The sequence below is a fragment of the Hippocampus bargibanti genome, linkage group LG01 (genome assembly GCF_051943395.1).
Source record: "Hippocampus bargibanti isolate YZ-2025 linkage group LG01, ASM5194339v1, whole genome shotgun sequence".
Classification (NCBI taxonomy): Eukaryota; Metazoa; Chordata; class Actinopteri; order Syngnathiformes; family Syngnathidae; genus Hippocampus; species Hippocampus bargibanti.
In genome coordinates this window covers 19999655-20069906 of record NC_142734.1, presented here as the reverse complement: position 1 = coordinate 20069906, position 70252 = coordinate 19999655, and the positions used below count along the sequence as shown (strand labels likewise).

Genomic DNA, 70252 nt, shown 5'->3' with positions numbered 1-70252 from the left:
CGTCACCGGCATATGGCAGATGAAGCACCTCAAAAGCTTCTTCGAAGCTAAGAAACTGGTTTAACCGCAAGTGTGAAGAAGAGCAGTGATAGGGAGAAACAAAGACAGCTTTGGAGACAGACTTGAATGACTGGAATGAAGACTTGCTGCGCAAGAATTCAGGCGGTGACTTTTTTTTGGGTAGCGTAGGGGCCATAAATGGTGAAGGAATGTGCAAATTCTAAAAGGCAGTACTCACATTTTATAACATCACAACAGCTGAGTTGCCTTTCTTCGTTTCTCAATTATTATTTTTTAATTTACTAGAAATCACCGGGTATCTTTTGGTTCTGCAAAAAAAGCCGTTTTTACTCTTTTTTTGTGTTATGTTTTCTTTGGGGTTTTGTAATCAGTATTCCAATTTCCCAGTATGTCATTTCCATTTAGATTTGTGCATCCACACTAAACAAGTAAATGGCAACTAGCTGTAATGCAAGGAGGCATTGCAAGGTTGTGTACAGTACAAGAATACATAATTGAAAGACAAATAAGACACACCCACATTCTTGAACAACTACTGGTACATTTTTACTAGTAGTAATGTGCATATGCTCAACAATTTGTCTGACACCACTATTACATTTTTTTCAAATGATAAATGTCACAAAGAGGGTTTCAGATATTAGATTTCTCCTTTCTAATGGTTTATAATACTGTGCTGGAAGTCATTTATGTGATGTTTATGCAACGTTTGTATGAACTCGTTTATATGTTCTTAGCACATTTTAGCTTGTTGATTTCTAGATTTTGGTGAATGGGTACATTTTCGTCCATCTTATTTATTACTCTCTGGCAATACCACAAAATGTAAGATTCAATTGATTTGCTAGGCATTTGTTTGTTGGGGAAGACTTGATTAAATCAATGGATGGACTCTCCCATTTGAGGTTTTCATTTTGAGTTACTGTTTAGAAATAAGTTTCGTTTAAAATGTCAATTTCTTGAGATGCACTCTAGTCAACCATACATTGTTCCAGCATTGAAGTCATGTGGATGTAATCTCCCAAAGCCTAATAAAAACATTTGGTCAAGAAAAAAAAAAAAGAATCTTAATGTTTTTCAACACTACTTCAAAAACATTGGTGGTAATAATAATAATAATAATACGTCTGTGTAAGCTCTCAGTCGTACAGGAGTGGTCCATCGATGAGGTTTCTTCAGCCGTCATCTGTACTTTTTTGAAGGTGTCGGACGTTTCGCCTCCTATCCAAGGCTTCGTCAACGAACTGAAGTCTTACTGGTCGTATCGGCCCTATCGGCGCCGGACCCAGCTATGATAGGTCCCTACTCTCAGGTTGGGGGAGCAGAGGACCACTCCTTGCGGCCCCACTGAAAAGCTAGCAACCACTCATTTGACGACAATGAGGTTAAAATCTTAGCGAAAGAACATAGATGGTTTGAAAGGGGAGTAAAAGAAGCGATTCTCATAAAACAACAAAATCCTTCATTAAACCGGTCTGGTGGGGTGAGGTTCAATTTGGATCGTTTATACAATAGCCTGCTTAGGCAAAACAGGTTAGACAACATTCATAATGCTGATGAGGTGATACCGGAGGGAGGGGGACAAACAGCCAGTCATTAGTCAGGAATGTAGGAACAATCAGTGGGGCCACAGTGAGTGGTCCTCTGCTCCCCCCAACCTGAGAGTAGGGACCTATCATAGCTGGGTCCGGTGCCGCCATGTCTGGACATTAGGGATATATATAGAGCCGATACGACCAGTCAGACTTTAGTTCGCTGACGAAGCCTCTTGGATCAGAGGCGAAACGTCCGAAACCTTCAAATTTGTACAGATGAAGAAACCTTCTCATCAATAATAATAACAATAATTTCAAATGTCCATTTCTTGAGATGCACTCCAGGCAGCCATACAATGTTCCAGCATTGAAGTCATGTGGATGTCATCTCCCAAATGCTAATAAAAACATTTGGTCAAGAAAAAAAAATCTTAATGTTTTTCAACACTACTTCAAAAACATTGGTAATAATAATAACAACAACAATAATAATAATAATAAAATTTCATTTATAAGCGCCTTTCAAAACTCTCGAGGACACTTTACAGTCACAGGATACAAAAAAAACATTAGCATTAAAGATATTTCTAAAAGTGAAGTTTATTGCTCCGGTTGTGTTTCCCTCAGAACACGTTTCTCAATGTTCTATACTGGCCCACTTGTCTGACACGGTATCCTGACAAAAACAAAAATCTTTTGACTTCTATCGCCGTCAATATTAATCGGAATGTCATGCATAGACGAGTGGGCGTGCATAGATCATACAAAGACATTTTTTGACTTGACTTCTCAACATCAACATTAAATACACAAAAGTCACAAGGAACAAGATTTATTAAAATAAGTACCGGCATAACAGAAAGATCATTGATGTGAGAACATTTTTTAAAATATGCAATCATTTGGCAATCCTAACGAAACGTGTGCGTAAATTGGGAAGGGGCGGGGGGTATCACGCTCTTCTTATGAATACCTTTTACAATTGTGTTATTTTATTTTTTTTTACAAATGAAATTGACAACTCATTAGTGTTCAGATTCAGACTGTCAGGTGCTGCATTTTCTTGGCGGCCTCTTCTGAAACTTGCTTGGATGTTTTTTCCGGGCTAGGTGCTGGACTGGGTGCAGGACTTGGAATCGGAGTGTTGGCTGCGCTGTTGGGATATTCCCTGTTGCCGAAGATGATGCTTCCCACCCTTACGTTCGTAGAGCCAACCTCGATCTGGAACACGACACCACCAAAGGTGTAAAGATCCAACAAATGTAAAGGATTTTTTAAAATAGTTTATAGTTTTTAAAAATAAAAACGTGATATTTAGTATAAGAGCATCAGTGTGCATAATGGATCCTTTTGATCCACAGGTTCAGAGTTCAAATCTCCCCCATGTATAGGGGTTTGCATTTTATTTCTGTGCTGAATTATTCTTTTCTTGCTAGACCCACATTCCAAAAGCCACAATTAAGTCAGCCACTGCCATTCCTAAAACTCAATATTCTGTGGGTCCTGGTATTCGAGTGACAATGACAAAAAAACCCTGGCACTGGAGTGGACACATTTTTGCTCGTCTGGCAGAAATTGCGGTAATTTTATGTATTGATTAGGTCTTTTTTTAAATGTAATGTTCGCAATCAATGTAATTTAGCCAAATACTATTTAGCAGAGAAGAGATTTCAAGCCACAGTCGATATGAAAAGTCTACACATCCTTGTACCTCCAGAAAATTCACTTCATAGGAGAACCTAAAGATGACATGTTTATACATTAGGCCTCTTGTGCTTGGAAATCGTCCAACTATTAGTACAGATTGATATATAAATTGATTGAAAAAAAAAAAAAGTATTTGGAATGGTTGGTACTCACCGCATGTTCAAAATCCGTGGACATACCCATGCTGAGCTCCACCTCATCTAGAGGAATTTTCAGACTCTCACAAACCTCCTGCCGCTGACTCAGAAGCATCTTTGAGCAAGCAAACACATTTTAAGGAGCAACAAAGGGGAGCACGAGAGAAAAACGCACACAGAAGAATATATTCATAACTATGTACTGTATATCATCAACATTTTAAGTCGTGATGGACAAAAGAAGCTTCATAAAGCAGTTGTAAAATGTGGGACTCTTTGGATTGAAAGTATGCAAGTGTTCTGTGGTTAGCTGTCGAATAATATAAAACACTCCTCAAAGTCAGTTGGAATAGGCCAAAACGTACCCTTAGCCCGAACAAGAGTGATAGACTATGCATGGATGAACAAATGCTCTCAAGTGTGAGGATTTAAAAAACTCTCAATAGCATTTTGTACACAGCTGGTGTTTGTACCTGGAAGTCCGGATTTGGGCCAAGGGTGAGGTTGTAGCCATAGCGCCCGATGGTCATGAGTCCGGCAAACTGCAGGGCGGAGCACTCCGATATAATGTGCTTTGCAGTAATGACAGTTTCCTCTGGTGGGAGGCCATATTTACCTACAGGTGCACATGGATTAACACATACTTGTTTTGATGATTTTTCTATCCATGAAGATGCCAAACCTCGATTTTAGCCATTAATACCAGCATATTGTGAGCTATCACCCAAAGCGGTTTTTAAGTGCATGAACATTTCAACAGTTTATGATACACTCTCTACAGTGGAAGTAATTCATTTTTCTTGAATTTTGTAGCCACAAAGGGACATAAGTCTTCTTGTGCAGGTCCCAAGCCCGGATAAATAGAGGGTTGTGTCAGGAAGGGCATCCGACGTAATAGCTTGGCCAAAACAAACATGCGGATCAAACCTCTAAAGATGGAGGACACTGATTTGCTGTGGCGACCCCTCGAAGGGAAGAGCCGAAAGGAAAAGAAGAATAAATACCGTAGCAGTAATGATCATTATGACTGATGATGTAATTTAATATTCTCCATCTTTCTTGTGTCACTCCTGTTCACGCAAGGCAAAATTACTGATCGAACGATTTTTAGATGCAATTACCTCTTCTTCTTATAATACTCATTTATTTGGATTTTACTCATCCTTTCATTGATAATAATACATTATCATCAGTGTTTGAAATAACGTCTGCCCGGGGCGTACAGCTTTTACATCGGGCGTACAACTTTCAAAAGTTGTCGGCCCAGGTGGCCGACAACTTCTTCAAGAAAAAAAAAATATATATATTTTTTTTCAAATAAAACGTTTCCTTTATTCAATAAAGCAAAAGCTACAAGCAAACCGCTACAAGCCACATGGACTCCTCTTTCTAAGCGCCTTTCAAAACTCTCAAGTACACTTTACAGTCACGGTATAATGGCACAAAACAGGCTTCTGATTGGTTGCCGTGCCGAGTATGCAAATGCCAATTGCAAATTTGCAAACGAACAGTCGTTTGGCAATTTGTATACTTGGCACGGCAGCCAATCAGAAGCCTGTTTTGTGCCATTGTACCGTGATTGTAAAGTGTACTTGAGACTGTTGAAAGACCTTAGAAAGAGGAGTCCGCGTGGCTTTTAGCAGACAACGCAACGCAAATATTGCATTATGCACCATGACGACAAATGACAACTGGAGCAAAATCTTCAGCAAGGGATATTTACCATAATTTAAGCAAGGGAGCATTTGTGGTAGGTATTTCCTTAATTTAAAAAAATCCTTTATACTTCGCAACAATGGGTTTTGTTTTTTTTGCGATTAGTCGTCTTATTGTGTTTAAAGTTGTGAAAAATGGGGCAGGCAACTTTCCAGAGTTGTCTGCCCTGCTGTCCGCTAACTTTTTGTCATGAGTTTAAGACACTGTTATAATACATACAATAATAATAATAATACATTCAATAATAATACATTTTATTCCTAAGCGCCTTTCAAAACTGTCAAGGACACTTTACAGTCACGGGACAAGAACATTTCCACAACCTTTGTTCTTAGTTAAGTGTCCTTAGGAGTTTTGAAAGGCGCTTATAAATGAAATGTATTGTTATTATTAGTTATAATAAAAAAAAACATTCATACAGCGTGTTTTTCTTTTCATGTGCATTTTAAATTGAGCCAAGGAATAAACACTCACTCTGTTCGCCACTTGTGTTGATCTGCACCATGACCTTTAACCTCTGCGTGCTCGCTCCTCTGATACGCAACCATGAGCTGTTAACCTTGTCAGCGAGTTTTGCCGAGTCGACTGTCTCTACCAAGAACAAATTTGGCACACCTAGGGAGAGGAAGGTGAACCCTTACACATGTTTTTCAAGACGTATCTGCAAATAGGATAGTGAGCTTTCATTCACCCAGGAGTTTGTTGACATTATTCTTCTGTAGATGACCGATGAAATGCCACTTGATCTCAGGGCATAATTCTAAAATCTGAAATATAAAATTGTTATTTGTAAAATATAAGATAATATTGAAAATAATTTACCTTATAAAAACATGTCAACTCACCACAGGATCGGAAGCTTTGTCCACAAGTTCATTGACCTGTTGTTGAGATACAAGCGTGCAGTTTATTGGCATTGGTTATGGCAGGCATTGAACAACTGCATACTCACATAATTTTCTCCAAAGTTACGTTGACCTTGGTTGTAGGCCTCCACCACCATCTCGGGAGGTTTGGTTTTGCTGACAGCGACAAGTCGAGGTGGCACAGTTGGTAGCGTCTGAGGAAAAGTTGTTCTCTAATTTAGCATAGTACAGTAGATCTAAGCGTCAATGTCCGGACTGATGAAGTGTCAAAGTGAAAATCTGTATTCCAAATGTGCCCCACCACATTATTGTATTTTAAGTAGCTTGTGAAAGCACATCGAGCATGTCAACCACAATGCCCGCTAAAGTCTGAACCCAAACCTTAAATTCATAATAAGGTTTTCTCATTAACAAACCCCCTTTTACATGAACTGAAACAATGTTTGAACAAGCTATTATTCCTGACATCTGATTTCAACATGAGTTATCAATCTATTTGTTGTGTACTGTCTATGTAATTTGTGGAGGTGATTCAACATTCGCTGTGGCGACCCCTTGAAGGGAAAAGCTGAAAGGAAAAGAAGAAGAAAGTAAAGGAAGTAAAAACTGCTATTAATAATAATACATTTAATTTACAAGCGCCTTTCAAAACTCTCAAGGACACTTTACATTGTGGGTCTGAATATTATTCTCTTTCAGTGTGTTGGTTTTGCTATTTCAATGTTAAATATTTATTTAATGGGGGCTCATTCAAAAAAAAGGTCCAGTTTTTGTGGTAGATGTTGTAAGGTCGATAGATAAAAAGAAGGGTTGATTTTTTTTTATATTGATTCATATATATTATATGTATATTATTTCTTATGTAGGTAGCATATTTATTTTGACATTTGATTTGCACCAAGTTATGTGTCAAATTAAATAATGACACAAATTGCTCTTTCATTTAATAGTCAGGCAACATCTTATTTTTGGAGAATCATCAGCATGTATGAGTCATGGATACTGAGGGTGTGACCAAAAGGTTTATGAGTACACAAGCCCAAAAAACGTGGTGAATTGCTGTTGTATGCAATTGACACCTGCAGCCAATGCATAGTATGAGTATCTTTGTTGTCTTTGCCATCATCTTATTGGGTATTGATTTGTATTGAGATCAACACTGGTGGCTTCTACTATCTTAAAACAAACAATTGCTCAAGAAGCTTGTGGCTTAGATAATATAATATTTATTTATGTACTGTATACATTTTCCGATCCGCTTAATCCACATAATGGTCGCAGGGGTGGGGAGCTGGAGCCTATCCCAGCTGTCATCGGGCAGTAGTCGAGGGGACATCCTGAACTGGTTGCACGCCAATTGCAGGGCACACAGAAACGAACAACCACCCGTGCTCACACTCACACCTCAATTTTGGAACATGAGAGGGAGCCAGAGTACCTGAAGAAGACCCACGCAGGGCCTGGGAAAAAATGCCTGCTCTAGTCTCCACATTAACCTAGTGTTTAGATTGAACACCCGACCTATGCACTGTGGGGTCGACGCGCTAACCACTGGACCACCTAGAACAGGGGTCGTCAAACTTTTTCCTGTGAGGGCCACATAACTTTTCCGGTGTCAGTTTGTAACAGAAAAAGTGTGACGATCGTAGGGGAGCTAAAAAAAATGTTTTCCAGAAAGCCACACATAACCAAATAACCCTTTCCAGGTTCTTTACAGAAAAAAAGTCCGGAAATAAATAACACTATTTATAAAATAAATAATAACTAAATAACTCTCTCTGGGTTCTTCATAGAAAAAGCCATGGAACATTAACTTTCTGTTGTGTCATGCACAATCTTAACAGATAAAAGTTCAGCTCAGTTGTCAGAGCAGAATCTCTCTGACACATATGAGCAGTCTCTTAAAGTTTTTGTGTTCCTTCCTAATAATCCTTTTGTAGGTTCCAGTAGACTTGTAGACACCGCTGTTTGCAGCTCTCTCTCATCAACTTCCCTGTGAAAACCACAAAGGAGGCAGGTTGAGAAAGTGAACTAAGTGAAACAATACATTTCACTACCAGTATGGCTGTAGAGATGGATTTTATCCCAGTAGATTTTATTATGATTTGTTTATGATCAGAATGACTCATTCAAGTCAGAAAAGTGAGCTTACCTATGTATGTTCATCAGTGTGAACTGTTGGTCTGCATCTGGCTGGTGAGAAGTTGAATATCAGGTTCCATTCTAGTTACAGCCAGTCTCAAGCACTGATGCAATTGTTCTTCTGTCAATCTTGATCTCATCGGAGATTTCAGCAGTTTCATGCGAGAAAGGCTTTTCTCGCAGATATACGTTCTGCCAAAACTGTGGACATTTTCATTGCGTGTTTTTTGATGTTTGGATATGTGTCGTTTGGGAGGGCGGCATAGAAGTCAATGAGACTGTTGGGCTTGAATGAGTCTTTCAGACCATCACAGTTCTGTAACTCCGGTCCAACATCTCCATGATTTGGTACACTTGGTCAAAAATATCCTCTCCCGTTGTCGTCCCTTTGAGACTTTGGAGGGCTGCCAGCTCCTCGCATATCTCGCATATAAAGTATGCGCTAACTCTACGAATAAAAATGAGCAGTTGCGCTGTGTCTTGCACATCCGCGCGCTCATCCAGTGCTAATGAAAAAAAGTCAAATTCTTTCGTCTTCTGCTGCAGCTGGGCATATACATTAATCCCGATTTCTTCACCGCGTCTGGTGATTGTACTCGCCAACAGACTTACGACATTATATGCATCTTTCTTCTCAACTCCTCCGCGACAGCATCCATACATTTCTTCACAAACTCTCCGTCCATGAAAGGCTTACCGCTGCTTGCTATCAGCTTAGCAACCCGAAAGCTGGCCCGAACGGATGCCTTCTTCAGCTGAGCTTGGCGTCCAAATGTATTCTGCTGAGATAGTAGTCCACTTTTCGCTTTGAGAGTTGGTCTGCTCGTATTTGGCCTTGCAAGCTATGGTACTTGTCTTTGTGACGGGATTCATAGTGTCGGCGAAGATTGTATTCTTTGAATACCGCCACCGCCTCTTGACAGATGAGACAAACAGCCTTTTCTTTGCATTGAACATAAAAATAATCGTTTGTCCACTGCAGGTTAAATACCCTGCATTCTGAATCAATTTTTCTCTTACCTAACCTTTTCACCATTATTCTGTTCTCTCTTTGACAGGAAGGTTTACAAGAGAAAACGGGTCTGGGACCAAATAGAGCGCCAAACTGAGCGCACCTGAATATACCACGGGACTCCCCTTCCTCATACGTCACTTTCTTGTGTCGCGTCGCATTGTGACTGACTCCTTTAGCGTTCTATTGTGAGCAGGCGTGTTTGTATTGTTCAATCACGATTATACACAAAATACATTGATTTCATTGATTAAAATAGGAAAAGATAATGATCGAAAAACCGACCTCTGACTTGTAAAAGGATTTTTTTTTTCTGGAGGCCAAATAGGAAAAAAATCTGATAGCATCTCTGGTATTGTTCAGAGGGCCGGGCCAAATGTGCTGACGGGCCGGATACGGCCCGCGGGCCGTAGGCTGGTGATCCTGACCTAGAATATAACAGTTCCACGTATTCACCTCTCCACATCTGATTCACAATTGATACTCTGAACATGGGCCACTAATTTACTCTTGTCGTGAAGGTTGTTGTAATTACAGAAGTGTGCTGACAGTAGTCGTCCTTCATACACCACACGAACACGAAACCGGAAAGCGCATCACAAGACACCATCAGCAGCTCCAAGCTTGCTACGCCGCCACCAACAGACCACGCGTGGTGTTACGAGCGCCACATTTGTCTCTATCCAAAGGTTGGGAACCTTACATAACCCATCGTGGCAACACAGCGCCACTTTCGGGAAACCACGCCACATCGGTGCACCGGCGATGATTCACCCTGGCCGTAACGTACCTTGGGTCGTCGGGACGCAGCCTGGTTCACCCGCTGCACCACAGACTGGAGTGACTTCCCTATCTCCGACATTGCTGTTCTCCACATGACGTTGGTTGGCCGAGGCATTTGACGGAAAGCACCGGGTCGGCTGTGACGAAAGCTGCATTTCAAAATAAAAGCAATTAGAAAAAAAGATGCACGGCGTCGACAAGAATTTAACGGATTTAACCAGAACTACTAAACAACTGGATTCTGTAATATCCATCTACAAATTTTGAAACCCGCTTATCCTGATTTAGGTCATTTTAATCCCATCTGATATTAGGCGGAAAACCGACTACCGTACAGTACCGCTCTCAAGTTAATGCGATGACTGACAAGTCGCCGAGAAAATCGGCGACTTGACGTCGAAAATACCATGTACATTCTAACAAAAAAAGAATACTATCAAAGATACCTCGAAAAAAGGAGCACTTTCATCAGACGTGGGTCGTCAATGTTTATTGATCCAGAGTACTTTGGGGATTAACTTCTTCTTCTCTTCCTTTCGGCTTTTCCCTTCAGTGGTCACCACAGCGAATCAATGTCCTCCATCTATCCCGGTTTTGTGCATCCTCTTCTCTTACACCAGCTACCTTCATGTCCTCTTTGACCACATCCATAAACCTCCTCTTCAGCCTTCCTCTCAGTCTTCTGCCTGGCAGTTCAAGGCTCAGCATCCTTCTCCCGATATACTCGTTCTCTCTCCTCTGGACATGTCCAAACCATCTCAGTCTGGCCTCTCTGACTTTCTCTCCAAAGCCTCTAATATGAGTTGTCCCTCTAATGTACTCATTCCTGATCCTATCCAACCTGGTCAATCCCAAAGAAAACCTCAACATCTTCAGCTCTGCTACCTCCAGCTCTGCTTCCTGTCTTTTCTTCAGTGGCACTGTCTCCAGTCCAAACATCATGGCTGGTCTCACCACTGTTTTATACACCTTTCCTTTCATCCTAGCTGAAACCCTTCTATCACACATCACACCTGACATTTTTTCTCCAGCTGCTCCAGCCTGCCTGGACACGCTTCTTCACCTCTTTTCCACACTCTCCATTGCTCTGGACAGTTGACCCCAAGTACTTACAATCTTCTTTATTTCTTCTCCCTGTAGCATCACTGTTGCACTTGGATCCCTCTCATTCACACACATGTATTCCGTCTTGCTGCGACTGATCTTCAGTCCTCTCCTTTCCAGGGCATATCTCCACACCTCTAGTTTCTCCGCCACCTGTTCCCTGTTCTACTTTGGGGATTAACATTGTTCTAATTTTAATATTGAGATTCCGTCAATAGCTTCCATCATTTTTTTGGTGAATGTTGGTCCAGAGTTCCTAAAATTTTAGATCGTATTACCTTTCAATTTGTTGATGTTACATCGGTGCACCGGCGATGATTCACCCTGGCCGTAACGTACCTTGGGTCGTCGGGACGCAGCCTGGTTCACCCGCTGCACCACAGACTGGAGTGACTTCCCTATCTCCGACATTGCTGTTCTCCACATGACGTTGGTTGGCCGAGGCATTTGACGGAAAGCACCGGGTCGGCTGTGACGAAAGCTGCATTTCAAAATAAAAGCAATTAGAAAAAAAGATGCACGGCGTCGACAAGAATTTAACGGATTTAACCAGAACTACTAAACAACTGGATTCTGTAATATCCATCTACAAATTTTGAAACCCGCTTATCCTGATTTAGGTCATTTTAATCCCATCTGATATTAGGCGGAAAACCGACTACCGTACAGTACCGCTCTCAAGTTAATGCGATGACTGACAAGTCGCCGAGAAAATCGGCGACTTGACGTCGAAAATACCATGTACATTCTAACAAAAAAAGAATACTATCAAAGATACCTCGAAAAAAGGAGCACTTTCATCAGACGTGGGTCGTCAATGTTTATTGATCCAGAGTACTTTGGGGATTAACTTCTTCTTCTCTTCCTTTCGGCTTTTCCCTTCAGTGGTCACCACAGCGAATCAATGTCCTCCATCTATCCCGGTTTTGTGCATCCTCTTCTCTTACACCAGCTACCTTCATGTCCTCTTTGACCACATCCATAAACCTCCTCTTCAGCCTTCCTCTCAGTCTTCTGCCTGGCAGTTCAAGGCTCAGCATCCTTCTCCCGATATACTCGTTCTCTCTCCTCTGGACATGTCCAAACCATCTCAGTCTGGCCTCTCTGACTTTCTCTCCAAAGCCTCTAATATGAGTTGTCCCTCTAATGTACTCATTCCTGATCCTATCCAACCTGGTCAATCCCAAAGAAAACCTCAACATCTTCAGCTCTGCTACCTCCAGCTCTGCTTCCTGTCTTTTCTTCAGTGGCACTGTCTCCAGTCCAAACATCATGGCTGGTCTCACCACTGTTTTATACACCTTTCCTTTCATCCTAGCTGAAACCCTTCTATCACACATCACACCTGACATTTTTTCTCCAGCTGCTCCAGCCTGCCTGGACACGCTTCTTCACCTCTTTTCCACACTCTCCATTGCTCTGGACAGTTGACCCCAAGTACTTACAATCTTCTTTATTTCTTCTCCCTGTAGCATCACTGTTGCACTTGGATCCCTCTCATTCACACACATGTATTCCGTCTTGCTGCGACTGATCTTCAGTCCTCTCCTTTCCAGGGCATATCTCCACACCTCTAGTTTCTCCGCCACCTGTTCCCTGTTCTACTTTGGGGATTAACATTGTTCTAATTTTAATATTGAGATTCCGTCAATAGCTTCCATCATTTTTTTGGTGAATGTTGGTCCAGAGTTCCTAAAATTTTAGATCGTATTACCTTTCAATTTGTTGATGTTGTACTGTACATCATAATCCCCAGTGCATGTTCTTGGCTGCAACTCGTGAATAACAAATAATTTATAGAATGCATTGAAGTAAAAGAAAACAACCGACTGACTGTTATCAATAAAATTTGACAACCAATCATCAACACTTCTGACCAGTCATTCAAATAAGCCTATGTTCCTAAGGAAAAAAAGCTCGTGTACAAAAATGACAATAAATATATCGATATATATTTTACAAATGATAGGCCACTTTTATTGCTACCTCAGTTTAAAAAATCTTAGAGTTCTTAAATTCTCATGTTGATATTTTCCAAGTAAAACATCGTATGTATATTAAATGAAGGCCAGTATGTATGTGTAAGCTCTCGTTCGTAGAGGAGTGGTCCATCGAAAGGCCAGTATGGTTTCAGAGCTAAAAGGACCACATCATTGGCACTGGTTGAAACACGGGAAGTAACAAACTCTGGAAAAAAAGAAAGATTACATTGGTAGATTCTTTAAAAAAAGCAGACCGAGACCATAAATTACTCACTTTTACTCAATAAATAGAGATAAGGGATCAGAGAGGTGGTTGGGAACTGGTTAAAGTTATGTTACAGAACAAACACAATATGTAAAAATAGGTGATCGATTGAATACATTTGGTGTTGCATGTGGTGTCCCGCAGGAGTCAGTTCTGGGTATATACATTTTTATATACCCAGAATATTATTATACAGTGAGACCACAACTTACGAACTTAATTGGTTCCCAGACAGAGTTTGTGTCAGGGTTGAACCCAAAACAGTATCACCAATTGTGAAAGAAGACACAAAGACGTAAGATTAGACTTGCGAGGAGAGTGTTCAGAGACTGTTCAGTAACATTCATCCGACCAACTCTGAAAACAATCTCTGGTCTCCTTGCTTTTATTGAAAGTTTGGGAGTGCCTGGTTACAAAGGTCTCAACCGTCTAAAGGGAGGAGGAGCACACCGGTTGAGACTGGCGCAAAACACAAGCATATTTTGAGAAAAGCAGAAAAGACTGTTCAAGGAGACATTCTGTTATTGTGTCTGCACATTCTGTTATTGAGAGTCAGCATGGCTATGAGTCAAAACAAAAAGCTATGTGCGTGTGTAAGTAACTTGGATGTGACTACATGATATACAGTTTTACTCCAACATTTCCCTCCTGTTTATCCAATTTACTTATTGTAGATCATCATTTATTGATCACTTCACAAGGATTTTTGATCATAAAATCATAAACACATAAGAAAAGTTACACCTAGAGGAAAAGTTGTCACTCATAATCGCCTGGATCTGGGAAAATATCAGAAATGTTAAAAGATATTTCATTGTCATAGTCAACATCATCTTTATTAACATTAACACTGTCTTCGTCGTCGTCATGTTGTGGGATCGCTGACCCCAAGGCAGATATGTGTGGAATATTTACGCTGTGGCATTCTCTTATAGCAGCATAATTACACTGAGCAGAAACATGCTTCATTGCAACAGAATACATTTAGCATGCAATTATGTGACAACTAAACCAACCAATCCCCTGTTTGTTTGCTCAAATCGTCCGTCACATACATTTTTCCTGTTGAATCTTACTCAGAGGAGTTATGTTGTACTTGCAAACGTAGTTACACTCAGGGTCTTGAACGAAGGATGTTATGACCAGATTAAAATTAAAATCAGGAAAACATTGTTCAAAATTATCGGCGACATTTTGGTATTGAAGTGAAACCATGTGAGCTGTTTCCTAAATCTGAATCATGTTTCCTTCGTAACAGCAGGGGGTACACCCCATTCCCTTTAAACGTCGTGGGCGCAACAGCCATAGTAATTGGACAAGCAGAACTTGGATACAGGGAATGCAGCAACCCCCACACAATGTCCAGAGAGCTGAAAAATAAAATGTAAGCGAAATTAAGACAGACAGTAAATTTGTACGTGACAAAGGTCTTCCTCCACAATTCTGACGACAAGGGCGTGTTCACGCTGGAATGATCCATCCAGTTTAGTGTGCGGAGCCCTCCGGGCGAGGTTGAACAGCACTGTTCACCAAACATTGCACACGCTCCATTGGCCTTAACCAAGCAGTCCCAGAACGCCATCAGAGATGTGACTGTCACTCGTTTCGCTTCCAATAGCCCAATAGGCTCCTTCAGTATAATTTGCATGCTCGTGGACACTGTAGTGGAGATAGCGGATCCCGTCAACACGTGTCATTCATTTCCATCTGATTCCAAATAAAAATGGATCACTAACGTGCAGCAATCTGGTTAACCAATTCATACTCATCTGGTACGCCACAAGGAACTCCAAATGCACCAATGTTGGTGGAATCTCAAACTCACAGGGAAGTGCCATGTCGGTAAAGGAGAAGCCCTTTCTCCGTCATCGACAGTAGCGCATGTGTATCCTCTGCTGTGAACGGAAGCATAGTCATCGGAAAGCTCTCAATTATTTTCTATATCATTCTAACTCTTATTACATGATAACTCCCCCTTTAATAATTAAAATAATACCAAAATAAAATCCTTATCTGCCAATAAAATTGAATCAGAAATAAACTTGCACATGACACATCACATCAAAACTTGATTAACACTAAAAAACGAAAAAAAAAATAAACAGTCTAACTTATGGTGACTGAAACACAATAACCTGTGGTATTGAATTGTAACTTATCATAGATGGCGTTTTCACCACACCACCACCATATGTCACTTCGTGATAAGGGTGTAAAATGTTCATCAACAGTTTCAATTTCAAAACACTGAGAAGCATTTAATGAACCCAATATTGTACCAGTTCCAGTCCTGTTAATACACTTGAAATTTCCCATTGCAACTTTATTAGAAAACAGTAGCTTCTTCTTCTCTGGACCTGTAAGGGGGAATGCTTTATCAAATATGGCATAACTTCCCGTGGGGTTGGTCTTGGTCATAACCTGTAAGAAACAACTTTTATTTAAAACAGAGGGAACCATTTGCAGTAGTGGTCTTGGTCCCATGCAAACCACACAGTCTTGGTCAGTGGTGTTTGCAGCCTGTTCCGCCATGAGTAGCCAGTTGTTGTTTTGGCCAGAGACGCCAGTAAAAACTTGGAACCAATCATCAGTAGTTTGAAGCACTGTTGCTTTAACTCCTGCTCTAATTGTTGCCTTAGTTAATTCTGGTTTCTTTAATTGTACTGAGTAAGTCTGACACAACTGTGTTGGGTAACATGTATCATATCCTGTTCTCCATTGGCACAACAGAAATTCCCAACAGGTGCATCCTAGCCACACACACGAAGTAGTTTGGGGCGGATCTGGGTCTAAAAGCTGTCCCGACTTCAGATCTACGGTTAACATTAAGGTTCTGCCATTGTTTTTCTCTATAAGTGACATGAGTGGCCTTTGATGTTTAGCATATCTGGTTGTAGTATATGAAGACCAATCATAACCCTGAGGACTGTACGTTTCAGTCTTTTGTGCTGAGAATGACTGCTCCATTGATGCTGTAATAGCTGGAACAGTGAGCACGAGCTGGAGCAACTTTGTTGCTTCAGGAATAGTTTCAATGAGATCTTTCTTGGCCAAAAAGCTGAGAAGCTGTCCAGGAGATTTACATTCACCCCTCGCCGTTTGTGAGCTATACAGTCCGGTGTTGGTCTTCCTTTAATTATTATCTCCTGCTTCGATTCAATTTAGATATGTAATCCATCATTCTGAAAATAAGGCCAAGCAACACGAAAAAAGGACTGGATGGTTGCACCTACCTTGCTGTTTACTGTAGCTTGCTCTCACTAATTCTATTATTCTGCAGCCGAGGAGTCGCAAGAAGATTCTCTAATCACCACCGCCCCCTGTCATGAGGCAGGAGAACTGTGTGCCTCACCTATGCACACAGTTTTGATAAAAATAAAATAAAATAAACACTGTAGTACAGAGTTTATAATGTACAGTGACTGTACATAATATACGCCAGCTAAACTGTAGAAATTTAGTTCATATACTAAAAGCTTTTGAACACTTTAAGAGTGATACGCAGAGGGACAGCAATGCTGTCTCACTGCAGAGGAAGCCAACACAGTTAGCATAGTGATTGCGCAATCTGTGGTGAGGCTCAGCCAGCTGCTGCCTCATCGCTCGTCTCCACTTAGTATTTGAACAGTAAATGTGAAAATTCCGCGATCTTGAAAGAAAATCCAAAAATGGTGAAGTTAAATGGAAAAGAACGTTAAAGTACAAATCATTAAATAAATATAACTGTTTAATTTATTTTGTCATTTGATATTTCCATTATGACAGGTGAGGCACAGCCTCACCTGCCTCCCCTGACAGCACGTCACTGCTTTGACCCGTCATCAGTTTACAAGCTTCAGTAAGCGCAGTAATTTCAGCTGCTTGTGCAAAATAATGTTGGGGTAAAGCATCAGCTTTTAAGATTTGATCATACGTAACTACAGCATAACCAGTTCTTGTCTTTCCCAGATCATCCTTTCGTGATGAACCGTCCACAAACAAAGTATAGCCTTCAGTTAAGGGCGTGTCCTGTAAGTCTGGCCTACTCTTAGCAGTCTGTTCAGACAAGGCTTGACAGTCATGAGGACTGCCATCCTCACTAGTAGAGTTGCTGAATTTAAGGCTGTACACCGTTCTATTGTCAAGTTTGGTAATTCGTTGAATAGTATGCTACGGGACGTAACTTACTACCATGCATTTGGGTTAGGACAGATGTCATAAAATGTCCTTTATAATCGACCATTTGGTAAAAGGTTTTATTATAGTCAGGCAGAGCTAGTGTAGAAGTGCTGACCAATGCTTGTTTGAGATCACAAAAGGCCCTCATTTTTTCCACTTCTAAAGTATCCCGCAGGCCTGATCCAACCTACTTGGGGGCTGATTCTGGCCGGCGCGCCGTATGTTTGAAATCCCTGGTCTATATCGACCAATGTTTTTTTTCCAACAAATCTTCTGATGTTGACATTTATCACACATTTCAATGGCAGTTTTCACATCATCAATTTTCAAATGCAACAAATTAATTCAAATTTCAAAACATCATTGTTTTTACACTTTATTTTTTGTCTCTCTCTTTCCTGATATAAAATGTAAAATTTTAACTCATGTTACCCTCTGAAATCTAAAAATCGATACTTTGGGACTTTTCCGGACCCAACCCGCATTTCCCTCTGTATCGATAAGAAGGTTTCTTCAGCCGTCATCTGTACAAAAGTGAAGGTTTCGGACGTTTCGCCTCCTATCCAAGAGGCTTCGTCAGCGAACTAAAGTCTGACTGGTCGTATCGGCCCCATTTATATATCCCTATAGGATTACAACCATACGGCCATAATATGGTCGTATCGGCCCCATTTATATATCCCTATAGGGATATATAAATGGGGCCGATACGACCAGTCAGACTTTAGTTCGCCGACGAAGCCTCTTGGATAGGAGGCGAAACGTCCGAAACCTTCACTTTTGTACAGATGACGGCTGAAGAAACCTTCTCATCGATGGACCACTCCTGTACGACTGAGAGCTTACACAGACGTATTTCCCTCTGTATGAAAATGCGGTCCGTGTCAAAATAATTTTGGCAATTTTCTTGCCTTTCGGCACTTCTCTTGCTTACAGCCATACGGCCATAATATGCTAAATTTGCCCTTTGCCCAATCGTTATATTTTAGTAACGTTTTAATTCAGCCAGTATCTCTTCCAGAATAAGCTTATTCACCTCTTTTAATCAACGTTATTTTGGCACCTCAGATCGAAGGCAGTTTGATTTTGAATGTCCGAGTAGAACTGACCACATTCCAACACTTTTATACATTCGGGGGCGCCGCTAAATACTGCCTGAGAGCTATGGCTCGAAACGCGCATTGCGCTACCTTTTTCCCCCCTTTTATTGCTTCTATGAATTTGGTCCAGTTCCTCAACGCATAGGACGGACTCTATAACTGGGTTCGTTAAGTAGGACAGCAATTCAAATTTACATTTGTGGTTTCTCCTTCTTCAACCCCCGATCGGGTGAGGAGAACTTGCATATTGCATTCACAAAAGTCTGCTGTTTGAATCCCACTGTATATTACATGTGTGACGGGTGTCACAACAGTGACTGTCTTCATCTCCACGATGCTGCCGTATTAATGAAGACGAGACGCATGGATGTGTCTTTTTATTTCTTTTATTTCTGCAACACAGTATGGCAGAAGGGATGGGTGAAGTCGCATGGGTTTCGTCTTGTGATTAACCTGAATCTCCTCGAGATTGTTCTCAAATGCAAAACATTGTAGATAACAAAACAGAATTAACAACGTGTGATCGTATAGTGGTTATTTACAGAAAAAGAGAATACAACACAAGTTCACTGTTATTTACAAGATGTCCCTGAATGCATCATGGGCGGAGATTCGGCAGAACACGCGGTGCGCTTGTAATGGCTGGCGCGCAGTTCAACCCGCCACGGACACTCACGGGCAAATGAAACACGACACAAGAAACTAAATACACGTATTGTTCAATAAAAACGAAATGAAACAATTATTACCTGCAACACAGTATGGCAGAAGGGATGGGTGAAGTCGCATGGGTTTCGTCTTGTGATTAACTGCGCAATAGAAAAGCACATGTGCTCCAAAGTTCCACTCGACAAAACGTGAAGTAAATAATGACACAAAAAGTAATCTGGACTCGAAATGAATAAGGGAACTAATTAGATAACACTAGACAGTACAAAAGGGGAAACAAAATAAGATATTGTCATGAAAATGCACGTTAATCAAGACCAACAGAAAATTGCGACTCACCCTGAATCTCCTCGAGATTGTTCTGGAAACTATGGGCGGGACATAGTGCCACACTGTGCGCCGTTGCGTCACTTCCTTCATAATTTAATAATCTAAGTGCACAACTCCGTTACACATGAATTACGACACGTTATCGCAATTCCAAGCACACTCAGACGCGGCCGAAAACAGCTGGCGCTTCACTCACAGACAGTCAAGCTCACACAGGCACACACAGGCACCGACACACAGACACACAGGTGATCAGTCTTTGTGTATTTTCACTTCATCGCCCCTGAGATTTTTCCTCTGCTTGCGAGTAACATGCCTCGTGCTAGCAATAGCCTTCTCGAGTAACATGCCTAGTGCTGGCAACAACCTTCTCACGCATCCGCTGTAAATTATCTTTTTTGCACTCCTGCAATGTTATTTTGGTTTGTAACATCTGATTCTGGTCGACGAGATGTTCCCAGAGAGAACATGTTTTCTCTACCAGTCACCATTTTTCTTTGTCCAATCACTTACAGTGCCCTGTGATCTAGTAAAAGGCACATTTGGTGCAGTAGGGTGTAACATAGCTGCACTTGGAGGAGAATAAACTGGTGGTTTATTATCTTCCTCTTTTGGTGGCTTTGTGTCTAACATTTCTCTTGCTTCTCTGTACGGCCCTACATACTCATTATCCTCTTTTCTGTGAAACAACGTGGTTGTTTTATCTCGTTCCCTACATTCTTGTTCCTGTTTTCTATCTCTTTCCTGTTGCTGCCTCTCCTGTTCTTCTTTTTCTATTTTAACTTGCCTTGCTCTTTTTTTCACCTGCCTCTCTCTGTCCTGCTATTTTCATCCATACATAAGTATGCTGAATACCTTCTTTGTTTTTCCTTACAGTTCGTTTTGCTTCTGATTTTTTGCTGTAAGTCTTTTATTCCCGCCGTCGAAAGTTTTGCCGTTAAAATCATACTTTTTTATCCAATACGGTAACGGTTTTAGTGCTTCTGGATCTTATTTTTCTACCATTGTCCAATCTTTACATTCTAGGTTGTCTATTTCTTTTTTTACGTTGTTTACTTTGACCTTTTCCCATTTTGGCAATTGGGTCCCAACTATGATGAGTGCTCCCAGGGAGTCCTAATAGTTGGGGATGTTCTTAGTGAGGTGGTGATCAATGCCTTATTGTGGTAATTGTCAAGCTTCTACCCCGGTGAGGGCGGACAATTCTTGCCTCTGCATCCACAACAAGTCACCACTTACAATCTATACTGTTTAATATGGAGTTCGAAACCTAGTGGTAATCTTACTCCCATTCACACACACACGTTCACACACTTTTAACGCGTTTTCTTATTTTGCCAGAGGACGCCGCCGCCCTTGCAGAATTTAACTGTATTTATTTTGCCAGAGGACGCCGCCGCCCTTGCAGAATTTAACTGTATTTATTTTGCCAGAGGACGCCGCCACCCTTGCAGAATTTAACTGTATCAACAGGCGAGTCTGCCCTCGCGCGGACTTTAACTGGTCAACAGGCGAGTCTGCCCTCGCGCGGACTTTAACTGGTCTTTACTTTTACCTGATAGAGTCTAGAATTGTCAGGGTTTTACACTTCGTCGCCTAACTCGTCTCCCTGAATACCGGTATTTTTATTTCACTTATCACACATTCATTCTTTAAGTGAAATTTTTTACCCCCGTCTCCGTGTGCCTGGGTGAAGGAAGAAAAAATGGTTATTGGTGTCCTGAGCTGACTCATATATAGTTTCACTTTTTGCTTTTCACATTGATTGTTTTGTATCTGAGTCGAAACACCTGGGTACACTGATTGTTTTGTATTCGCTTTTTTGCTTCTCACATTGATTGTTTTGTATTCGCCTTTTTGTTTTTCTGAGTCGAAACACCTGGGTACGGTTTGTTCGGTTACACTGGCACAATCGGTCACACTGACCCAATTTGTTTTGGTTTTGGAAACTGCATGTTTTCACACGCCTTTGTGTGCTTGCCAAAAAAATTGCTCGTTAGTCCGGGGCTGAGGGAAAGGAGGAGGAATGACTCATCTCTTGCGTGGACAGGCTGGCCACCTGTCTTAGCAAGAGTGGGTCTATAAGATGGGGTTTTCCTCAATATCGGTTAGAGTCTGCTGTGAACTGTGCACGAGTGTCCAGCTTTGGGTTTTCCAGTCCAGATTACTCTACCGGGGTGTTTTTGCCGGCTCTCCGCCTTCGGTCAACGGTAAGGTATACTATTCTCGATCTTAACCGTGATGTTGGAGTCTTTACGTGGGGGCATAGAGGTGACAGTTTGTGTCTAGCGTAATTACTCGTGATCGGGAAATGCTGTAAATTGCTGTATGTTTTATCAATAAATACATATCTATATATATATATACAGTCGTTGTTTGTGGTCATTTCTCTGCTGCGATCTCTCCGAACCTGTAACAAGGCAATTTTTCATAAAACACTGGGTCTCCGTCAACCTTCGGATCCCAGCCCGAGAGGGAGGAACCAGTCCTGAAAAGGGTATTAGTTGCTGTGGCCACAGACTTGCCTGGATCTCTCTCCCACGCTGGAATCGTCAGGTTTGTTGGAATCCGGCTCGAAGGACCAATTTAATGTCAGGGTTGAACCCAAAACATTATCACCAATTGTGAAAGAAGACACAAAGACTTAAGATTAGACTTGCAAGGAAAGTGTTCAGAGACTGTTCAGTAACATTCATCCGACCCACTCTGAAAACAATCTCTGGTCTCTTTACTTTTATTGAAAGTTTGGGAGTGCCTGGTTACAAAGGTCTCAACTGTCTAAAGCAGGGGCTAAGAGCCACATTTTTTACTATGTTACTGCAAAGAGCCACATCAAGATGGCGGTGCGTGAACACGCAGCGGCTCCCCTCTCTCTCCCGTCAAATTGGCGTTTTTGTGTTTATTATGTTTGTTAAAGTCATTATAAGTGCCTTGCACGCTGGGTCCGATTGCACAGTAATTTCATCTGTGCTGTATGCCATGCATATGAGCATATTCGACAATAACGCTGACTTTGATAAACATGGGCACACATGAACACTCCATCGCCCCATCCCTCCCACACACAGACCCAGAGTACTAAAACCACAGGCAACAAAGAACACTCTCTTTCCACACACAAACTCAGTAAAACCACGTCCACAAACAAAAATGTAATAATTGACAATAGTTTGCATGTTGCTTAGTGGGAACTCTGGGATTCTTTGTCTTGAACAATCCTCATTAAATCTGGCTTGCATTCTGTTGTTGCCACTCGAAGCAATTCTTTTACATGAGTGTCAGTCAGAACCGATCGATGCTTTGATTTCACATGTTTCAGGGTAGAAAACACAGACTCGCAGATGTATGTGTGTTGACCCAAACATTGACAGTATCTTAAGCGCAGCCGGTTTGACATTGGGGTATTTTTCCATTGGCACGCGTTTCCAGAAGTCAATGGTCCCTTCCCTTAAAGCAGGTTTCAATTGATCTTCCTCACAAAGATCGATCATCTCTAACTCAGCCGCAGCTTCATCTGTGACTAGCGCGGCTTTCAAACAGTCCGTCTCCGCATTAAACGGGTCGACAAGGAACGTAATCTGCGGCCTTTTCAGTTGTAGATCACGGAATCGGGTCAAAAGTTTTCGGGCAAGTTTTCAACCAGTGTTGCATATCTGGCTCTTTTCTTATCCAGAGTATCGGTGGTGACTTGCCCGTTGGCTTTTAGCAGAGTGGAAAAATGTGTTAAATCTCCCTTTTGAATATGCACCCTGAACAGCTTCAGTTTGTTGACAAACGCAAACACACTTTGCACCAAGTCAGGCAGAATTTTTGAATTATCCTGCAGGGTAAGGTTCAGTTTGTCCAATTGACACTGCATGTCGACCAAAAAAGCCAGATCCATAATCCACTCGTGGTTGCTTTTCAGTCTGAGTTTTTAAAGTGGCCAACTCGTGCTTGCGAAGTTCAGTCCCTTTGGGGAATTCTTGGTCGATGTTCGTGTGGAGTGAGCTGAAGTGGCGCTGAAGATTTGACGCTTTGAAATGCGCCAATGACGCCTGACATATAAGGCAGAATGGCTTGCCCTTACGCTCAACAAAAAAAATATAAACTCTCCCACTCTGTTAAAAACGTCCTTTGTTCGTCTTCATATTTTCGTTTTGCTGTGCATTTTTTCCCTGCCATTTTGAGAACTTGACGCAAATGAATTGTTTACGTCGTAAACAATTTGTGTCGAGTCTCTGATTAGTTGGCCACCCGTGGTTTACGACATAAATGATTGATTTTCATCACACGCACATGAGTGTTAACGTCAGCTTGATACCGTAATTTCACGACTATCAGGTGCACTTAAATCTTCACGATTCTCAGGTGCCCTTAAATGTCTTACATTTTCTCCAAAATGTGCAGCGCGCGCTATGGTCTCGAAATTACGGTACATAGAGGATGAATGGCAGCGCCAGCGCGAAACTTTTTTTACGCTTGTCATGTGGACGCCCCTTACGAGTCGGCCCCTTAAGAGCCGCATGAAATCAGCCAAAGAGCCGCATGCGGCTCGGGAGCCGCGGGTTGGCCGGGCCTGGTCTAAAGAGAGGGTGAGCACACCGGTTGAGACTGGCGCAAAACACAAGCATATTTTGAGAAAAGAAGAAAAGACTGTTCAAGGAGACATTCTGTTATTGTGTCTGCACATTCTGTTATTGAGAGTCAGCATGGCTATGAGTCAAAACAAAAAGCTATGTGCGTGTGTAAGTAACTTGGATAATACAAAGCAAACTAATTTACGAATATAATGTGACTACATGATATCCAGTTTTACTCCAACAGTGTGTAAGGCCAAAAGTGTGTATCTCAAAAAAAAAAATCCCATAGGAAACCATTAAAATGGGAATAATCCGTTCCCGGGTTTCCATAAAACATACTTTTCAACTAAATAAGCCTTAAAACTACACACAACATACCTTATTCTATGTATAATAAATGTGCTATTGTATTGTAATGAAAGAAATACGCTGCATTGTATCATAAAGTCACTTTATTTACATTTGTGATGGTCATTTATGGCTTGATGGAATGGCGTTGGAGGTCGAAGGTCAAAGGGAATTGCTGTTTGGAAAGAGAGACACATTACATGACAACTGTAATTAAATAAATAAACTGCTGTAAAATAAAGTTTTATTTACCTTTTTGATGGTCGTTGATGGCTTATGGAAGGAGAGGAGAGTCACCTTCCATAAGGACTGTTGCTAACTTAACCTCTGGTGCTGTTCGGTCATGTGCTTCCGCCGAAGATCACTCCGCCAGCCGTGGTCGGTGTGTATTATGAAAATAGTGCTTATTATAAGGTTTAATTTTCATAAATTTGACGTTTGTAAGACAAAAAGTTTGTAAATTGAGGTGTTTGTTGTCACGTTCCGGCGGCGACAGTGGCAGCTGGCGAGCAGGAACGTGTGGTATAGGCGGTGGATCGTAGAGCAGGACAGAGGCGTGGGTACCGGCAAAGGATTTATTAACATAAAGCGCGGGTCCGAAAATACGCGGACCCGGTAAAAACTCGTGAAACAAACTCAAAATGACAACTGACAATGTTAGTGGGTGAGTGGCGGCAATCCACCCAACCACACTAACCAAGAAAATAAAGTGGCACACGGGGGTGCAAAACAACCTACGACGCGGTGCAAACAACAAACGCGTTCGTGGCTAAAATCATTCCTCGGGCGAAGCAAATAATGTACTGGTAACAAGTTCCACGTACTAGCTTGGCATAAGGCGAAGTATCTTCCGACGCTGGGTGGATGCCAGCGTCGGGTTTAAATGTCCACAGTTAATGAGGAGGGAATTGACAGCAGCTGGCGAGCGGCGGGAACGGAGGCCCCGCCCCGCTGTCAACTGGCTCATGACAGTACCCCCCCCTCAACGGACGCCTCCTGGCGGCCCACCTGGTTTCGACGGGTGAGCCTCGTGGAAGTCTCTCAGGAGCGACGGGTCCAGAATCCAGGTTCGCGGAACCCATTGACGGTCCTCCGGTCCGTAACCCTCCCAGTCGACCAGGTACTGGATGCCCTTTCCCCTGCGGCGTGAATCCAGGATCTCCCGCACTGCGTATGCCGGTCCTCCATCCACCATCCGCGGGGGGGGGGGTTGGGCAAGAGGGGGGGCCAAGGGGCTGGACTCCACCGGTTTGATGAGAGATACATGGAAAACCGGGTGGATCTTCATGGAGGCGGGCAGCCGAAGTCGGACCGCGACCGGGTTAATGATGGCCTCCACAGTGAAGGGGCCCGCGAAACGCGGACCCAATTTGGGGGTTGTCCCGGCCAGCCGTAGGTCCCTTGTGGACAACCAGACCTTCTGGCCCACCTGGTAGGCTGGCGCGGAACGGCGACGGCGATCCGCGACCCTTTGGTTCCGGACTGCCGTGCGTGATAGGGCTGCCCTGGTCTCCCTCCATACCCGATGGGCCCGCCGAAGATGGTGTTGTATCGACGGGACCTCCACCTCCCCTTCCTGTGTGGGAAAGAGCGGCGGCTGGTAGCCATAAGCCGACATAAACGGTGACCGACCTGTGGCTGAGGAGACCAGGGTGTTGTGGGCATATTCCACCCACGGGAGATGGATGGACCAGGCCGAGGGACGATGAAGGCATACGCAGCGCAGGGCCGCCTCCAGGTCCTGGTTCTTCCGCTCGGTCTGGCCGTTGGACTGTGGATGGTAACCGGAGGACAGGCTGGCCGACGCCCCCATGGACCTGCAGAATCGCTTCCAGACCCGGGATACGAACTGGGGCCCTCGGTCCGACACGATGTCAGTGGGGATCCCGTGGAGACGGACGACGTGTTTGACCAATAGTGTCGCCGTCTCAATGGCGGACGGTAACTTGGTCAACGGCACGAAGTGTGCCGACTTAGAAAACCGGTCCACTACTGTGAGAATGACCGTCTTACCACGGGATGGGGGGAGGCCGGTGATAAAATCCACTGATATGTGGGACCAAGGGCGCGGGGGAACAGGTAGGGGGCGGAGCAGTCCTGCCGGAGGCTGATGGGAGACCTTGCCACAGGCGCACTCCGGGCAGGCTTTAACAAAGTCCGCCACGTCGTCGCGGAGCCGCGGCCACCAGAATCGCTGGGAGACGAGGTGCTCGGTGCGGCTCACCCCTGGGTGACACGCCACCTTGGATGCGTGCCCCCACTGGAGCACCTCCGAGCGCAGCGACTGGGGAACGAACAGTCTGCCTGTGGGACACTTATCGGGAGTCGGGGTACCTTTTAATGATTCCATGACCCTCCGTTCGACCTCCCACTGGAGCGCCCCCATGATCTGGCGGCCGGGCAGGATGGGTTCCGCAAGGTCTTCCTTGTCTGCTGGCTCGTGGATCCGCGAGAGGGCGTCGGGCTTGGTGTTCTTTGTTCCTGGACAGTAGGTTAGGGTGAAGGAGAAGCGTGTTAAGAAGAGCGCCCACCGTGCCTGGCGTGCGTTCAGCCTCTTGGCGGCCCGGATGACCGCCAAGTTCTTATGGTCCGTAAGCACGGTGAACGGCTCCTTCGCCCCTTCGAGCCAGTGCCTCCACTCCTGAAGAGCCAATACGACGGCGAGCAGCTCCCTGTTGCCCACGTCGTAGTTGGCTTCGGCGGAGCTGAGGCGGCGGGAGAAGAAGGCGCAGGGGTGGAGCTGCTGGTCGACTGAGGAGCGTTGGGAGAGTACTGCCCCAACGCCTGAGTCCGAGGCGTCTACCTCCACAATGAACGCGCCGTTGGGGTCTGGATGGCGGAGAACTGGGGGGTGAGAGAAAGCCTCTCTCAGCAGCCGGAACGCGGCGTCCGCTTCTCTCGTCCACCTGAACGGGGTCTTAGTGGAGGTGAGTTGGGTGAGGGGGAGGGCTTTCCGGCTGTAGTCCCGGATGAAGCGGCGGTAGAAGTTGGCGAACCCCAGGAAGCGTTGTAACTGCTTGCGAGAGGTGGGTGTGGGCCATTCTACTACCGCTTCGGTCTTGGCTGGGTCAGCCCGGATCTGCCCCCGCTCCACGATGAAGCCCAGGAAGGATAAGGAGGAGGTGTGGAATTCACACTTCTCGGCTTTGACGTATAGTCGATTCTGCAGCAGCCGCTGCAGAACTAGCCGGACGTGCTGGCGATGTGCCTCAAGGGACTCTGAAAAAATTAAAATGTCGTCCAAATACACAAAACAGAAAATATTCAGAAAATCCCTCAAGACATCATTAATAAGGTTCTGGAACACAGCGGGTGCATTGGTGAGACCAAACGGCATCACCAAGTACTCGAAGTGTCCCAGAGGTGTCTTAAATGCGGTCTTCCATTCATCCCCCTCTTTGACCCGAACAAGATGATAAGCGCTCCGGAGGTCCAGTCTAGTGAAGATGGTCGCGGCCTGGAGGGACGCGAAGGCGGAGTCAATCAGTGGGAGCGGGTATTTGTTCTTTATAGTTATTTCGTTGAGTCCCCGATAGTCCACGCACGGACGCAACGATTTATCCTTTTTAGTGATAAAAAAGAACCCTGCTCCCAGAGGTGACCGTGATGGCCGAATGAGCCCGGCCGCGAGCGAAGAGTCAATGTAGTCCCGGAGAGCCTGTTGTTCGGGTTGGGAGACGTTGTACAGACGAGAACTGGGAAACGGAGCGTTGGGCTGAATGTCAATGGCGCAATCATAGGGACGGTGCGGTGGTAACGACAGGGCGCGGTCCTTGCTGAACGCCTGTCGTAAGTCGTGGTAACAGGGCGGCACCCCCTCTAGGCTAATCTCCTCCCTAGGGTAGCTGTGAGATGGTGCCGGCCCACCCGCGGCCGACCGGAGGCAGTGAGCGTAGCAGAGGGGGCTCCACCCCTGAATGGTAGGTCCGTCCCACGAAATGGCCGGATTGTGGGTCCCCAGCCAAGGTAACCCGAGCACGATGGGAACCGAGCGTGAACGCATCACGAAAAACCGCCGGTTTTCCACGTGATTGCCCGAGAGTACGAGTCGAAGCGGCACGGTTTCTTGCGTAACCTCGGCGAGTAACCGACCGTCGAGATCGAGTATGCTCCGACTCGCCCCCAGCTGAACAACCCGACACCCCAACGCCGACACGACGCGCGGGTCTATAAAACAGCCGTCGGCCCCCGAGTCCACTAAGGCCCGAACGGACATTGTCCTGGTGGGACCGTGTATAACGGCATCCAGCTCCAGTCTCCGCGACGTGAACCCCCCCGCGGACCTTAAGGGAACCCGTTGCTTGTGTGGACGGGGTAACGTACAGTCACTGGGGGTCTTTCCGGGAAGCCCCCAACTGGGACAGTCCGGGGCTCGATGACCCAACTTGCCGCAGAGCTGGCATGCCGGGCCGGTGTTGCGTCGCTCCGGCGCCCGCTCAACGGCCCTTTCGACCCCCATCTCCATCGGCTCCACGGCCGCGTGCCCCCCACGCGGAAAGGTCCGGGCACCCCCTCGGGTCCCTGCTGGCGGCTCAAGATTTGCCTGGGCAGCCCGCTCCCGGGCCCTGTCTCGCATCCGGTTGTCCAGCTGCAGCGTGAGGGAGATCAGCTCGCGAAGGCTGGAGCACTCGTCGCGGGTAGCCAGCTCGTCTTTCAACGCCGCGCTGAGCCCGCGCCGAAACATCCCTCGCAGCGCACGGTCGTCGTACCCGCTGGCGGCAGCCAGGACGCGGAAGGCGACGGAATACTCCGCCGCCGATCGGCTACCCTGCTGGCAGATCCACAGCTGGGACTCCGCTGCCTGCCCACTCACCGGGAGATGGAAAACCTGCCGTAACTCGGCGACGAAGTCCGGGAAGGAGGCTCGGAGCTCCGGCCGAGATTCCCAGACGGCCAACGCCCAAGCGGCTGCGGGTCCGGCAAGCAGGCTGGTGACGTAAGCCACTTTGGCCGCGTCCGTGGTGTATACGGAGGGTTGCTGGTCGAAAACTATGGAGCACTGCAGCAGGAATTGCGCGCAGCGCCCGGGCTCCCCTCCGTAACGGGTGGGATGTGGGATGTTGGGTTCGCGGCTCAAAGTTTGGGGAGGGACGGCCCCCGCGACGAAGGCGCCGCTGGCCTCAAGTCTATCTACCCGTTGGGCTAACCGGGTGATGTCGCGGCGGATCTCCGCGATGGCGGGCACCACTTGGCCGAGCTGCTCCGCCTGCTGAGCGAGGACGGAGAAGATTCGGTTACTGTCCGCAGGATCCATGTTGGTCGGAAGATTCTGTCACGTTCCGGCGGCGACAGTGGCAGCTGGCGAGCAGGAACGTGTGGTATAGGCGGTGGATCGTAGAGCAGGACAGAGGCGTGGGTACCGGCAAAGGATTTATTAACATAAAGCGCGGGTCCGAAAATACGCGGACCCGGTAAAAACTCGTGAAACAAACTCAAAATGACAACTGACAATGTTAGTGGGTGAGTGGCGGCAATCCACCCAACCACACTAACCAAGAAAATAAAGTGGCACACGGGGGTGCAAAACAACCTACGACGCGGTGCAAACAACAAACGCGTTCGTGGCTAAAATCATTCCTCGGGCGAAGCAAATAATGTACTGGTAACAAGTTCCACGTACTAGCTTGGCATAAGGCGAAGTATCTTCCGACGCTGGGTGGATGCCAGCGTCGGGTTTAAATGTCCACAGTTAATGAGGAGGGAATTGACAGCAGCTGGCGAGCGGCGGGAACGGAGGCCCCGCCCCGCTGTCAACTGGCTCATGACATTTGTAAGTTGAGGTCTCACTGTATATTAGTCTTGTTTGTTGTGAGTAGTAATGGAATCCACAATCTTCTAAAGGTACTCTGGTTACCTTTAGAAGATTGTGGAGGGCTTTGAGTGTGTGTATTAGTGTGTGCGTGTGTGTGTATGAGGGGGAGCAATGCAGTTTTCAGTTTTTCTGGATGCATTTACAAAAGTCTATGATTACAATGGAGAAAAGTCAACAGATCAACATGCTCAGAAGTAAGACTTGCCCTGCGTCTTGAGACGATGTTCACAGTCGCAAAAAACAAACGCTCTGATGGCGTCAGTGTCGCTGGGATACCCAAAAAGGACTTAGCCAGCTTCGCTAAGGTTGGATATCTTGTTTCATTCATTCTCCACCAAAGCAGTGGATTGTCCTTCTTGGAGAGGGGAAGTTCTCCAAAATACTGCAGGACTTCTGTCTGCGCTGCTTGTCTTATTTGCTGGCCTTCATGCTCCTCATCACTGGTGTCTGAATTTGATGATGACCCCAGAACACTGTTGGCAAATGACCTATCTTTTGGAGCAAAACGGTTTTCTGATGTGATGGTGACTTCATTTCCACTGACATATGACTGCCTTTCTTCTTTTTTGACAGCAAGCGCCATGGATTGGATTGTACTTTGAACTTTGAACACGTCTTCGGCAGGCAAGAACTTGAGTTTTCGAAACCTTGGGTCCAAGGCAGCCGCCAGGAGGACAGTGTTTGGAGCTTCAGGCTGAAAGAAAAACAGTTCTTGCCATCGTTCGGTAATCTGCTCTGCCACTTGAGCCTGGAATTCCATCACTGATGCGCTTTCAAATGCTGAACTCAGCGCCGCTTTCTTAAGGTTGTGCACCAGCTGTGGAAGAGAAGAGAGAGTAACATACTGTTCGTCATGCAGAAACTCGGTCACGCTTACAAACGGCCCAAGGACCCGAGTCAGCTCCTCACTGAGGTTCCACTGTTCTGGCTTTAGATCCAGATAATAGTGCTTGCCACTTGAATTGACTGTAGGATCAGAGAGAGCTGCAGTCACGGGCCATCTTTGTCCAAGGAGCCTGGATAGCATGTGATAGGTGCCATTCCACCTCGTGCTTACGTCCCGGATCAACATTAGTGGCGCCATACCCATTTGTTTCTGCATTTCTTGAAGCTTGGCACAGGCCAGTTCACTCTTCTTGAAGTGTTCAACCAAGCTTCTCACAGAAGCTACACAATTTGTTATGGTTTTACTGTTTTTCAGTGTACTCTGTACAACGGTGTTGAGGATGTGCCCGGAGCATGTCACAGACGCCCAGCCATGTCTCTCCTTTAAAATGTTTACTGCTGCCACTACAGTTGCCCCATTGTCATGGACGACTGCCGTCACCTTTGGGAAGGGAATATGAAATGTGTCAGTGGTTTCCTCCAGACAGTCCGCAATATTGGCAGCTGTGTGGTTCTCTTTGAGAGGCACTGTTGTTAGAGAGAAGGACTTCATCTCCCAATCTTCCCCTAGGAAATGACATGCCACCCTGAGATAGCTCTCTGTGCCCATACTAGTCCAGATGTCTGTCGTCAATGCAACACTTTCAGTGTCCTGAAGGACCGTTTTCAGTTTCTCGGTTATTTGTTGGTGCTTGTTCTCCATAAGACTTTTGAAATGAGGTCTTGCTGGCATGCTGTACTTCGGGTTGAATGCTGAAATCATCTTTTTAAATCCATCGTCTTCCACCATGGATAGAGGACGCATGTCAGTGACCAGCATTTTCAAAATGCTCTCTGTAAGCAAGGCAGATTCTTCAGCGGTGCATGATGGAGCTGAGCGAAGAAAGCTATCCATTGGCCGCTGTGATGTGCTAAAAAAAAAAAAAAGTATATTAATATCCAATGACCAGACCATTATTATATGTGCCAAAAAACTAAACAGAGGCTCAGAGAGGATTGAGCCTTTTCCGTTGCTGGTCCCACTCTGTGGAATGACCTGCCACTAAACATTCGGCAAGCCCCCTTGTATTTATTACCCTTCAAGGACAACGACGTCACTTTTTTTTCTTAACTGACATCAGAAAAACGTTTTATAGCATCTAAAATACGGAAAACACGCAGTATGATATTTTTATTCAAATGCAAAACACCAATAAAGATGACTTAAAGTGTCCAAAAGCTGCAAAAAAATTGAGCTGCGAATTAGGCATTTTCAGAAAGTCCCTCCCCCAGTTTGTGACGTCACGCCAAGACGCCTTGCATTGCTTGAGAATCAAAACAATGGCTTCAGGTTCGGAGAATATGGTTTCTTGTTACACCTCCAGTTTTGAATATGATTCAAATAGTTCTGAAGAGGAAAACATACATGTTTGCAATCGATTAAAGAATTTATTCCATGCCATTTTGAGGTAACATTGGGGAGAAACGATCACCAGAAAAGAGGCACAAAATGGCGACCTCCTGTGGCCACCTGCGTTTCCCCAGGCTGATAAATTCCTTATATGGAGCTTGGACACCCTCGTCTGGCGGCCTCTGGGTGCAACACAAGGTTTTCAGACCAAACAATACAGCAAAATACATTGACGTGATGGAAGGACTGCTACAATGTGTCTTTTTTCGGTCAGGGGGCGTTCCTTTAGTGACGTCACGTACGGACTCCTCACCAACTCAAAAACAAGACTTCCTGAATATTCAGCGCGAGTCTTAAAACGTAAAATATAGCTATATGCGGTGGAATCTTTTTAAAATACGCTCAGTAGAAGTCATTTGAAGCCATTTTACAAATTATGGACACAACTTGTCCGGAGACGTCGGTTGTCCTTTAAAATCTACCTCAAAACTCCCTTGTACTCTTTGGCATTTGACTCAGCATGATTCAGACTTGATCTTAGTTTTGCTTTCTACTATCTTTGTTACTGCTTTATTTACTAAATATGATAGTTGTCCATGTTAAGCGCTTTGTTTCAGCTTCAGCTGTTGTTAAAGCGCTATTTAAATCAATATGTATTGTAAAAATCCCGTGACTGCAAAGTGTGCTTGAGAGTTTTGAAAGGCGATTAGAAATTAAATGTATTATTATTATTATTATTATTATTATTATTATTATTATTATTATTATTGTATAACACTTGTCATTTGTCACATCTGCTGCATTAGCCAAAACATTGAAATATGAAACTGCAAATAATAATGACAATACATTTCATTTCTAAGCGCCTTTCAAAACTCTCAAGGACGCTTTACAGTCACAGGATATTTCAAAGGGAAAATGCCGAACTATTAAAAAAAAATGTTGGTCTCCATACATGTGGTCCGAAGCCTGTGTTTTTCGATGAAATCAGCCCATGTCTTATTGCTGATTACTAGAGGATTGGGAATTTAGACAATCAACAAAACCCTCATTTGTGGATACAGTGGGGCCTCGGTTTACGAACACCTTGTCTTACGAAATTTTCGGTGTACGTACGTTAAATTTATGAAAACTAAACCTTGGCATAAGCACTACTTTTCGAGATACACATGGAGCGCCACCCCACCACGGCTGGCAAACTAATCGTCGGCGGAAGAACACCAAAGCACACGATTGAACAGCGCCCCAGCTTGCCGACCTTTTCCTTTCCTTTACCTGAATGCACACGTCGATCGTCTTCAATGATTTTTTTACGGATACTTTTGCTGTTATGGGACCGAAAAAGAACCCACCACAGGCTCATGTTCAGCCGAAGAAGACACAAAACAAAATTACAGTCGAGGAGAAGAAGGAGATCATTGATAAACACGAACGAGGTGTGCGTTTGTCTGATTTAGCAGCCCAGTACCAATATGCTAAGTCCAGTAAGCTTTACACAAAGGCTTTATTTACTCGATGCTTTCACGTGACTAATGACACCGAACTATCCCTTAGGGATTATTGGAAGGACAATTTCAATGTGTATTGTTGTGTTCAGCTGATAGAAAAGGCTTGGCCTGATGTTACCCTACGATCCTTGAAAGCAGCATGGAAGAATTTGTGGCGCACATGCATCCTTGACAGAGACTTTGAAGGATTTGATCTGCGAGACGAATAAAGGCAAATCCAATCCAATCCTCATGACTGTTGTTTTGGACGACATTGTTTCCATTGGACAGAACATGAGACTCGAAGTGGATGCAGATGACATTGATGATTTTGTTGCTGACCATAATGAAGTCCTCAACACAGAGGATTTGATTTGCCTTCAAGAGGACAAGCAGAAGCAAGCCATTCAGGAGTTGTCATTTGAGGGTGAGGGGGAGGAGATGGCTGCGGCATCAAGGCAATGTTGGCTAAGTGGAATGTTGTGCAGGCTTTTGTTGAACAGTTCCATCCAGAAAAGACTGTGGCTATGAGAATCATCAACATGATGAATGATAATGTGATGCCTCAGTTTCGTAAGACCTTACAAGTCAAAAAGCAACAGGTGTCAATTAAGAGCCGTCAACGACCATCACAAATGTAAATAAAGTGACTTTATTATAGAGTGCAGTGTATTTCTTTCATTACAATACAATAGCGCATTTATTATACATAGAATAAGGCATATTGTGTGTAGTTTTAAGGTTTATTTAGTTGAAAATTATAATTTATGGAGACCTGGGATTAGATTATTCTCATTTTAATTGTTTCTCACGAGAAATTAATTTTTGGGATACACACTTTTCGCCTTACACACTCTGTCTGGGAACCAATTAAGTTTGTAAGCCAAGGCCCCACTGTATTTCAATATCAGTGAAAACGCTTTAAAGCAGGGGTCAGGAACCTATGGCTAGCGACCCATATATGGCTCTTTTGATGATTGCATCTGGCTCGCCGATAATACTAAATACATATTCTCGCTTTTTTTGGTGTTCATTTCCTGTTTGGGCGGCAGTTGGCAGAAAGCGCAATTTTGATTTGATGATACTGACCTAGGTTGGCGGAAAGCGTAATTTTGATTGGATGATACTGGCCGTTGTTGAAACAGGTAAACACCCCTTTTAAAGGACACCCGACATCACTTTTTTTGTTTCCTAACTGTTTTATGAAAAATTGCCTTGATACAGGTTCGGAGAGATCGCAGCAGAGAAATGACCACAAACAACGACTGTATATATATAGATATGTATTTATTGATAAAACACACAGCAATTTACAGCATTTCCCGATCATGAGTAATTACGCTAGACACAAACTGTCACCTCTATGCCCCCACGTGAAGACTCCAACATCACGGTTAACATCCAGAATAGTATACCTTACTGTTGACAGAGGGCGGAGAGCCGGCAAAAACACCCCGGTAGAGTAATCTGGACTGGAAAACCCGAAGCTGGACACTCGTGCACAGTTCACAGCAGACTCTATAACTGGGTTCGTTCAGTAGGACAGCAATTCAAATTTACATTTGTGGTTTCTCCTTCTTCAACCCCCGATCGGGTGAGGAGAACTTGCATATTCAGGTTGAATAAACCGAATGATTCGCCTTTGTTGAGAGAAAAGGTTCTGACTCTAATTTGCAATGAAACAATACCATTGATGAAACAGTCGAATGTCAGTGGCACTTTGACAAGCCCCATGCTAACCTAAGCATCAATATACTTCTGAAAGACAGCAGAAAGCAAGTGTGGGAGCTAATGAGCCATGTGCCGGGTAACTAGGTAAGACGTCTTGCATTGCTTGTGAATCAAAACAATGGCTTCAGATTCGGAGAATATGCTTTCTTGTTACACATCCAGTTATGAATATGATTCAAATAGTTCTGAAGAGCAAAGCATACATGTTTGCAATCGATTAAAGAATTTATTTGGGCCATTTTGAGGCAACATTGGGGGATAATCTCTCACAAAAAAAGAGGCACAAAATGGCGACATCCTGAGGCCACCTCCGTTTCCACAGGCTGATAAATTCTTAAATGGCGCTTGGACGCCCTCTGGCGGCTTTTGGGTGCAACACGAGGTCCCCAGACCAAACAACTACAGCAAAATACATTGACGTGATGGAAGGACAATGCGACAATGCGTCCTTTTCACGGTCAGTGGGTGGTCCTTTCATGACGTCACGTACGGACTCGTCACCAACTCAAAAACAAGACTTCCTGAATATTCAGCATGAGTCTTAAAACGTAAAATATAGCTATATGCGGTGGAATATTATTAAAATACGCTCAGTAGAAGTCATTTGAAGTGATTTTACAAATTATGGACGCAACTTGTCCTTTAAAGACAACCGACACCTCCGGATAAGTTGTGTCCATAATTTGTAAAATCACTTCAAATGACTTCAACTGACCGTATTTTACAAAGATTCCACCACATATAGCTAAATTTTACGTTTTAAAACTCGCGCTGAATATTCATGAAGTCTTGTTTTCAAGTTGATGACAATGCCGGAGTGACGTCGCTGAGCGAACGCCCCTGACCGATTTTAGGTACTTTTTTTCATACGCATTTGTGAAGAAACAGTTAATGTTGAGTGAATCTGGCAACGCAGCCACTACGCTACATATGGACCATTGACAGCGATAAAAGTAAAGTTCTTATACAATGCTGAGAGAAGCGGTTTGCTCTCTGTGCGCAGGCAAATAAAAACCCTATTTGTTCAATCTAAACAAGAAGGGCCATCTCGATTATTCTACCAAATGCATGCTGCAGATCTCAACAGTTCCCAGCCGCAGAAAAAAAAGGTCTGGCGCTCGTGGTCGTAAGTGCGGGTTTGAAAACGACTTGCGGTGTTTCAATAAATAATGTTTATTAGAGAATTACCATGTTGTGGTGGTAAGCTAATTTACATAAGGGTGTGTGTTTGTGTGTGAAAGATGAGTGTGGAAGGGAATTATTTAGGTATGCTACAGTGACCTATATTCAACCGCGATTGTTTCTGTCCAGTGAACCGAGCGCACTGTGTACTCGCAGTCGTATATCATTGCATTTTTGTGAAGTACGTAATCGTTTTTGATGGGATTTTCCAAGCTATGCACCTTATGATGACGTATTACAAATTTCCATCCATGCTGGTTCTTGAAATTTCCGAATACGACAACAAGAAACGGGGGAAAAATGGATTGAAGTTTACGCTCTTTTTGCTAACACTACAGTTTATAAAGGTGAGTAAGTTGTATTTTTATAACTCATAGAAGTGGTAGAATATATATTTCTCTCCATAATTGGCAATTTTCAAGCAAAAAGCATTAGCATACATATTTCTAGAGCTCGCAATTTTCTTTCCTAGTATTCAGTTACAGCCATTTTTAATTTCTGACGAAAATCTTCCTGGTTCTTATTAAAAATATCAGTTAATTATTTTGAATATATTCTTGTGGTTTCTGTTCTTGTTTAGAATTACAAAAACTTTCCAATAGTACCTTACTCGTTAAGATCTGCCCAAAAATTAAGAAAGTTATGATAGTTTAAACTGTAATAAAGAACTCGGATGAAGATCAGAGATTTTGATTTTTTAATTTCTAATTACAGGCAGAAAATCCCCTCATATTTCGAAAATTAAAAAATCCATTATTTCCTCGTTATTTTTCATAGAACAATAATATATACATCATTTGAAAGCCATTTAAATGCACTTTAATATGGTATTCGAAAATGTGTGATGAATTATTATTGAAAAAAATTGTCACATCCCTAAATTATTGTGACGTTCGCTATTGAACTGTCTTGCAATTTAACTGTATCAAAACGAATTCGACAACAGGTTACAACGAACAGCATACATTCTAAAAAGGCAGGCACACGGAATGAGCTAAAATCATGTTGACGTTATGATACCTTGCATCGGGGAGACTCGTTGAGCTGACTTTCAGAGGATGCTTTCGAAGCAGATGTTGTATCATCACTGTTGTGCTGTTGTGAAACGCCAGTTCTGCGTTGCAGTACACACATTGCACTTTTCTGTCTTTTTTTTTCAGGTTGAAATGGTCCCACACCTTTGACATTCTCTGTCTTCTATGGGCTGTTACCTGCTGAGACTCCGCCATTTAGCTACCTGTTTGAGAAACGTCGGATAATTAGTGTCAGCGTCCACAATTACAGTCCGTGTGGAAACATTTTCCTGCCGCAAAATGGGCCACCAAACACGAGAAAGAAATTAAAACTAAGACTCGTGGTTTCGAACCTTTATTGGAGTTAGTCGCGATTTCTCGGTACAACTATTTACATTACCCCCTGATTATTGTGTATCTATACCCTACAATTATTTTTCATCTTTTTTTCTTTTTGGCTTTTCCCTTCAGGGGTTGCCACAGCGAATCAGTGTCCTCCATCTTCAGAGGTTTGATTCTCATGTTTGTTTTGGCCAAGCCAGTGGTTCATCTTGTTGGAGGCACAGAACCTCGCCAGAGTCATGTGCTCATTCACCGAACCCTTCTGTGCCCACTAATTGCAGACGAGACTGAGGGTGGACCTCTGCGGCGGAGGATCTACCGAACACCTGAGACCGACTCACCAAACCGCTATGTAACCTGTTTTGAGGGGGTTTATCCTTTTGCTCAAATCTACCACTGTGTCTCTCGCCCCCCTTTGGTGTGTGTGGGTAATACCCTCCCCTCATCAACCACGGATTTTGACCAATCTCGTTCGGCTTTAACCGAAGGGGGGAGGGAGTCGGCTCCTAAAGCGGCTGTCATTCAAAGAGAACGACAAATCTCGAAGAACCACATCTTCGCTGCATTTCAAAAGATGCAGTGTGAAGTAACGGTTACTTCACTTAGAACAATGCTGACGGCTGAATTACTCTCAGCCTGTAGTTGTGATGACTCATAATACGTTCGTAATGCAACACTTCGTTAGTTAAGTATTTATGTGTTGTTTTTTTAAATCTGTCATAATGATCTCCCTGCTAAAAGATGTACATTGTAATTCCCCAAGTTTGGTCAAAATTGCATTCAGAAAACGTTACATGAATACATTGCACTACCTGCACCAGTATATAATAGCATATACAGTAAAGTCTCTCGATGAGAAGGTTTCTTCAGCCGTCATCTGTACAAAAGTGAAGGTTTCGGACGTTTCGCCTCCTATCCAAGAGGCTTCGTCAGCGAAACGTCCGAAACCTTCACTTTTGTACAGATGACGGCTGAAGAAACCTTCTCATCGATGGACCACTCCTGTACGACTGAGAGCTTACACAGACAGTAAAGTCTCGTTATATCGATATCGAATATATCGATACTATTTCTATGCACGCACGGAGAAAATTACATGCAAACAGGGTCGGCTATATCGATAGTCCCGGTTATATCGATATTTTTTCGGACTCCCTTGAATATCGATATAACGAGACTTTACTGTAATATAATTGTGAACCTACAGCTCACAAGCCTGCAATGAAGTAACAGACCCAATGCCCACCTTTTCGCATAAATTCAACAAAAGTACACAGACAACAAAGAAAATGATTTATTCACATAAGCATAAAATGATGGCCATTTCACACAATTCAAAGACAGCCGTGTTGCTTCAGTTTGACGTGTAAAAAAAGTCTTCACAAAAAGCGCCCTGCAGCCATTCTCATACTCTCTCCAAGGCTTCCAACATGATGATGCTGTTGCCTCGAATGACCTGAGACATGAAACATAAAATGTTACAAATTTGAGCAAGACAATTGAGGCAACAAAGATCAACCGTTGTCATCATTCTGGCACCAACTTCATTATTGCCTGTATAAACTGGTTAAACAACAGAATTTTCCTGTGGGGTGTTAAGAGGCATTTAAGCCTTGATCTACTTGGGAAATGTTTGGGCAAAAAAACATTAAACTGTTCAATATTAACAAGTACACTTTCCGTGCGAGCAGTAGGGTTGCCAATATATGATTATTTTGATAATTGACAAGTCACTGATTATTTCTGAGATTCGTCAATTCATCAAACCAAAGGTAAAATGAAGCTCATCGCACCCCATCTTAAATAGCCATCATCAGCTACCAGTTTTAAGATACAGTGAGTGATACCCCGGCTTACGAACGCTTTAGCTAAATAAATTTTCGCCTTACAAACGTTAAATATGCGAGAATATAAACGAGCCGGTTCTCCTAACAAGGAGCTGGAAATGGCAGTCTACTTTTTTGGTCCTCTATTCCCCGCGCGCAGTCTTCGGTTAAAGCCGCATGTGATTGGTCAAGATCCGTGGTAGAGGAGGGAGGGGACACACGCAGCAGTGAGGAGGAGGAGGAGGGGAGTGAGCACATGAACAAAGAAAAAAGGTGAAAAGAAGGTGAGAAAATGGATAGAAAACAGTGAAATTTGGACTCATTTTAACTTTATTGATAGTCCAAAGGCGGAGTGTAGACTGCAAGGTTAAAATATCCCATCAATCAGGCTCCACAAATAACCCGCACAAGCCATCTGTACAATTTGAAGAGAAAAGACAAGCAAGGGAACCAGCTATTAATGAAGTTTCTAGTGTCTCTGCCTGCATCTGTTGCAATATCACAACTTCCAAGATGTACAACCCAGAGCTCCTTTAGACACTTTATTGCAAAAAGCTATCAACCCAGCTAAACAGAACACAATTGATGAGGAACAGAGAAAGCACGGCAACTTAACTCAGATATCGTCAAGAGGCAACCTGGAAGTTCGTCATCCATTAATGATTTCAAGGCTAGCCACGGATGGTTCGAGAAATTAAGTGCCGTACAGGGGTTCATTGTGTCATTTGTCATGGTGAGGCAGCCAGTTCTGACGACAAAGCTGCCAAAGCTTACAAGGAATCATTCCTCAAGATAGTGGATGATGAAGGCTACATTCCTCATCAAGTGTTTAATGCGGATGAAACCGGCCACTCCATTCCATCAAGCCATCAACGACCATCATAAAGGTAAATAAAATGACTTTATTATACAGTACAGTTTATGTCTTGAATTACAATACCATAGCACATCTACTATACATAAAATAAGGTATATTGTGGGTAGTTTTAAGGCTTAGAAAATTAGACAGTAGAAAATTATGTTTTATGGGGACCTGGGAATGGATTATTCTCATGTTAATGGTTTCCTATGGGAAATTAATGTTTGGAATACACACTTTTTGCCTTACACACACTTTCTGGGAACCAATTAAGTTTGTAAGCCAAGGTATCACTGTAATAGTATACTCAACTCTCAAGAAACATTACAGCTTGCATCAGCATTGTTGAGACAGTTTATATGTGATCATGCAAATTAAAATGAAGGTGGTACACTCTGGCCATGACCATTTCTATATGGAAATGGTTAGAGTACGGTGGATTCAAATGGGACTCGAAAGTTCAGCCAAGCACAACACGGGAACGAGGAAGAATTTTTCACAAATAAAAATTGCTGCAGGGCCTCTCACATAGAACCCCTCGCCCCTCTCAACCAAATGTGTCTTTTCATAAAACAAAATTAATCGCCATCTGATTATTGCAGAGAAATATTGATTAGCTCTTGGTCTTTGAGCAGGTATATTACAATGTCAAAAGAAAAGGAAACCCAAATGGGTACTGACCACCATGCCAATGGTATGCTGTTGTCCTCCTGGTCCCATTTCCAGACAGTCATCCAACACCAGGTTCATAAAGGGATCAAATCCCCGAAGGATGCCCTGCACATGTCTGCCTCCATTTAACTTAACTAAATCACATGACACACACAGACACACAGCATTGATCAAATACTTCATCATCACCAAATATGCTTTAATTGTTTGGAGGTGAAATCTTTTACATAAAATCGGTCAAACAATATTGTCTGATTACACTGACGTGAAAATCTATTTGCCACTTTCTTATTTCTTTTTCATATGTATTACACACACACACTCAAATCACCAAACAAACAAATCACATGTCACACAGTGATTGCAAATGGAAATATAAAGGTGTTTTCAGATGAAAATTAAAGTAATCAAGACACATAAAATAAAAATAAATAAACTACCAAAAGAAAATGCAATTGGCCATTGTACCTAAAATAACTGGTTGTGCCACACTTGGCAGCACTACAGTATTTTAATTAGATTCAAATTCAGAATTTGACTTGATCACTCCAAAACCGCGATTGTGGGCTTCTTTTAGCCATAGAGATGACTTGCAGGCGTGTTATAGATCGTAGTCCTGCTACATGATCAATGATTCAAGAGCACTCGAATTTGAAGCTAATATAACATGGCAACATTGACAGGAGGGAGGAAAATGGGGTGCTAAACGCATCGCCAAACGAACAGCACTCTTAGAAACTCAGGAGCCTTTAGGTGAGTAATAAATTCAATGAGGCGAACTCACGTGAAAGTTTCTTGTCCATGAACCTAATGAAAAACAAGGCATTTAGTTCAGGTTCCAGAAGCAAGGGGTATGCAGTGAATAGGCTACCACATTGGTAGCTATATTTGAAATGGCGGCGCGGTCATTTTAGCCAAATACAAACCTGGTATTCAAAAGAATTAAGCACAAAACCGCTTTGAACGCAATACATCACTTACTTTTTCAGCTCAGGGGGATGTGCTTTGCTCATTTTGTCTTATTCGTCTCGACAGTCGACAAGGACCCGCTGCCTTTTCGTTCTGGGCAAGCAAAACGTGCACTTGCAACCGGAAGACAATGTGTTATTTCCTCGTCGGGAGTATAACCGCAGTTTGTAATACTAATGCCATTTTAACTACTGCCCCCTTTTGGATTTTATTAACCATTACACACCGACGCCATAACCCCCGAGTGGTGAAGCGTTGGCCTTCAAGGGCCACTTTTTCCAGTGGTGGCCCGTCAGAGCCAGCAAGGCCTTCTCTGCTGGCCTAACATAATCAGACATCATTATCATAATTATAATAAAAGTCAATTTCATTAAAAAAAAGTATTTTTTTCTAATTATATATATATAATTATTCTACATACTGTTTTCTTGATGTTATATTATATCCATTTGGTTATGCTCCTTTCAGCGTTGTAGTTTTAGGTCAGTTTTTAATCCAATCAGAATTCAGCTAGCTTGTGTCGCCAGGCTGTATGAAATCTGACCGACGCCTTCAGAATCAACAGTGAGGGCATCTGTGCGCTGTACATGAACGGGCACATGTAGTTGATATATAGTTGCGATAGCCAATCAGATCACGAGTTGGCACAGTAAGGCCAGCTAGAGGGCCTCGCATTGAACATGACACGTACACGTCCTGTGATTGGATACTCACTTTACCTCAGCGGAAGCAGCGCTATGCAAATCATCCAAGCCACAACAGATCAGACCCGGAAACTTTAGCAGAAAGACCAAGTATATCTACTCGCTTTTTTAACCCACACTGGCTGAAGGAGAGGACAACTTGCTGTCGCATATAGGCCTATTCTCAAGAACAAATGAAAAAGATGTTTTATTTCAACAAATAGTTCGTTTTGTGAACGTCTTGTTGTTTTTCTTATATTAAACTGACATTTTGTAATTTAGCGTAAAATCTTGTTAAAGATGTGTAATTGCTCCGGAAAATAGCCTGTGTTGTAGACGATTAAGGTGATGCCACGCCCAGTACTGCGTGCGTGTGCTTTTGTAAATGATATCTCCAGCCGTTGTGTCATAAATTATTGTATTACGAGGGATATTTGTTCAAGTCGGATTAAGCAGGACTTCACTGAAGGCCAAGGTGTGAAATGCACGGACCGCCACTGACCTTTTCTATCCATCTACGTGGATATATTCACACGCACGCGCGCACACACACGAAGTCCGAGGTAAAAACAATGTTTATTAGACGTGCAATAAAACCAACACAGATGAAAAAGGTCACATTCAAAATACCAAATCACACATGGGGTGGGACTTAGTCATCAGATACAAATGTACACCAGTGACTGATAATATAGACATTTTGAAAAATCTTTGAAAATGGAGCCCTTAAAACAATTATACATTTTCCTTGGGGTTCAAATAAACAGGCATCAAACCGATCCATGATTTGATAAAATAAGGTTAAATAACACAGAGGCCATAACAAAATTTGGTGTCCCAGAAATTGGGGGATTTTAGGGATAAGACCACAATTGTATTTATTCAATAGAGGCTGAAACAATGGACAGTTGTACAATACATAGGGATAGTTGTTTCATAGTTTTCATTGTGTGTAATTGGATGTTGACATGCTTCACATGTGCACACTGTCATACCGAAACAAATGATATGCAACCCCTTTTCATCTTCAAAACATACTGTGTATGTGTTACATGATACACAGTTAGCTTGATGAATCATGTTTGACATCAATAATGATTGTTAAATTATAACAGTACCCAAAAATGTTCACCTTCTCAGCAAGATATCACTTTGCCATTAACTTGCTGCATTGTCCGCATGGGTTAATTCAAAAACATGTGTGGTAGTTGGACAAATAATTTCAAACAGGATAATATTTACTTAGAGAGCCAGTAAAGTCAAACATTTTCTATGCAACCTGATTAACTTTGGGTTTGATGAATGGGAAGTAAACAGCAAAATCCACCTGTTTTTATCCAGCTCAGCTGGACCGGCCCGCACAGTCTTGCCTTGATTAGCTACTTTATCCACCCCCATTTTGCCAACTCATGTTAACTGAGACATAGTTCAGAATTTCTCTTACGACCAATTATATAGAAACAGGTGATCCATGATTGTTTGATACCTGAGCAACTGTGATGTTATTTTCAGGTGACCGTGGCAAAAGGATCCCCATTGAGATGGCTTAAAATGCTCTCATTGTGCTGCTCATTTCATATTTGAGAAATGTAATATTAATCAGTATGGCCTGTTTAGACTAGTTGTGGGTATATTGCAACATCTTTTTTTGATTTGACTTCCCCTTTGAGACACTGAATATGGAGCTCAACGCAAAAAGCGAACTTTTTAGGTATGAAATGAGGAATTCCGAAGGGCACCTTACAGTCAATGTGTTTGTCTGTGTTTCTTTTTTTGTTTGTGTGCAATTGTCCTGCGTCGTTCAACATCTAGTCATTCAGGCTTTGCTGACCTAATATTTGGAGCCTTCCATGCTTCAGCCGTCCTCTTCATCCTTGGCTTGCAGATGCTCCTGACAGTGCTCAAGAAAGGAGTCCAGTGCGGAGAAGCCTTCCTGACATGGTACACAGTGATAGAAGCGTTGCCTCCTTGAGGCCGGCAGCTTGAACGTGTCCATCTCCACTGTGCACACACTGCACTCTGTCCTCACCATAGATGCATCATGGAGTTCCACATGCTGCCTCAGCTGAGACTGCAGCGAAAAAACCTCCATGCAGGTAGGACATGGGAACTCTCCTTCTACGTCCAAATCATCTTCCTCTTCCTCCTGTCTCGGCCTCCCTGGACCGGCCCGCACAGTCTTGCCTTGAACAAGACTGCCTTTAATTTTATCGTTTTTTCTATACTCTGATAACTTGGTATTTTTTGTGTCATTTCCTGTGTTTTGACCTTTTTTGATTGCATTGAGACATGCAGTCGCAGTGTAGTGTGCATTCAGAGACAGATGATGGAGGAAGAGCCTGCCGCATATTTTGCATGGATAGGCACTTTTCCGTCTGCGCCTGCCTGCTGTCAACTGACTCTCACTCACTGATGTTCTCTTTGTATGCAATTTTATGTTGTGTTTCTCTTTCCTGTGCATGCACATTTTAGAGGTATGCCTGAAAACCATGCTGCCCGAAGCACCGCTCATAATCTGTTTTGTTAACAGGATTAGTTAATCTTCAACATCACCAGATCCGATCTTTAGTTGGACTTCTGGTGTTGTTGTCCTGCGTCTATGCACAGGGATCTTGAACAGAACTTCGTCACTCTGGGGAAACAAGTCTGGCCTTTGTCGTTTTGCTGCAGCTGAACAACTCCTGAGCCATTGTGCCACTCCATCCGGATAACTGGTGGGAATGCAAAGTCAGACATACGATTTTAGCAAAGACACCCTCTTAGAAACTCAGAACAAATATGTTGTTAGAAGCACGATCTACGTAGTCACAGTATTAAATAAAAAATATGGACCGCAGCTTCGTATATGGTGCTCGCCAAACGTTCTCAAAAACTCCAATACAGAAATAGAGCTCACGAGTCGAGCTATACGAGTTTTGAAGACCGCTCCTCTGTTTACGTTGCTCCGGCTAACGTGTGGCTAACGCTATCGATTCAGATACGTTGAAAATAAACTGCATTAACTAGCAAATTAAACTTACCTTTATATCTAAAACACGCACAGTTGCACAGCTGACGAGTCCGCAAGAACACACGGGGACAGTACTTGATACATGAAATAAGCACGTGCGTCTTCGGGGACCGAAAAGAACGCTAACACTCGTGCAAACGTGAAAGTTTGAGGGGGCGTTTTCTACGTTGGACGATGCGTATGACGCCACATATTCAGAAATGACCGGTGTCTGGGCCAGGACGCTATTTTGTTTATGTAATTACTGTGACCCTTTTTAAAAATGTCAGTAATGGAATTACCCACACCATCAATACATAAACGTAAAATGACAACACATACACCACGATTGGCCGAAATTAAAATCGACCATTTAATATTAACAAGGAACACTACAGAAAATACTGCATTAATTATATTGGTCTTTTAAGGCTTCAGTAAATGTCAGCTAATTCACCTGCGTGCATTGGCCCAAATAAAGATTTGGCATTGATTGAAACAGTAACAGACATTCATGAACACATTTTGATTTGGTCAGTGAGTAGACAAGACGACCTGATCAAGTTAATAGAAACTACATAAAAAACTCTACATAAATAATTGGAAAAATCATGGAATGATTACTAGCTTGATGGTGCCATGACAGGTGGGGGTGTACCTGATTGAATAATATTCATTGGTATGGATTATTTTTTCAGGATTTAACAAAATAAAGCAAAACGGGAAGAAAATAAATGCATAAACTGTATTCAAATTTCATTCAATTTAGCCATGATTGTATTAATGAGTGGCTCACCCCCCAAAAAATAAGCTGAAAAAAAGTGACTCCTGAACACAAACCAACACCTTTAACCGAGTAGCTGCCATAACAGCCAGGCATCAGGTCCAAAACAAAGTCTCGACATTAGAAACATTACATAGTTTAAAATAAAATTCACATTTTAGCGATTAATGTACCTAAGGCTTGAAATTGTAAACTGAAATTAATGTCCTCTTAAAATTAACATGCAACCCCAAATCTCCCGGATTATTTTGAAAAGCAGGTACAAGAAACACCTGGCTCAAATGAAAACAAAGAAAGAGCAGGATTAATGAGTAAGCATTTTTCTAACACCATCAACAATAGAAGAACAGTACATTACAGAGTCACATATTCGGAGCAGCGTTACACTACTTCCACAGAACCGATTCAAGTAAAATTGGACTATACTTGGACACAATTACATTGAAATACTCACAGTACTCTTCAGGACTAAATTACTGAAACATGTGCCGTGATTTAAAAAGCCAACAAGGCCAATGCAGAAATCCTGGCAAAAAATACATTACCTCTGCCCATGGATCAGGATTATTTATTAGTACTCTATGTTTAATTTTGAAGGCCAATCGCAAATAAATTATTGAACATCTAATTTTTAGTACAAAATTAATCACTGATTTGCACGCCGACCTGGATGGGTGATTGATTCCCTTTGTGCCAAAGGTTGCAGAGGAAGTTATGTGATCTAATGCAGGAGGATATTGTCAGTATATTCGTTAAGGTACTGCTGTCCCCACAGAGAGATTTGCCAAATATTTACTGAGGGACCAAAGCAATGTAAACTTCACCAATGATATCTCTGCGGCTTGAAACAAAAATTATGTATAATATCTGACATTCCAGTATGCATAATATTGGAGGCCTATACAAGTTTGGGTATCACATGTTGTATGTAGTTTTACGACCGCAACTGAAATATCAAAATAGAAAGTTTTAAACCAACGTATAAAGTAAGACCAACTAAAATATAAGTGCTAAAGCTACATTAGCCTGATGGTCTCCATTTCCCTTCAGGAAGTTGGGGGCCCAACAAGATAACACAAAAATAAATACTCTGCTTCTCTGCTTGTATACGGTATGGGTAAATGCCGTTCCACAATGTATATAACCAATCTTGAGATTTCTTTCTTAGCTGATTGTGCATTGCTGATAATTGTGATTCACCGATTTTCTATTCCACTTATGAAACTTATCTCAAAGAAAAGTTTGGAGTGACAGAGGTTTAATGCTATTTTAAAACTCTGTACAGTGTTTAACTAATTGGATGTATGTCTTGAATATCCTAATTATCTAGCTCAGCGATAATATTTAGTACTAATTAAAACCATAACTTGAAAAAAAATCAGTAAAAATATAATTTGTACATCACCTTAAAATGATGACACTAAATACATTCACCATCCTTTAAAATTAACAATGTTCTGAAAACACAAATGGGAGAAACAACCTAGGTCTGCATGAATGGAGAAAGATGAGAGGTGTGTGTGCTTCTATACTGTAACAGTCCAGTGTTAAATTGCAAAGGAGAATGTCAACATCATTTCGTATTCACCATAAGGAGTCCGTTTCTCAGAACTGGCCGTGGGCCGTTCAGAAGGCTCATAGACCAGCACTGTATGCACTGTACAGAGGAAGCCTATCTCTTGTAGTGGCTGGGCGCATCTGCAAACATGTACTTAAGTCTGTACGCTTCTGCCAGAAGAAGGCCAACTTCTTCATTACCCCAGTGGATTGTGGGAAGATTCTGCAGTAGTATTAGAAGGCCCTGAGGAGCAAAAGAACATCAATGACTCAGAATGAATTTCTTTATTAACCGACAATGTTTTATACTGTAACTGCTCATAATTGTGACCCCGCACGGTGACCAACGGGCAGGGCTGTGCACAGAATACTCAGGTTCCAATAAGGAATTGCAATGCTTTTAACCTGGGAGCAAAAACCTGTGACATAATCAGTACCAGTGTAATTCGTTAACTTTTTTTACACCGCAAATATTTTGAACTTTAATAGGGTTGTGAGAACTATACTATTCAGGTACAATGCTGACATGGGCAGTTTGTGTTGTCATGTTATTTATTTATTTTTTTTGTTCTTTTGACTTCAAGACGGCGCCGCGAGAGTGGCTGCCTTTCCAGCAGCTCCTGCGTTTTGCTTTTCTGCTTTCATTTCTTTCATAACTTTGCTGCTGTGAAATGTAAATTGCTCCACTGCGAGACTAATAAAGGCAAATCCAATCCAATAATCCAAAGTGTTTTATTTTATTTATTATAAAACAGTTCACATGGAACAGGTAACCCCCCCAACCCATCAATGTAACTTATATAAAAGTAGCACACTTGGGGTATGTTACCATGAAAATTGATAGCCACATTCAAAAATACGAATAAAAATGTGTGATTTATTTGTTAATACATATATGAATACTTTTAATAAACATGAGCCTAATGACTTTCAATGTAGAAAAAAAAATCAGCATAGATCTATTCCCAACAAGAGAGCTGCGAAAACACTTAACACCACAACGGAAGTGCATGTCCTTACCATACTCGATGCTAGTCTATGACAAAATGGTATTTTAAATATTGTCTGTCCAAATATCAGTGTTGACAATGAAAGTTATATCAGGTAAGCGTCTTTGGTTGTTAAATATTGGTTCTCAGAATATGCTGTGCAAAATAGAGCTTCTGAAATTTGGTTTTGCCAACAAAAGGTTGTTGTCTTGTCGATCAGTTTCAACGTATCTGGAAACATTAAAAAAATAATAATTCCTGTATTTCATCCATTTGGAGCTGGCATTTTAAAAGCCTCAAAATTGTCTCTGTTACACTGCGTCCCAGATTAGTTGATCTCTAATCGCTGCCTTCACCTTTCTGTGTGTACAACCAATGTTGCCTACTTTCTGAAACAATGACATGGTTGTTCCAGTTATCGCGTAACCACACACAAACACAGCCAACATTAACAGAAACAAAGGTGGAATAGTGTTTTGAAATTGTTCCAGCAGAAAAACCTGAGCATAATGGGGCTTTGCCACCAAAATTGTCACATAAATGCTTCCGCTATTCATATTCACAGCCAATGTTGTTTTTTTTTTTTTACATTGAATGGTTTGTCATTCTTGATTTTTGGTGATTTTTTTCTGGCTGCGTAACAGTGCCACGTAGGCCTGGCATATACAATATATGCCAGGCCTACTGTTATTGTGTCATTGTGTATTGTGTCATTGTGTGTTTTCATGTGGACACATTTTTCATGAAATCATTCAGTGTTTACTTGGTTATTATTATTTTTTTTCTAATACATTCTGTCTGCGTTTCTGTATGGCCAACTCCTTCACTGACCCGTGAACCTCAAACAGTCTCATATAAAGAGCTGGTCATACAGGAAGAAGCCAGAGAGGAGCATGACCAAATCATGAGACAAAATTGTCCAGATGAAGAGTTGTGTACTGCACTTTTGGTGTTTGTTCATAAACCTGGAGGAATCTCACTAAAAACTGGCCATAAAGAAGACATTCATACCTGAAAGTCAACCATGGAGAGAATTTCTTTACGCCACTCAATGAGGAAAGCTGCACAAACATACAGGTGAAAGTGGGAGAACCCTTCTGCTTCAGCCTGTGCAAAAAAAAAAAAAAAAAGTTAAAAAAAAATAACAATAATCATCATAATAAAATGAAAAGCTTTAATTTGAATTCCACACTTGAAAATGAACAATAATTCAATGTTTTTCCCAACTAGGAGTTTTTTTTGTTTGTTTGTTTATGCATGTCTTGACAGTTATATGGTGCGTGATGAAATTTTGTCATTGGAGCGGCTCAGGGGCATACAAATAAATACAAAAATGAAAACTACACAAAATACTAAAATATCTAAAGTAACACCCATTTGTCTTTTTATAATTCATAGTAGTCTCAAGAGATGTGGAAAGTTTCCGTCAATGGACGGAGCCACGAGGATAGCCCAAAGCCAAACAGGAAAAAACACGGGCTTTAACTGTTACGCCAATAAAATAATATCGGCTGCGTATAATGAGAGCCCATCGACCACGTTCTATGCGCCGAAACAGGAAGAATGTCATAACAACAGGGATAAATTAAGGAATTTTGAAATCTATTACTGCATTGTATTTATCCTGTTACTCTAAAAATAGATATGTATATATTTTGTAATACTATTAGTACTGGTATCATATTTTATTTTCATTTCTTCCCTTGTGCCTTCAAAGGGTCCTCCATTGATGAGACGCCTATGCTAGAAAAAACTGCATTCGATTATGAATGTAACAATGTCACCTGATAAGTATCCCACAGGCGGATTGTGCAGCGCAGTGGCAGCTCCCTCATCAGCAGATTGTTCATCCATCGGAAGGCAAACTGTAGATATTCTACCTCATACTTTTTGAAATGATTGTGAATGTCCTCTGAAGCCAAAAACACATCGAATCCCATTAGGATGATACTTGTTTACCTTTCAACATGAATTAGCCAGCAAGTGTAGTACGGAACTTCAAAGAAAATGTAGTGCAAGATACAGCCCCGTCTGACGAATTATAGCGTGCCTATTTTCATACAGTCAAAAAGGGCCTGATGAAGAACCAATTTACCGTCAATCCGACTGACCAGCTCCTCAAGAGCTTTGACTTTGTTCTGAATTCCTGGCTGAGCAAAGGTGTAATTGTCCTAAAACAACAGCAAATGTCAAATCCAAAGTAAAATAAACGAAAAAGAGAAAATATGAATGTATATGCAGACCTGTATCCCATCCAATAGTTTGCTCATACACCAGAAGCTGTCAGCTTCAATGTTTCTCTGAATGTCGAGAGACAGAGCAGCCACTTCAAAGTTTTCCATGTCCTCCGCTAAAAGAACAAATGACCGAATTAATCCATACTCAGCCTCTAAATTATGACATTAATTGATCGAATAAAGCCATCCTGAGAAATGTATTCGAATGTGGTACAATTTTAATGATAATAAAATGGATCTTAGTTTTACAGTAATTTCAATATTCTGCACATATACAAACCAAATCAATTCTATAAATACAAATTCTAGTTAGAGGGTTATTCAGATTTTCCGCACAGGTCACTTACTAACAAACTCAGACAGGAAGACCACAAAAAAGGGCGTGACAAGGTCATTGATCCCCTGGACGTAACCACTGGCCGGGTGCCGAATAGCCCAGATGAAGAGGATACGCTCAAACACCTGAAGGAGAGACAGATGACAAAACTAGCTGAAATAAAGTTGCATAAGAAGTTAGATTTTGTTCATTTATGATATATTTGAGAACATGAGTTGAAATGGATCCCTTCAATGTTTCAGAACCATTTGTAAGAAAGCGGAAAGAACGTGTCATGTACTGCATTACATTTTCACAAGTGGCTTAAAAAGAGTGGGTTTGGTCTATCTCATTTGCTCAACACTTTCAATACATTGACAGGATGAACTAAAAGTGTTCTATTTAATTACCTCTTGCACTACAGGCTGCTGGAATAATGGAATCAGAGGGTTGGTCCTTGGAATGTCAATGTGAATCTAATGAGGAAACAAATATGTGCATGCTTCATTCATACAATAAATATTAAAGACTGGATTTGCCTTTATTAGTCTCGCAGGCAAATCCAATCCAAGATTGGATTGGATTTTGGATTGGATTTGCCTGTAATGCGCTGTAATGAAAATTCTTTGCCCAAAAAATGAGGAATTTTAGGTCAAAAACCAAACCATAGAAAGAATTTAAGGTAAGGCACCATAAAAACAAATAAATACTAGTAATACGATACTAGTGCAGCGTGTTCTACCGGAAACAAATTCCTTGTGTGTTCTACATACTTGGCAATAAAGATGATTCTGATTCTGAAACGAACAAATGATTTAATAATAATAATAATAATAATAATAATAATAATAATAATAATAATAATAATAATCATACTCAAAAGCTATGTTGTTATTGAGGTCAATTTCAATTTTTTTTTACAAATACCTCATGCATGTGATTTGTATTGACCATTTCAAACCAATTACACTTCTATCAAATTCAGCCTAGGTTTCTTTTGTATGTGGATATGTTGCTGGCCACTTGCATTCTGAAACAGCTCAGGTCAACAGTACCTGACGGTATGTGTCTTTGTAGTGCTCATCTGTTCTGGAGTGGTAATATTGCACGATGAAGCCAAAGTATTCCTCACGCTTTCTTTTCAGCACAAGTTCCCTGCGCTCTTTGTTGGCTGGCAGGTAACCCTGTTTGACAGAAAAGAGCATGGAGGAGAAGGGGGATGCATACCTCAAAAGGAGCTGAATTACCATTTCTAATACCACTTGAAAAGCTTCTTACAGAGAGGAGCCTCCACGTGATTGGACGGACTTCCTTCGGTATGCCTGACCAGCTGTGCTTTCGCAGCTCCTCTGTAACCAATCAAAATTGTCACAATTAGAACATCACAGCTACGCCATACCCACAATGACTCATTATAACACACAGTATATGGAGCTGCTGCCCTACCAAGGTCAGTGTTGGCACTAGCCAGCAGTTGCTTGAATTTGTCCAGCCGGCTCTTTTCTCGCACTGTCATAGGAGGGGCTCCTGATGCGTTCTGGTCTGAAATACGAGCCACCAGAGGGATGATGGGTCTAATCGGGAGAGACTGCTGCTTCTGCAGTGTGGAGCGAACTGTGGAAGGTCAGACAAGCAAACGTCCAAAAAGATTGTTTAGATACAAAATGACGGACATTTAATTTGAATAAATATGAATGACATCCCCTGGCAGATCCGGGAGGGGACATAATGGGATCTGCGGTAGAACGTGGGCAGAATCATAGCACACTTTTGAGACTTCCGAGGCAAACAGCCCTGCACCCTTAAATGGATCATTTCAGACAAAATGATAGACTTAATACATTTGAATGCAGAAGAAAAAAAGGCCCAACTCATATGGCATACAAAGTTTAATCATGTAAAATCCCAGTTGACTGAGTACGAGAAAGCCCTTCGAGTCTGTTTTACATGTTTCCCTCCGCCAACACACTAGATTCAATGACCAGTTCCCCATCAAGCTTTACAAAAGCCTATAATGATCATTTAAATCAGGTGTACTGGAGAAAGGGGAAACCTGTAAAACAGGCTAGAAAAGGCTCGTTTGGCCATTTCTAGTGCAAATGCAGCCTTACAGGTAAGTGACAAAACAGAATTTTAGGGAAAATTCAAAGGAAATTAATACATGTGACACAAAGTTCACTTCTGTGTTTCCCACTGATAGCCAAGCACGTAGATCACTGATTTGTATGGGGCCAAAGATTTGACATTTATCTTTTGCTTTTATAGAATAAGAATCCATATATAATTTTAACATCTTATATTTATGAATGACTGTAAATTGCTGGGATACTGACTGGTTATGCATAACTAAAATAATGTCCTACCTGACGATGTACTGAGGTGGATCTCGCTGTTCGACTTCACCACCTTGTTGTTCACAACGTTGTCCTTGGAGATGTCCTCTTTTGTGTGTGAAATCCCAGTTTGAGGGGCATCAGACACATCTTGCTTCTCAAAGGACGAGAAGCAGACCCATCAGCATCCAATCAGAATAACTCTAAATGTCCTGAGTTAATCATTGATGACTCTTCCTTTATTTGAAGAAGGACTCTTGGAAATACAATCTAAGCCACTCACTCTATTCATACACGTTTCCCCAAGGCTACTCTCTACCTGACTCTGTGAAGCCAAATTGCTTGCAAAATTAATTGTAGTTTTACAAGACACAGTGGCACATTGCGTAAAAATGATGGGATACTAATTGCTATTTATGCAAGCATGGAATTTTCCTTGGTTCTCTGGCATATTAATTTTTGACTGCATATACAAACTTGTGCATCATTTCTGCACATCTATGATTAAAGAGGAAAAAGTTCTTGCATTACATCAGGTGTTTACCTGCTTCTGCGTGAATGCAGAGTGCATTCCTGGCGGAAGGGAGGAGCACAGTGCGGGGCCACCATGAAAATCCTCCTCCTCCTCCTCGTCGTCGTCATCAATGTCCCAAGCATCATTTGTGCTCCGAGCAAACTCGTGGAAGCTTGATGTCTTTTTAGACTTGAGATTGTTTAACTTCAGCTTGGTGTCTTTGGGATACCTGGATGAAAGGAAAAGACAGTTAAAAAATGATATTTGCATTGCTGGGTGATGTTAATAGAATGACACACTAACACAAGATACAAACAACTGAGCTTCTGCTGAAATGTCAGAAACAAAAAGTGGGAAAATATTGGCAGCAGACCAAATCAAACTGAAATATGCGCCTCGATGAAATGCATTCAAGGGGACAACATGACAGCATGCAGTCCATTTGCGGTCAGCACTTACGAGCGTCGTAGACAGGGATCAAGAGGAGGATGTTGTGCTCCATAAACAGGCTGCACACTGGACAAGACCACATGTGAACTGCAGAAAGGTTCACACAACTTCACTGCTACTTTCTGTCTATGTTCATGCCAAGAGCTACGAAGGGAAGCATCTCATCAGTTCTTTTTTAAAGAACGTTGACAGGCATGTGACCCCTCTGTTTGCATTTTTTTTTTAATGAATGATGAACTTTCATTTATAGCCATTGTTCATTTTTGGCCTCCCATTTCCCGGTAAGATCAGAGCATTGTCATCAAATGGTGAGTATAGTTTAAATCGCGAGTCTAGTTTTGCTTTGCTTGTATGCTGCTGTGCAGATGACTATTTTGTGTTTGGGAGCCTTTTCCTGAGCATCTTCATCTTTATTAAGTTCATAGAGTTGCCTGTTCTGTAGCCACAAGGGGACACAAGTCAGTGTCTTCTTGTGCCGGTCCCAAGCCTGGATAAATACAGAGGGTTGTGTCAAGAAGGGCATCCGACGGAAAAGCTTGGCCAAAACAAACATGCGAATCAAACCTCTGGATGGAGGACACTGATTCGCTGTGGCGACCCCTCGAAGGGAAAAGCCCAAAGGAAAAGAAGAAGATGAATTGTTTTGTGGCTCGTGATGGCAAATTACTTATACCTCGTTCAGCCCCAAATCTGCCAAAATCCAATTTAAGTCACTAGGATAACATTGGAATACAGTAAATAAGATACAGTGACTAAAAAATTTCAAGCACTACTTGAGAAAACAAAAAAGAAAACTTTTAAAAAGAAACATTTTTTAAAGCGTTGCTACAGATGCTTCAAAGCTAATATCAAACATGACAAACATATTCTTGTTACTTACTCATACTCAACGCATCACTGCGCCTCAGTGCAAAACGTCTTTCATTATAAGGATGACAAACCTGTTCGCTTCGTTTAATTAAATAAACTTAAGTTTGGTGGCTGAAAACTAGACAGACTCATGATGTGACAATGTCAGACTTGTTTTATCGGGAGAGTGCCAAGAGCAGGTGCAGGGGCTTTACTGGCCTTGCTCAAACACCATAGATGTTTGGGTTTCAAGACTTTACACCTACCTATTTTAGAGCTTGAGTGTGGCTGCAGGTGTGAAGAAACAAAAGCAGTAACACTCTTTTATTAAGTCAAGATACTCCTCTATCTGCCTTGGCAGATGGATACACGTGACCGAATCTCATCTCTTTATAAACAGAACAGTCTGTATTTATGACAAACAGTTGAGCTGACTGGCTCTGCAGGTGAGGAAATTAACAAGTGATCATGACAGTTGCAGATGTCTTCCACTAGTTAGCTAAAACTACCCAGTCAGTGCTAATTAGCCAACGCTAGCAGGCTGCCAGCCAGGAAGACCATATGGCAGGCAAGTAGTTACCAGTGATAAAACCTGTAGAAATGGGAGAGACTGGACCCTGTAAACGGATGCCGCTTTTCTTTCAATAGATTTAGACAAACACTGGCAATACGCCGACGGAAACCGAAGAAATCCCTCAAGGGTTAGTGTATTGAACTCGACAGCGAAGACAGCTCATCTGCTACAAATTCACCGCCGTACTCCCATAAACTCCCATTGAAACATGAAAGCCAACCCGTGAACGTTACATTTCAAACGAGTGTTGTACACACTGTAACAGTATGGTAAACGCTACACTGGTCGTCAATCCCCTACACAAAACTTCCAAGACATTAGGACAAAAAAAGCGAGTGTGGGGAAATCCTACCTTCCCGGGACCTTTACATTTTTCCTCCAAAAATTTATCCTGTTCTCGGTGGCCATACTCCGGAAACACAGCCGCCCTTAGGTCGACATTAATACCGGCTCCCCACAACAAGCAACCACGAGGAAACCACTTCTGTCAGCCATCGACGATTCATTTGCGCAATCTTGGATGGACGGTCGAAAATCTGTTCGGGTTCAAACGCGGCGATGTGAAAGATTCGAGAGGATGGAAGTCGCCATCTTGGCCCACAGGAGCTCAAGACTGGCTTGTGGTTGGTGGTCGTGGCGAACAGGTGCAGCTCATGCAGCCAATGGGAGACCTCGAGGGAGGGTCATAGATGGCGTTATAAACGCGCAGAAAGCCAAGAAACGTTATAGAAACTTTGTTGTGAAACAACTCTGGTCCGCGTTCAGAATGCTCAACCGCCTGCTGCGTTGAGTGTGTGGCTGTTTCAATCAGGTAGGGATCACAAATTTTGATTAACAAAAGTCGTGGACAATCAAGACGTCGCTTATTGTTGATTCAAGTAAATCAATTCACCAGACATTACGAGCAAAATCGACTACGTATTTTTATTTAGCTTTGTGGAAGCGGTGAGACACAGTGATAAAAGCCCCAGAAACAATAAACGGAAAACAGAATAAAAATTATTGGTAAAAGAAATCATAAACCACAAATCAAAAACCTTTCTTCTGCATTTTCGACAATTTGTTAAGAACTTCCGTTTTTTTCCTACTGACAAACGCTGCGTTTAAAAGTTCAGTCCACACGAGGGCAGACTTTGTTGTCAATGAAACCAGTTGAGCCACACGCTGTTTACTGTAAATATTACTTTACTTGCTTGCTTTAAATGCTTATTGCATTTTGATAGTTTTGAAGGCAGGGTAACCGTTGCCAACCAACCAAACAAACCCACCAACTTTCTTTCTGAAAGTAATATAAACAGAGTTTACATGATTAATTTCAAGACAGGAGTGTCTTATTCAGGTGCAGGTATTTTATTCAAATGTAGGCAAATGGAAATTTTTCGGTTGATTTTACAATATGTACTGTATTTGAATATTTGAAATTTAGGTACTCTCTGTTTTGTGTTTATTTAGGAAAATCACTGCACATCCGCACTTCACATACTCCAAATGATAACAAACATTATATATACTGTGGTTTTAAAGTGACAGAAAAAAGCTTTGCCTTGAGGAAATCTCGTGAGTTTTTGCCGCTATGATAAGCTCTCAAGTGACTATTTTATAGAAAATAAGAGAGGGCTGAGAGGAGATCCATCCAGTCATACGGCAGAACAATGTTGAACTCTTTGCAACCAAGAACCCGGGGCTCAACTTTTGACATAACATACTGCAGTGACTTTGAACTTTTTTTTAAGTTTTATTTTGTAAACTAAAAAAAAAAATAGCTGGACTACTTTGCTCGTATGGAAGCGGTTTATCCATATGTTGAGCAAATGCTGAACATTTATTTTAAATAATTTACTTTAAATCTACTTTAGGTTTCTAGAGTACACAGGGGAGACTAAGTGTTTAATATGTTTCCTTGGTATTAAGTGTATAATGTGTTTTTCCATGCCACATGCTCAGCGTAGTTTAGCGCCCAAGCAAGATTTTTAATGCTCCACCTCTCCAGCATTATTATTACTTGTCTTGAATACTTAAATGGTGATGGCAAAACTAATCTGACAGCATTTTTTTAAAGAAAAAAACACTTTGATCTGTGGCCCATTTCACTTGGTGATTGTGTCATACTTCAAAAACACACAAAAAGTTGTGGAGAAATAAGAGCATTGATCTGGCGCTTTTTGAAAGGGCAAGGTGAGTTCAAGTTAAACATCACTATATTAAAAACATCTTGTACAATTATAAGATGTGCAAAAATAATCAGAATGAATGCCTAATTGTTATCCACTATTTAATTTGTCAAGATAAATAATTTTTGATTCTTCTTTAGACACACGGTGATGTTTGAAGTTAGTGGGTCACCAATTACTCTGCTCACACTCTTTCACTGTGACCATGCCATGGAGGATTCTGTGTTCTCTAAGACATGTAAGAAGCTGATGCTTCAGGTGGTTGCACACTTTTGTTTGAAAGTTTAGTTTTAGTTTGTAGCATTCGCTTCAGGCACCAGAGTGGGCATTGTGCTCAGCATATCTGCCTCATTGAAATAACACTTGAGATTCATGTCACAGAGTTTGCGTATTGTTGCTAATTTCTGTATGCTGTTTAGCGGGAGATTTTTGGTCACTATATATAAAGAGAGATTTTTTTCCATTACATAGTGTATAATCAGTCTGTTCAGTTGAAAAATTAAAACATAAATATTTAATTGAATGAATAGATTTTAAATTAAATATTATACCCACACCCAACATTTCAGTTCCTTGTCTTAGGCAAACCCTGAAAAACTACTACGACTACTACTACTACTACTACTACTACTACTACTACTACTACTACTACTACTACTACTACTACTAATAATAATAATAATAATAATAACAGCAATGATAACAACAATAATAATAACAATAATAAGAACAGTAATATTAACAATAATAATAACAACAACAATAATAATAATAATCTTCTTCTTTTGCTTTCAGCTTTTCCCTTCAGGGGTCGCCACAGCGAATCAGTGTCCTACATCTAACCCGGTTTTGTGCCTCTTCTCTCACACCAGCTACCTTCATGTCCTCTTTGACAACATCCATGAACCTCCTCTTTGGTCTTCCTCTCAGTCTCCTGCCTGGCAGTTCAAGGCTCAGCATCCTTCGCCCGATATAGTCACTCTCTCCTCTGGACATGTCCAATCCATCTCAGTCTAGCCTCTCTGACTCTCTCTCCAAAGCCTCTAATATGAGTTGCCCCTCTGATATACTCATTCCTGTTCCGATCTTACCTGGTCACTCCCAAAGAGAACCTCAACATCTTCATCTCTGCTACATCCAGCTGTGCTTCCTGTCTTTTCTTTAGTGGCACTGTCTCCCGTCCAAACATCATGGCTGGTCTCATCACCGTTTTATAGACCTTTCCTTTAATCCTAGCTCAGGGGTCGGGAACCTATGGCTCGCGAGCCATATATGGCTCTTTTGATGATTGCATATGGCTCGCCGATAAATATTACATATTATAATACATATTGTCGTTTTTTTTTTCGCCGTTCATTTCCCGTTGGGGCTGCAGTTGGCGCAATTTTGATTGGATGACACTGACCTAGAATGGCCGAAAGTGCCGTGTTGATTGGATGATAGTGGCCGTCATGTTGACATAGGTAAACGTCCCTTTAAATGAGCCCAACTTGTGCACTTCAGCGTGAAGGCACCGGAGCATTCGAGGAGAGAAAATGTTCTGATTCTAATTTGCAATGAATCAATACCATCGATGAAACAGTCGAATGTCAGTGACATTTTAACAAGCCCGATGTTAACGTTAGCATCAACATACTTCTGCGAGAAGTAGATTGCAGATAGCAAGTGTGGAAGCTTATGAGCCGTGTGCAGGCTAGCTAGCAGTAACTTCACCTCTGGACCGGCAAATTGAATTTCATTCCGATCGTTTTCCTGGATTTTTACCAAACACGAGGAACGGAAAACATTCCATGTTAACGGTGAGTACTATCACAGTTATTTTAAATAATACATTCTGATATTTTGTTGAAAAGTGGCCGTGCGTGTGTGTGTGGGCGACGCGAGCGTTTGTATGTGCGCGCGCACGCGAGCGTTTGTATGTGCGCGCCCGCGTGCGTGTGGCTCTCGCCGAAAAACATTTATAAATATTTTACTTTTATGGCTCTCTTAGTCAAAAAGGTTCCCGACCCCGGTCCTAGCTGAAACACTTGTATCACACATCACACCTGACATTTTTCTCCAGCCGTTCCACCCTGCCTGGACACCCTTCTTCACCTCTTTTCCACACTCTCCATTGCTCTGGACAGTTGACTCCAAGTACTTAAATTCCTCCACCATCTTCAAAGTCAAAGTCAGCTTTATTGTCAAACATGCTTCTATGCATAACATACAGCACAGATGGACTTACTGTCCTCTCGGACCCAGCGTGCAAGGCACTTATAATGACTTTAAGTAACATAATAAACACGAAAACGCCGATTTACCGGGAGAGAGAGGTGCCGTTGCCTGTTCACGTGCCGCCATCTTGGGGAAAAAAAACAAAATAAGAAATAATATGACAACACAAAGACACAGAGAGATCTTTATCTCTTCTCCCTGTCGCACAATAATAATAATAATAATAATAATAATAATAATAATTAATGATAATAATAATAAAAAGTTAAAAATAAAATTGTTTCCAGTCTACTTCTTCAGCTTACTTCAATTCTAAATTATTCCCATAGGGGAAAATCTATCTTTGAACTCATTGCTACATTTGTTCAGTTAGTAATGAATAACACAACTCAATCTGCATGATATGCACACCACTGGGCCTCAAGCCACACTGCCAATGAAAAATAATGGAAACTTGGCTTCTCAGGGGGATAGGTGCATTGATTAGATGTATAATGTAAGGTCTGACTGGCACCTACATCTGAACAGCTGTGATTTATCTCTGATTAGGCTTCAAATTGCAATTATTTTTGATATCAATAGCAGACGTTAATGAGACATTTTTTGCCAGGATCCCAATCGACATGCACGGCTCACGGTTTAGTAGAAAAATCTGCACTTGTTTCTCCAGAAGGCTGAGTCGATCACGGTGCAGAGTGACAGCTGCGCCACAAATCAGAGCCCATTTACTGGTGACAGAGTCATTAAAGCCTGCTCATCTCATAAAACACAATGCACATGGTCAAATACCACTCACTCCATTCACACTCATAACTCAGCCTACTGGGCACACACTCACAGATCCCATTATCACCACACAAAATCCCCCACAAAGTTAAACCGAGCGTGCAAACTAGTATGGGCATAAGGATAATAATAATAGTAATGTCACCGAGGTAAAGAGGTGTACGAGATGCACAACAGCAGTGGTATAGTGTCCCGCTGTGTGTCATTTTCGCTTTGAGATGCATCTCAACAAAACACAATTGAGATTTTCAATATACTCTCTATGTACGCATGCTTAAACAGGGTGTCAGAGAAAACAAATGGATGTATATGATAGACCCTACTTGACTCCCATTGTTTTGAAATTTAGTTCAAAGGGTGTTTTCCATTGCTGAAAAAACAGATTAGAACAGCTGGAGTTCTCTCTGATTGTAATGATGTTGGTGATGGGCTGCGTGCGATGATTTATGTTTTGTATCTTTTCCTGTTACAACTTCCTTCAAATGCTCCCCAAAATATAAATAATATCTGCAGCTCTGGAAAAACCACTTCAGATGACCATACCAACCAATCAAGGCAGCTAAAAGTTGCTTATTAATATAGATGCATGGATATGTCAGTGAGATCGATCTTGTTGAAATTATACTGGAAAATTGACATTCCTTCATCACATTGCGCAAATATTCCCTTCATCCATCCATCCCACCAGACTACTTTATCCTCATTAGGGTCACAGTGGGTGCTGGAGCCTATCGCAGCCGTTTTCGGGCACTAGGCAGGAGACGCCCAGCCAATCACAGGGCACACAGAGACAAACAACCATTCACTTTCACACTCACACCTCGGCACAATTCAGAGTGTTCAAGCAGCCTGCCATGCATGTTTTTTTGAATGTCGGAGGAAACCGGAGGACCCGGAGAAAACCCGCAGTGGCCCGGGGAGAAAATGCTAACCCTACACAGGGTGGCCCAACCAGGTCTTGAACTGACAACCTCTGCACCGTGAAGCCGGCGTGTTAACCACTCGACTACTGGGCCTTATTCCCTCCGTGCAATTTAAAATGCTTCTCAGCAGGATTTCTGCTGATTATAAGAATCTGTAATTGCCCACTTGAGAATAAGCAGGGGTTGATTGTAGTTTGATGTTGTAATATCACCAATCACCAGTAGATAGCATACATGCGGCATACAGAAAAGGATGTGAATAGGCCAAATACTTGTTTGTGGATCTATGATGGTATACAGGTCAACCATAGGACTGTGTCACATTGCGCAACTCTCCTTCACTTTAATCAAACTCACGCGCAAGTCATCTTCACCTCCCCCCACTCCAATGAAGATGGTCATTTCTTTCCAAAGAGGACGAACACCAGGACTGTGTCACAACTATATTGAATGTTTGTGTGAGTTCATTTTTGTGTAAAAAAATACAACACATGACTTCTTGCACTTAATGTTGGCGTATTGTTCGGTCTAAAAGTATATAATTATTTTGTTGTTTGCTTCAAACATTTGTTGTTGGGTGAGGATAGAAGGCTCTCTTACACAAGCATTAACAATGTATTTTTGAAAATCGAGGATATTCAAAGCACTTATTTTGCCCACATGTAAAAGAGAATTTTTTGTGCTTCATATGGTTTGGAAGTGCGTGGTGCTTTGTACCCAACCAAGCCCTACCCCCACTCCCACCTCAGTCGCACTGATGAAATATTGTGCCCCCTTCATCATTTAACTTGCCCATACCTCACGTCGTTATCTCGCAATGTAGCTGTCTGAAGAATGTGATTGCAGTCCTACACATAATCAACAGATGTCACTGTTATAAAGAAATCAGTCAGTAAGATTTTATTTTGTACTTGATTATATTGTACTAATGTACTGCATACATTCAAACGGTTGCAGAATGTGTGTCCTTTTTTCGGGGAGTTGCGGACTTTTACTCTGAGGTAAATGATGTTACGGGAGGTTGGTGATGTCAGTAAAATGTAATAGCTGTGCCATATCTAAACAACGTGTTCGTTGAAGTGATTTCCAGCCTGCACACAATTAAGTTCCAAATGATTTCCCATTACCTGCTCTCAGTCGTCGTCGCCTCTTCTCTGCTCATTTATAGTTATTAGCCACAGCAGCCGTTCCACTCATGAGTGCTGCACCTTGTTGACTTTAGCCTCATTAGAAGGCCAAATGAATATGACAAGTTGTGACATTCGACCACAGCTGGAACGAATGTGCCAGCCACTCACTCTCCAGCATAGCTAATTTTTCTCGCCCTGCTTTCCACTCACATATTGATTCGTTGCTCACTTATTTTACGGCTAAGGGCTTGATTTGTTTGCAGCAATATTGGAAATGTAAATGGGTATGTGTTTGGAATTGGATTGCACGCTTTGATGCTGAGAGAGATTGTAAACTGTGATTTTATTAAATCCTTCATTAGGATTCATCAGCAAGATTGAATCAGAGAAAGGTCACTGTGCTGATGCGCCCCCACCGTTCTCCCTTTTGCTCCATATCCCCTTATGTATGCCCTGCTCCCCTCGCTCCCTTGTTTACCCCCACCCCCTGGTTCCCCTCCCACACCATAGCAGAGCGGACTGCGTGGCTCGCCAACATCATTTCTCCCTCATGCTTTCTTGAGCTCTCTCTTCCCTCGGCGGCCCTTGCCTGAAACACATTTGCGATGAAATCGGGAAAAAATGATCATTATGGGCCTGGGAGAGAAACACAAGGTGAAAGTGACATTAGAGCCCCCCCACGACAACCGCCTCCTCACAGCCATAGAGGCTGGCGCCAGTGGGACGCTGGTGCCACAAATCATTTGTATACTCTCATTTCCGCAAGCGGCCCGTGATGTTGCTTACTGCTTAGCGAGCAGATGACTTTCAGAAAGAGGAGAGAATTGGAAGAGATGGAGAAACGAGGAAACGGGGGGGGGGGGGGGTGATGAGCGTGAGGAAGAGGGGAGGTGTGGCAATTTGCCGGTGTGAGGAGTTGGATCTGAAATTGAGGCAGCAAATGTGTGCACCATATGTCAAGTTCGACAAAAGAGAGACTGTCATTGTGTTGCCTCCACTACGAGCATAATGGAAGACTTTTCAGACTGAAGCGTTTTGTGTTTGTTATTAAATACCCTCTGCCATTGTCTACCGCTATTATCATTCCAGCATCTCCCGCTCCAACGCAAGGAAATTGGAAATGTGACGCACACATTGTCAGCCGCAGTTTGGTCATCTTTGTCTCCCCTCGCATGTACAAACACACATACCCTCCCCCCATCTCTGCCCAGTGTGAAGCATCATGATCCTTCTGGTACACTGAATATATTTTCCATGCCGGCTGAACATTGGACCATGCAGGTGAACATGTGACACCCCGGATGAAAATATTGTTATTTCACCCCCACAAGTGCACACCTGAATCACCAGGCTCATAAAACAACCATAATCAAGTCTATAAATGTGTGTATGCATGCATACATACATATGGGAATACCACATGCATCCACGCCCCATGCGCATTTAGGTGCACAGACATAAATACATGCACATGCATTGATGAATACATGCAGACTGTCTTTTTCCATACAAATGGATTTTGATCCCATTGCCAATGCACATACATACGCAAATATCAGTTTTGTTTTTGAGTAAATGTATCGCAGAGACACTTTGGCACAGTGACCTGCAGAGGAACCCACACACTTTGTTTGCTAGTTCCACGGGGCATTGTGTTTTCAGGAAACCCATTAAGTATTCATGGTCCAGTCACAGGGATTGGAAAGCTGGATATTCAAAACCGCTACACGGTGTGGAAGTGGAAGTGCACTGCAAGCACATTAGTGGGAATTTTTGCTGCATTTGTAGAATATTTTTCCACAAATTATTTTGCACTATTTTGCACTATTTATTTTTCTTCAGTATAGTATACAAAGTACTGTTACATTTGTGTTCCTATTTTGTCGTCATTTCTGTGTGGGGATAGGGGGAGTTCCTTTTCATACTCCACTGCCTTGGAGAAATAAGTCATTTGTCTGAGAGTCGACTGTCTTGAGCAAACACGCACGCACACGCACGCACACACACACACACACACACACACACACACACACACACACACACACACACACACACACACACACACACACACACACAAACATAGTTCAACGTGACCCACATTTATTAGGGCCTCCAGGGAGTTCCATGGGTGGGGTGTCCCCATCAGGGTGCATCATGGCTGCCGGCTGAGTTTCCCCCCTATAGCAAATTGGGTTTATCACTACCACCAGGTTAAACTTTTCTTTGCCAGTTTTGATGGATTATACTGCCGCTTCATGCAGTGATCTTAATAAGGGACAGAAGTGACATCATCATGGGTATGGATGACCGCTGCAATCTAGGATCTGGGATGGCAATAATGTGCCAAATTGAGAACATTATTATTATTATTATTATTGAAAGAACGCATTTGACAGCTCATATATGAATGCGAACAGGATAAACAGAATAGAAAATGATTGGATATATAAGAGAAGTTGGCCATATATTGCAATTGCAGCTGTCAGATAAAAGTTTTCACTGTCCAGTTATTGAATCAGTTTTGTTATCCTGAAATAGCACTTGCATCTGTGTATTTGTATTTAATCAGTTGTGGTACAAGCAATCAAACTGAGTTTTCTTTAACGGAGGGCAAATACGGGCAGATTCCGGGTGAAGTCATGTATTTATATATTCCTTAATCACAGGTGATATAGTTGAACATGTACAATAGGGAGAAGATGTTGTGAATATCCCAAAGATGTCAAATGTATCATGCTATCTTTTAAAAAGCAGTGGTGGGCCGTGGATTTCATCGCTAGGCCTTCAGTAGTGCTATGTCTGAATCAATACAGACTGAAAACAATGTGGTGTGATTTACTACAAGTCCATTAGAGGGTACCACTAGCCAAGAAATAATTGACCGCCTTTCTTAATGATGTCCACTTTTTCTTGAAAAGTCCAGGTAGTAAAGGTGTCCAGGCAGATTTTTGACCCTGGTAACAAATGATGGTTGAAATGTGATTGGTTAAAGCTTAATTACGAAAACACATGTCCAGAAGCAACGCAACAGGGGAAAAGTAATGAAAGGAAGGAATTTCATGGACAAAATATAATTAACATCAGTCCGTGATTCAGATATTTCTTCGGCCAGCAGAGAAGGCTTTGCAGGCCTTGACGGCCCGCCACTCTTAAAAAGAACGGTGCAGCAATCAGATGTTTGGGGTAGTAACAGAGCACCGCTTGTGACGAATAGCAAACTTGTCAATCAAGGTTTAGAAGAGTCACTTTCATAGCGGTAATTAATTGTCTTCCTTTATCTAAACAGCTGGGTAAAGTTTTGTGTTCTAACTCATGAACGGGACAGCTTTGAAAGCATGGAAGGGGGTGACTTTAGTAGACAGACTGAGCTCTTTTGCTCCTGTGCTCTTCAGCCTTCATGAATAATTCTGCAGTGGTGCTTTCACTGCTGTTGTAGTCGTTGTTGTCGGCTGTGGTGTCACTTCTGTCTGAGAGATGTGGCGGAGACACAGAGGCTCTTTACACTTCTGTCCCTTCTGCATTTCCTTTCATTCAGAGGCACAGGAAGCAGCAGGAAGAGAAAGAGAAGGGAAGTCATGTCTCCCTCTCTGGGATAATGGCCTGTTTGTGCCCTTGCACTGGCTTGCAGCGAGGCGGAGTGGTCGAGACAGGAAAGCGGGGAGCATCCAAACACTATTAGAGAGCAAGAAACGACCTATTAACCTTTCATTGACTATCGGCAGAGTTAAAGCAAACTCAACTGTTTTTGTTAACAAAGGTGCAATTATGGCCTGATTTACACTTGGAACGTTTGAATCAACAAATATACAGAGGCCCCGACAAACACGCTCTTCTTCAAACTTTTCTTGAACACTTTTGGAGGAGGCCCTTCTTTATTTCAGAATGACTGTCCACAAAACTAAGCTCCCACCTTTATTTTTATACCGCATCATTTCAATGCAAAATAAATGAAGCTATTAGTATCCATCTTCTACGACCTCCTCACAGCTACAGAGGCGACGTCAATAGAGGGAATGAGGTTGTTCGTTAGAGCCAATTGCACGTAACTTCCAAGTACTTTTTTCATTGTCTAAAACTGTCAAAAACAATACAAAGTTTTTGTTTTCAGACATTCATAGCCTAAAAGTGCGCTGTACAGTACTACTTGTCTAAATGCAAAAAAAGCTAGCATTTTTTGAAAGTATTCTTGATAAATTCTTATGAGTTATTCCAAAACAAATAATTTACTGGTACTACCTCTTCACAATAAATAAGAATGGAACAATGCTTTCGTAGATCTGATCTGAGAAATAGACTCCTGCATGGAAGGGACTGACACAGTTTGATGTGCCGGCCATAAATTTCAAAAATACCGTATCTACTCAGACCATTATTTTCAATCTTTCTAAAAACCTGTGGGGCACTCGGAGCAGTTTTGTGTACGTTAGGTCTAAAACAATCACAATAACACAACATTTTTGAAATGGCTGCAATACTAGTGACATCCTTGATACTCGGGCTCAGGGGTGCTCACACTTTTTCAGCATACGAGCTACTTATAAAAACAACCAAGTCAAAATGATCTACCCACGACAAATATGCAAACCATAATTATTTTCAAATGGTTTAAGGATTCTTTGTATGTACAATGTATGTTGATATACCTTGCATAACTGAATAAGCCAATATTGCACAACACACATAATAACTACATATACATAACATAATAAATAACTATTAACATTTTTTTTGTAATTACCTGAGTTTACTTTGATGACTTGCACTGAATTGAATCAGCCAGGGATGCATAGTCCGTACAGTAGCTGCTGACAGCCAGCCTCAAGCACATTTCCAAATGTTCATCATTCATGGTGGAACGGTATTTGGACTTAATGATCTTCATGTAGGAAAAGGCTGACTCACATAAATAAGTGGAGCCGAATAATGCAGTCAAGGAGGTAGCACATTTCCTCATGTTGGGGTACTTTTCCTGTGTGAGTAAGTTACAGAACTGTCCATGACCCTGGACTTCAGCAGCTCACTCATTTTGATCACCATATGTTTTAGCAAGGGCTTAAAATCTGAGGTAATTCGCTGATTAGCTTGTAAATTTTGCTGCATTTAGCACCGTTGTCTACACATGCACGGCGACCTAAAGGTAAAAATTATGTTGTCATCTGAATGGTTACCCTGTATGTAAATCAAGTGACGGGACGTTTGATAGGCTGACAAATGTTTTTTTACTGTCACGCTGCGATCGACCAGTACTACCTCCGCGATCGACCGGTAGATCTCTAAGTGGATAAACCTAAAACATACGCCTAGATGTGGTGCCCAAGGGACAATCAAAGCAAACTTGCCAGAGCTAGACTCAGTCCCTTGTCTATTGATTTTATCCAGTGTTTCTTACTTTCAATCAAAAAATGAGAAGACACCTGATTTTTCACTCTGTTTATACATGTATTTACCCTATTTTTATTTTTCAATTGAACCCTTGCTTGAGTTTGCAGGAATAATCTTGCAAAAAAGCGCCACAAAGTGAAAAACATAGTACAGTATTTTCCGGTGTATAAGGCGCACCCATAAGCCTTGATTTTCTTTAAAAAAAAGCCTAGCGCCGTATACAGGTCACGCAACTACTGTCAGCAGCCAGCAACTCCAATTCCCCCTGTCGAAGATGTAGTGCATAATCACAGCCTTTACTGTAGTGCCTTACAATGTGGTGGGCCTTATGTTTTGAAAACTTTTATATATTTAGATATTTTATTTGGAAAACTTTTTACATTCATTGAAGGTGCGCCTTAAACACTGGTAAATACGGTAATTGAATTGCAAAATGACAATGAAAATAAACCGACCCTTCAAGTTTGATCCAATTGACCATTTCCTGTCTCACTTTATTTAATCAATGTCGCACAGTTCGATTCACAACTCCCCTCTCCCTTCTCACATCCACCTCTTTAACAATCATCCTCTCCCTCACTGCCGCCCCACTTCTTCCTACCATCTCGATCTTCTGCATCTTTCTACAGTAGATGCACGCATCCTCTGCTGTTTCCCATAACTCTGGTTTACACTCATTCCCCCCCCCCCCCCCCCCCCCCTTCTATTCTCTTCTTCGATTTCCCCAGTGGACTCTTACTGTAAACTGCCTTGCGTAATTTAT

The 70252-nt window shown here is 42.2% G+C and overlaps 6 protein-coding genes and 1 long non-coding RNA gene across 18 annotated transcripts in view; 1 reads left to right on the top strand and 6 right to left on the bottom strand.

Moving 5' to 3' along the window:
- The window catches only part of tmed4 (transmembrane p24 trafficking protein 4), a 2972-nt gene extending 2685 nt beyond the window's left edge, over positions 1–287 (top strand). Inside the window, exon 5 of the mRNA XM_089002683.1 lies at positions 1–287. This exon is cut by the window's left edge and continues 86 nt beyond it. Within this exon, the coding sequence (XP_088858809.1) occupies positions 1–64 (64 nt within the window). The 3' untranslated portion in view covers positions 65–287.
- Positions 288–2045: 1758 nt separating this feature from the next.
- plpbp (pyridoxal phosphate binding protein) lies at positions 2046–10028 on the bottom strand. Of its 3 annotated transcripts, none has more exons than XM_089002658.1 (8): positions 9927–10028; positions 6069–6194; positions 5962–5997; positions 5808–5883; positions 5591–5731; positions 3874–4016; positions 3417–3515; positions 2046–2777 (listed from the first exon to the last, which is right to left on the bottom strand). In XM_089002658.1, exons 1-8 carry the CDS (start codon positions 10011–10013, stop codon positions 2595–2597), a joined length of 891 nt encoding a protein of 296 aa, XP_088858784.1. In that variant the 5' UTR covers positions 10014–10028; the 3' UTR covers positions 2046–2594. The 3 variants fall into 3 exon arrangements, with proteins under 3 accessions (XP_088858784.1, XP_088858799.1, XP_088858791.1); XM_089002673.1 differs by having other exon boundaries at positions 6069–6176; XM_089002665.1 differs by having other exon boundaries at positions 6069–6176; positions 9911–10010.
- A 4511-nt stretch (positions 10029–14539) lies between these two features.
- LOC148903436 (uncharacterized) lies at positions 14540–19955 on the bottom strand. Of its 3 annotated transcripts, XR_016115779.1 has the most exons (4): positions 19278–19955; positions 16504–16622; positions 15007–15165; positions 14540–14929 (listed from the first exon to the last, which is right to left on the bottom strand). It is a non-coding gene; the product is annotated as an uncharacterized LOC148903436 (long non-coding RNA). The 3 variants fall into 3 exon arrangements; XR_016115777.1 differs by having other exon boundaries at positions 14540–15165; XR_016115778.1 differs by having other exon boundaries at positions 14540–15162.
- Positions 19956–30210: 10255 nt separating this feature from the next.
- Positions 30211–38201, bottom strand: LOC148903435 (E3 SUMO-protein ligase ZBED1-like). 3 transcript variants are annotated; one of them, XM_089002594.1, is made up of 3 exons: positions 37945–38201; positions 31127–32045; positions 30211–31066 (listed from the first exon to the last, which is right to left on the bottom strand). In XM_089002594.1, exons 1-3 carry the CDS (start codon positions 38151–38153, stop codon positions 30389–30391), a joined length of 1806 nt encoding a protein of 601 aa, XP_088858720.1. In that variant the 5' UTR covers positions 38154–38201; the 3' UTR covers positions 30211–30388. The 3 variants fall into 3 exon arrangements, with proteins under 3 accessions (XP_088858720.1, XP_088858712.1, XP_088858729.1); XM_089002603.1 differs by having other exon boundaries at positions 30915–31066; positions 31159–32045; XM_089002586.1 differs by having other exon boundaries at positions 30211–32045; positions 37945–38200.
- A 1348-nt stretch (positions 38202–39549) lies between these two features.
- On the bottom strand, positions 39550–42754 carry snrpg (small nuclear ribonucleoprotein polypeptide G). The gene is made up of 4 exons (XM_088998428.1): positions 42618–42754; positions 42421–42443; positions 41646–41770; positions 39550–39735 (listed from the first exon to the last, which is right to left on the bottom strand). Exons 1-4 carry the CDS (start codon positions 42647–42649, stop codon positions 39685–39687), a joined length of 231 nt encoding a protein of 76 aa, XP_088854554.1. The 5' UTR covers positions 42650–42754; the 3' UTR covers positions 39550–39684.
- Positions 42755–43845: 1091 nt separating this feature from the next.
- LOC148903433 (uncharacterized) lies at positions 43846–46468 on the bottom strand. Its single transcript, XM_089002573.1, has 2 exons — positions 46309–46468; positions 43846–45999 (listed from the first exon to the last, which is right to left on the bottom strand). The coding sequence occupies exon 2, from the start codon at positions 45798–45800 to the stop codon at positions 45144–45146; it is 657 nt and encodes a 218-aa protein (XP_088858699.1). The 5' UTR covers positions 45801–45999; positions 46309–46468; the 3' UTR covers positions 43846–45143.
- Positions 46469–46611: 143 nt separating this feature from the next.
- tbc1d22b (TBC1 domain family, member 22B) lies at positions 46612–57486 on the bottom strand. Of its 6 annotated transcripts, none has more exons than XM_089002523.1 (14): positions 57233–57486; positions 55467–55601; positions 55038–55236; positions 54524–54650; positions 53607–53774; positions 53439–53509; positions 53216–53344; positions 52571–52636; positions 52192–52306; positions 51851–51957; positions 51703–51778; positions 51392–51519; positions 50619–50714; positions 46613–48862 (listed from the first exon to the last, which is right to left on the bottom strand). In XM_089002523.1, the coding sequence occupies exons 1-14, from the start codon at positions 57286–57288 to the stop codon at positions 48734–48736; spliced, it is 1602 nt and encodes a 533-aa protein (XP_088858649.1). In that variant the 5' UTR covers positions 57289–57486; the 3' UTR covers positions 46613–48733. The 6 variants fall into 6 exon arrangements, with proteins under 6 accessions (XP_088858666.1, XP_088858649.1, XP_088858674.1 ...); XM_089002548.1 differs by having other exon boundaries at positions 55467–55523; XM_089002531.1 differs by having other exon boundaries at positions 46614–48862; positions 54524–54647.
- Between the last annotated feature and the right edge of the window lie 12766 nt (positions 57487–70252).

Excerpts from the sequence above, each read along its gene's own strand:
- plpbp (XM_089002658.1), bottom strand. The coding sequence starts at position 10,013 with ATGTGGAGAACAGCAATGTCGGAGATAGGGAAGTCACTCCAGTCTGTG. Across the intron at positions 5,998-6,068 it reads GTAACTTTGGAGAAAATTAT|GTCAATGAACTTGTGGACAA; the intron begins GTGAGTATGCAG and ends TCTCAACAACAG. Across the intron at positions 5,884-5,961 it reads ACAAAGCTTCCGATCCTGTG|ATTTTAGAATTATGCCCTGA; the intron begins GTGAGTTGACAT and ends TTTATATTTCAG.
- LOC148903435 (XM_089002586.1), bottom strand. The coding sequence starts at position 38,153 with ATGGCGGAGTCTCAGCAGGTAACAGCCCATAGAAGACAGAGAATGTCA. Across the intron at positions 32,046-37,944 it reads ACGAGTCTCCCCGATGCAAG|CACATCACAGCGGCCAATGG; the intron begins GTATCATAACGT and ends TTTTTTTTTTAG.
- snrpg (XM_088998428.1), bottom strand. The coding sequence starts at position 42,649 with ATGAGCAAAGCACATCCCCCTGAGCTGAAAAA. Across the intron at positions 42,444-42,617 it reads CATCCCCCTGAGCTGAAAAA|GTTCATGGACAAGAAACTTT; the intron begins GTAAGTGATGTA and ends GTTTTTCATTAG. Across the intron at positions 41,771-42,420 it reads CATGGACAAGAAACTTTCAC|TTAAGTTAAATGGAGGCAGA; the intron begins GTGAGTTCGCCT and ends CATGTGATTTAG.
- LOC148903433 (XM_089002573.1), bottom strand. The coding sequence starts at position 45,800 with ATGAGCGGTGCTTCGGGCAGCATGGTTTTCAGGCATACCTCTAAAATG.
- tbc1d22b (XM_089002523.1), bottom strand. The coding sequence starts at position 57,288 with ATGGCCACCGAGAACAGGATAAATTTTTGGAGGAAAAATGTAAAGGTC. Across the intron at positions 55,602-57,232 it reads AATGTAAAGGTCCCGGGAAG|CTCTTGGCATGAACATAGAC; the intron begins GTAGGATTTCCC and ends TTCCCTTCGTAG. Across the intron at positions 53,345-53,438 it reads TCACGTGGAGGCTCCTCTCT|GGTTACCTGCCAGCCAACAA; the intron begins GTAAGAAGCTTT and ends TCTGTCAAACAG.